We start from the raw sequence: 63,871 nt of genomic DNA, 5'->3' as shown, positions 1-63,871 counted from the left end.
AATTGGAAAATAAGCATTGAATAAATTAAAAACAAACATTTTCTTTGTGCTTTTATTTTGTTCCAACTTTTTTTTTCTTGTTTTTTATTTACTTTTGCAACAAATTTGTAGAACAAAATTGACTCTTTTTTTTTTATTTTAAAGAGGACGAATAAAATTGAATTTACTTGAGAGATTATATAAACTACAGAATATTTAATAAATAAACTATTTTTATAATTTTATTTATACAAAATATGTTGGTTTATATATATATATATATATATATATATATGTATATAATTTTCTATTTTTAAAAATGTTAAAATAAAAAAAAGGTTAAAATATTTCTTTGGTCTTTGTTTTTGTACCAAAATATTAAATAGGTTCCTAGATTTTTTTAGCCTCAATTAGGTCTATATTTTTAAAAAAGTATAACAAATAAACCCAAATCGTCAACGATGTTAAAATCATTAATGACTTTTTGTGTTAGCATGCATATGTGGCATCTTTTTTATGATGTGGATTTATTATTTTATTCAAAACAATATTATATTTTTACTAGATAGGTTAAAATAAAATAAAAAAGAGTTGTCATTTTCATTTGAGAGAGAGAATAATGGATTACGACGATTACAAACGTTGATCGAAGGTCGTCAATAGTGATGGAAAGGGATTTTCAGGCATTGCAAGTGTGTTTGTCGGTGAGTGAAGGTCATCTATAGTGAAGGTGAGGTTCAATTTGTTTTATTTCGTCAATTACTTTTGTTGATTGGGTTTTTGGAGGTCACATTTTAGGTTTGGGATGTTTTGGTTGATGAGAATGTTGTGTTGTTGGGGTATCACCTTATTATTGATTTTAAGTTGTGGCCCTCCATTTGATTTGAACATTGAAGTTTGTATAAGTTGTGGTTCCCCATTTTAGTGTGTTGGTCTTGTGGTGGTATGAACTGTAATATGTTTATTATTTTGTGAGCAAAGTTTGCAAGTGGGATGTCTGAGGACCATTTTGAAGTGGTGGTCCACCATATTGGGCATTTCCTTAGTAATGGGAAACTATAGGGGAAACGACAACGTGATTTGTTGACCTAGATACGTAGATCTATTTCGAGGTTGTTAATAGACTAAAAGAGTTAGGACATGTTGAACTGAAGGAGTTGTGGTACTATATAGGAGGTGGGTCAATGTTGAAAGATAGGTTACAACTTTTCATTGATGACAAAGGTGTAATGCTTAACATATCTATGATAAATGGTGTAGTTCATTTGTATGTCATACACAAAGTGTCTGAACTTGAGATAATAAACATGATTGAAGGGGTTGGGTTGGAGGAAGGGGGCCAATTTGTGGTTGATGATGAAGGTCAGAAAGAATTAGAAGGTGATGTTGAAGGTGAAAAAGAGTTAGATGAGGAGGATGAGCAGGTGATGCTAATGGCGAAAAAAAGTTATATAAGGAGGATGTGCATGAGGGTCATGTTGAAGCTGAAAAAAAATTAGATGAGGAGGATGAGCCTGGTCGTCATGCTGAAACTAAAAAAAGTTAGGTGAGAAGGATGAGCATGAGGGTCATGTTGAAGTTAAGGAGTTTAGTGATAAAGGACTAGTGAAGTGGATGGTTATGAAAGCCTTGATTGTGACATAGATAATGATTCATGGATGGTTATGTGGAATGTGAAGTGGTAGGTACTCTAGAAGACATTGCAGGAGTAGTGGGTTCCAAACAAGAAGAGTGTACTGATTCAGATGATGATGATGAGGAAGTAAGGAATGACCCGAAATTGTTCGATATTGAGTGGCTTTTAGATGAGTTGCTTAATGCTACAGACATTGATAAGGAAGATAATAATATAAAAAGTTATGAAAGATTTGGAGCATTTGCAATGCCAAAAAGTATGCATCAATACAAATGGGAAGTAAGAACTTATTTCACTAAGAAAAAGGAATTTACAGAAGCCATTTGAATGTATGCATTGGCAAATGGGAAGAATTTGAAATTTGATAGGAATGACAAGAGAGTTAATGTGAAATGTGTTGGTGCCAAAGGAAAATGCAAATGGTACGCTTATTGTACTTATATGTTTGTAGTGAACTCATGGCAGCTAAGGAAAATAATAGATAATCATAGCTCTAATAGAGAAGATGGAGAAGAAGTTACAGAAAACCCACATATGAAGATCATGGACATTAGAGACAAGGATAGTAGGAAATGGAATGTAGGTATCTCTAGAAATATGGCTTTTAGTTCTAAAGCTATTGCAAGAGACATTGTTGACGGGTCATTTGCATAGCAGTATAGAAGAATACATAATTATGCATATGAGCTTTTGAGAAGAAATCCAGGCTCTACAGTAAAGGTCAAAGTGGTAGACATTGATGATCACGTAATAATTATGAGATTCTATGCATGTTTGAAAGCATGCAAAGATAATTTGACGTCATGTAGACCTATCATTGCTTCCTTTAATGGCTATTCAACTGTCTCCAAAAATGCTCCAAGTGAAGACAGAAAAATGAATAAGAGGTTCTACCTATAAAACTGCTAAACCCAAATGTGGTCACATCACCACACATGTGCAAAATTATAAAAATGCCATTTTGAACAGCATAATTACAAAAATGCCAATAAAAGATGGCCCATGACCAATGTTAACGTGGAAAAGACAAGCTTATGTGGCATTAACATGGCATTCCTCTCTTTAGCCTAAAATGAAGTCTTTAAGCCCAAAACTGCTTCACAAAAGATCTTGAAATAATTATAAACGAAAATTAGACCAATTAAACCCGAATTAGCAAAAATCTGAATTACTAACACAATGAAGCTCAATAAATGAAAATGCATTAACAATAGACAATTAAGCACTAAACATTCGTAAAGATGGGTAGATAAAGGTAAGAACATAGGAGAAAATAATGACTCATCATACATCAAGAAGAAATGGGTGTCCAACAAATCAAAGATACCATCATATGGAGGCTCAATATGCCCAAAAATACTAAACAAATTCCAAAAGGAATCAGGCCTAACCAAGCATTGGATACCAAGGTATATGAAATTTTTGTCCTCCTTTTAGTTTAAGTATGCCAAGTTGGTCCTCTATTTTGTCCAATTTGTCTCAATTAGGTCCTCAATTCTATGATTGTCATATTTATGGACTTGTTACTGAAATCAGGTGGTCAACAGATAAGTTATTTGAAATCTGGCACGCTTCACTACTTGGGAAGCAGTTTGTTAGGAACATTGACAACATGGAATGCACATGCAAAAAATGGAGCATAAGTGGAATTCCTTTTTGTCACGCCCCAGCTACGATGAAGATTTTGAATATAAATGGAGAAGACTTTATCTTTCATTGGTTTAAGAAGTCAACCTATGAAGAAACATACACCTTAATTATCTACCCTATCAACGATCAGCAAGTGCGGGAGATCACGTCTTATCCCAATGTCATGCCTCAAATTAAAAGAATATTGCCTCGAAGACCTAAGAAAAAGACAAGACTAAAGTTCTAGGAGATAAAGAAGGATGATACTCAATTAAGAAAATGAGGGTTTCGTAAAAGATGTGTTGTGTTTAGGGAAGTTGGACACAACAAAAGTTCTTGTTCGTAGAGAACTATTCAACAACAAACTGAATTAGTATATCCACCATAATCTATGCCACCAATAACAACCCCACCAACAGATACACAATCTATGCCATCAACAAAAGCAACATAACAATCATCCCACCAACAATAGGATGTCATACAATCTGTCCTACAAATATTTGGCAATTTGTCCCCACAATATGTGGTTCCACCTCAATTAACCAATTTGTGCAACCAATAAGGAACAAGCTCCAGGCTAAGAAGGGATGTGTTTGGAAGTCGTGAGGCATGTGTGTGTGTGTGTGTGTTTTGGAACTTGCAACTTTTGTAGAACTTGTGCCTCTAATAGTAGATTCATTTTGTGGACTTATGATATTTCAATTGTTGATTCCATTTTATTTTGTGCATATGTTATGATGTAATATTTGAATTACTTATGCTTTGTGTCTATGTTTGCCTTTGTTATGAGTAACATCTTGATGTAATTCTCTAGTATAATTATTGGTGATTCGTTAATGAAATATCAGTTGGTATATTATGTATTGCAAGATTGATAGTCCATTAATAAAATATCTGTAGAATCAATATGTATTGCAAGATTATATGCAAAGGTTTTTATTATCAATTTTTATCATATACAACAGGTGAATCAAAATAAGTTCTTAATGGAACCTTGTATTGCAAGATATTCTTATTTCAAACACAATGTATCAACAAAAGTTAATAAAACTTTTTCAATTATTTCAAAACATTACACAAAAACAATCCATCTTTTTACAACACATCATGGATTTTTCATCAACACTAAAAATATGATTATATTCATTACATAAACAAAAGAAACCACCCAAATTAAGAGCTTCACCCATTTTTCCAAAATAAAAACAAATTTCTCTAAATTCAATATTTTCATCCTTTGCTCATCCATTTCTTCCATCTTCAACACAATAACATCAATTTCTCATTCTTTATGATGAGACCATCAATTTCTTCAATTCCATCTTCAGGAAACCATTTGAAATAATTGTAGCCAACCAATTGTTCACATCCCTTTTGTTCAACAAGGCAACAAAAACCCATAAAACAATTAGGACTAACACAAACTTTTCCATTTCAGAAACCAAAAAAAGAATAAAAAATTCACTTCCATGGATCTTTCCTTAAACTTAGGACAACTCCAAAAAAAATTTCCTCTTATTCTTAGGGCTTTTAGTAGTTCTCAAGACTGTTTTATCACCACTATAGCAAATTGGTATTAAACTCAACCTCTTCGACCCACCACCATGAGAAGAAACGCTTAGATTTTGAATTCACCAACCATTATATCTACAAGACGAGCATGAATGAGAAAAGGACATAATAAGCGGGGAAGACAACCTTTTCTCTCCTTTGAAAACCTAGACCTTCAAATGTTACGGCAAACTCATTTCTCTTCCTAAAAAGAAAAGCAACCAGATCATTTACACTGTTTGTAAAATATAAATGACACGTCGTAATATAAATAAATCAAACTCATCATGTCTTAAAGTTGTTTAAGAATAAATAACGAAAAAGGCCTATTTGTTACACTTTTTCAAAAATATGGATCTAATTGAGACTAAAAAAAATCTGGAGACCTAATTAAGATTTTGGTAGAAAAACGAGAACCAATAGAGTATTTTAACCTAAAAAATGTAAAAACACGTTGAGAAAGAGTATTCAATTGCACATGAAGGTTTTTCTGACCTGTACAAAATTATACAATTATTTCTTGCATCCTATCATTTTTTTTTCTGCATCCCATCAAATATGTGAAATACCAAAACTAACCTTTTATCTTTTTTATTTTAATCCACAATTTTCACCCTTTCTTTTACACATGCGTTTTCTTCTTCCAAGCATGGTACTTTGAAATCAAATGGTGTTTTTCGTAGCAGTCCAAGGGATTGGTTTACTTTTGGGCACGCTTCATTTGCTCTGCAGTTCTTTTTCAGACACATTTGGCACAATGCTAGAACTTTGTTCAAAGATGTTTTATGCTTGTATCAATGCATATTTAGATGCTCAAGCACAATTTGGAGCATTTCAAAAACTTGGAAAACACGTAGTATAACATTTGTTATTTTTTTACTTTTTTTATAATTTTGAATTTCACATAAAGAACTAGATAAATCTTTATTTGAACCATTACATATATTCTTCTATTTTTCTTTCTGAAAAGAGCCCCACCCCAAGAAACATGTATCTCTTTTGGGGTGAAAGAGGGGATATCTCGATCAGGGGAGAAAACACGAAAATCCCATATAATGTACTATATCTGACAAGTCTCACTATATATCAATCCAAGATGCATCTTTATCACCAAGGGTTCAAAAGGATACTCTTGGAACACCAATGTGCATAAAATGGACAAATAATATAGTCATATATCTCACTTTAGTGTGGAAACATAATATATCATCAAATCTTCAATATGATTCCACGAGATCTAATTTTATTCAAGTAACATATTCTCTCAACAATCTTCTAATCAATTCAAGAATTCTTTCGATTCCACTAGGAATGAAGATTGAAAATAAATCAAAGGGAGATTCTAATGAAAAATTGATTCTTTGTTAGGATTCTTCCTTTTTTTCAAACATAATGAAAACAGATAGAATCATATTGATTCTTTCAAATCCTTTCTTGATATTCAACATTGTGCCAACTATTAATGAAACATGAGAAACAGATAAATAATCATTTGCTTCCAGAAGAAATCAAAGAATTTATCTAAGAGTAAATCTTATATTCTCTTTTTCAAAATCGATAGTCCTGAATGTGCAACCGAAAATGGAAATCCAAAATAAGTTACAGGAATGTGATTCCATAAAGTTTCGGAATCCGAAAGAATTAGAACACAAGGCTCATTATAGGATTCCTGCAATTGCATGCCCTGGTGTACTCAACAAACTTAAGAACTGTCCTCTGACCAACTGCCTATGAGTTTAATGTCAACAATAATCCTACCAATAAGAAGGAGTTTCTCTCATGTTTGGCTAAGGTTAATTATTTATATACCTGAAAAACCATAACCCCATATATTAAGAAAACCTCCATTCTGGCACAAACTAATATTTTCGGATTTCGATAAACATAAAATCACCATAACAACAAAAATGTTCCACGACGACCACTAGAGACTTCAATATTTATGATATGTCTTGCCTTAGTCTTCAAATGACCACAACGTCAAAACGCAAGAGATAACTACTGTCTCCTTCTCCTAAAACCCAAAAGGGAAAAAACATAATTCTAATAAATGATGAGGTGCAGGTACAAAATATTAAGGTGCAGGAAGCAATTGCCAAAAAAGTATTGAATTTTTTTTCTTCATTTTACTGCCTATCTAAAACTTCGAGTTTAGTGATAATAAATAAAAATAAGCTTTAATCAAATTCTCAATAAAAGAAATAAATTCTGTAAAATAACCACAACATAATCAAAGTTGTATCGGCCGAGTATATTATATCAATTATATGTTTTAATTTAGTTCAAAAATATAATAATTTAGATTTCAATAAATTCAAAAGTATATACAGTTAAGATTTAATAAAAAAAAGTAAAGTTGTCCCGTGGAAACAAAAAAGAGATGTCAGGGAACACAAGTAATGCCTTACCTCAATCCTTGACCTCTCAAGTTGGCCCCTTCTTGACTGGTACATGTCATCTCCTAACGTAGCCGGTTTGGACCCTTAAGGGGTTACCTACGGAAAGGGCTCTGACGATCAAGTCAGCAAAAGGCTCTCAAAAGACAAATCTCATATTAGGGAATTAATGAAAGTGTACCTTTAATTGTTGGGGTCCACACGTATTTATAGAGTCATTAAATGTGTCTGCCCCTTCTTGTGGATTGGGCCCCTCTTGAGTCATTTTGGGCAAATATTCAAATGCTCTATGGGCCTGGACTGAGCCCAAGTTCGAAGTTATCAGCTCTATATTACAATGTGACATTTTATAGTAGGTAGCCTAGGCCGCTATGCAATCTTGTTTAGTTGATTATCCGTCTACTGGTTTAATTATAGGACTATAGGTAGGCGGTTTAGGCCATATGGTTATCCAAGTTTGCCTAGGTATAATACATCAGTCCCCCAGCCTTTAGCGAGATATATATAGCGTCGAAGGTTTAGATGTTTATCAATTTGGAGTGAGTGACGAGTTGTATCAGTGCCAACGAAGTATGTTCAACATGCTAGTGATGATCTTTGGTGATGCGAGTTTTGTGACAATCTGCCTATTGGACTTGATAGTTCTCGACAAGAAAAAATTACTTCTTGGTATGGTATGGTATAGTAGTCCCCCAGTCTTGAGATGTGATGAACATTGCTAAGACTATGTCAGAAGTGATGGAGGTAGGTGAAGGGGCGTCCGTTGTCAAGGGTCCTATCAGAGGGATTTGTGCAGCCATTTTTAGACTTATGACACTTGGTGTACTCATTGTTTGGGCGGGAAAACTTTATAGTGGCTCAAACGTTGATTATAAATACAGGTGGTTAGAAATATTTGTTCATCTTGCTTCATTTGCAAAAGTTTGAGAAAAGTGATTTGTTTACGTGAAATTTGTCTGATACGTTCATTGTCTCTGCCGGCATCTTAAATTTTGAAAAGGTATGTCAAGTGTTAGCGGTAGAGTGTCATCATCTAGTCCGGGTAGTGGGAGTGAACATTCAGGGGAAGAGGGTAGTAGTCGGTCAGGGAGTGGGGTTGGTGGTCAGTTGGTGGTGAAGGGAGGATCCCAAAGGAGGTGACTACTAAAACAAGGGAGGATCCGCTAGAGGAGATAGCGGAAAGCAGCTTACCGACAAGAGTCGGATATGGATGGATGGCTAAGGACGTGCAGACTCAATATTCCTTATTCAGATGGTCTCATCTGTTGAAATCTTGGCTAAATTGTATACTTGTTCTAGAAAGGAATATCAACCAAGATATAATGGCGTCAAAGAGGGTAAGCGCAATAGACTGCGTTTGCCATGGTCAGGAGGGAGCTTCAGAGGGTTTTTTTATATGCACATGTTCCACTTCTCCCAGTTGCACGTGAGGAGGCCCTTTGATGGTTTCACCATAGGGGTGTTGCACTTACTTAACGTCGCCCCTACCCAGCTGCATCCCAACAACTGGGCTTACTTGTAAGCGTTCTAGGTGTTATGTCGGTCCCTATATCTCCAGTTGTCACCTCAATGCTTCCTATACTTTTATGATACTCGACCCAAAAGTCCAACTACCTGGCTATCATTGATAAGCCAACTAGGGATAAGCAGGTTTAAAGCTTTTTCTCAATCGTTTAAACATTTCAAAGATGGATTTTTTAAAGTGGTAGTCAAGGAGCCTAGGCGTTCCTACTTTTACAATGATGATGGGAGTACGAAGTTCCCATTTAGCTGGACCAACAACTCCCCGACATTATAAGGATATGAAAAGGGAGAAGTTGTCGCTAGCTTCTAGGGAGGTGGTGGAGACCCTGATGAAGTGTAATGATAACATGCCCACTAAGGGCTTAGTTAGGGTTTATTTGTCCATGCATCCCATTGTTGATTTAGAAGGTATATTTTTATGTTTTAACTGCTATGTTGTTTTTCAGGAAACTAACTAGTGTTTACCGCTACTGCAGTCATATGGTTCAACTAGGGAAGAAGAATTTGAACTTGTTTCAGGCATTACGGAAAGAGAAGGTTGCGAAAGCCAAAAGCGTTGGGAACAGTGAGGTTCCTAATTTGCAAAATCCTCTGGTGGAGGTGCATGTCCACGGGGATACGAAGAGGAAAGCGGAGGTGCCCGCCAAGCAGGGTGGTGGCAAAGATGTGAAGAAGGTAAGGGCTACCTTGTTGGGGTCGGGATCCTCTTCTAGAGCAATGAAGCTTGAGGTTGGGTCGATCGAGTTGCCGGAGACTACCGTGCGGCGTGATATTAAGATTAATCTGGCAAAGTTTCTAGTTAACTCTATCGACAACATGGAACCCAACGCCATGGTCAAGGCTATGCTAGAGTTTAGCAACAAGGCCTTGATCTTGGGACGCAGAGTGGGTAGCTTGTACCAGAGAGAGTTGAAGGAGGGTAGCCGGTCCAAGGTAGAGGAGCTCAAAGAGCAGTTGAAGGTCCAAACCGATAAGCACGCAGAGGAGAAGGCGACTTGGAAGAAGGAGAAGGAGGAATGGTTAGAGAGGAAATGGTTGGGGTCATGGAGGGTTAAATGTCTAGATTCTGAGAAAAAGCTTAATGAAAAGATAAGTGACCTGCAGACCGATTATGATGAACTGAAAGAGAAGCATGACGGGCTTGAGAGCGAACTAGAAGACATGAATGGTCATATCATTCAGGAGCATATTAACGACTTTCAGAAGGGTCTGAGACAAGCTACCTTCTCCCACAAAGATATAGATACGTCTGAAGCCAGTTTGACGCGAATAAAGATGTGGTTGATGGGCAATTTGTGAACGAGATGGACTCAAGCCCAGAGGAAGAAGCTGAAAAGGTGGCGGATGAACCTGATGTGAATCCTAATGAGGCCGCGACCATGGAAGTGAACATGGATCATATATAAACTTAGGATTTATGGACCTGAATATTTGATTTGCTTTTTTCATCATAAGTCTGTAATAATCCGTACATTTTTCTCTTGCTCTTTTAATATGATGAATGCTTTGTATATATTTATCGGATGAATGCGCTTTATGTACCTATCGTGTTGTATGATGTTGCTAGCTCATGTTATAGGCGCGCGTTGTTTGATGATTATATTGAATTAGACTGTTATAGCTGTTTGATATTGGCGTTATACACCCTGTACTTTGTTAATTGGTGGGAGAGTTTAGGAAATAATCAAGAATTTGAGAAAACGACGTAATAACTATAATGTTCGACCTAGGCCGCCTAATTGGGTAGGTTGTGGGGAAATTAGAAAATCACTTAACGATTATTGAAAAACTAGCGTAATAATATTGATATTCGACCCAGGCCACTTACTTTAGTAAGTGGTGGGGAATCTAAAGAAAGAAACTTAATAATTGATGTTCGACCCATGCCGTTTACTTTGGTACGTGGTGGGGAACTTAAGAAAGAAACTTAATAATTGATGTTCGGCCCAAGCTGCTTACTTTGGTAAGTGGTGGGGAACTTAAGAAAGAGACTTAATAATTGATGTTCGACCCAGGCCGCTTACTTTGGTAAGTGGTGAGGAACTTAAGAAAGAAACTTAGTAATTAATATTCGACCCAGGCGCCGCTTACTTTAGTAAGTGGTGGGGAACTTAAGAAAGAATCTGCGAATCTGTTGCATGGAGAAAAAACCCTTTGCTTTTATTCATGAAGTTTGGGTGCCTCGTTAAAAACTCCTTGTCCAAAACTGATGAAGGCGTGACCACCACCACTACCACCTTAGAAGCTCCCTCAAGAAGGATCACTAGAAGCATGTCTACAAGGGAGTCTTTTATTCCATCATCTTTATCTTTGTTTTGCATTTCTTTAGTTTGAATTCCCTAAGTTGGTTTAGAGTTGACTTATTTGGTTGACTTGTTGACTTTGACCCAAGTTGACCTTTGACTAATATTAGATTAACTTAAACTTTAACATGCTAATCCTTGTTTGTCTTGTTTTTGTAGGTAATTAAGAAAAAGTAGAGCATGGCTAGGTGGCACATGATGATTGGAGCACTTGGATGATGTGGAAGAGAGAGGAAAGCAAAAAGCATAAAGCAAAAGCAAAAGTAGACATGTACCTTGTCTCCTTTTGCCTTTTTGGTTTATTCCTTTGAAGGCTACTTGGTCTCCTTCTTCTTTTGGCCTAGAATCCTCATGCGAATGCATCCACCAATCATAATCCATCACTTGGCCGAGAATGCACATGTGTTAGGTTTCTAGGGTTTACTTGTTAGTCCATTCCATGTTTTTGTAATTGCTAAAGGACCCCTATGAACTCCTATTTAAAGGGTGCTCCTTGTCTTGTAAAAGGGTTGATCATTTTGTTGCTAAACTATTGTGTTTCAACCATTGTTTTCCCGTGAGCTCTCCTTCCTAGAAGTGAACTCACCTTTGCCTTATCTTGCTTGCAAGTGGCGGCACCATCACTCATCTCTAGGGCTTGGTTGGCTTAGATCCCCCCCTATGAGTGGCGTGCTTCTTCCATGCTTCATCTTCTAAGCTATCCATTTTTAATGCTTCTTCTTTCATTTGTTCTTTAAGTATTGTTGAATTCGTGTGTTTGTGTGTTAACTTGAATCCAACTCTCTTCTTCCTTTCATGAGCTTGAGAAATGAACCTTCACATCTAGATAAGCATGCTATCTTAATGTCCAGTGGGAATTTTCAAAAAGCTTTCTTTAAACAACTTCACCATATTCATAACCCTAAAAGAAAACAAGATAAGCCTTCATCATTTGGTATCTAGAGCCTAGGTTATTTTGAATATGGTGTTTTTTTTTGTGCTAACCTTTGTTTGTTGGCTTGTTTGGCTTGGGGGAGCTCTCGATTTTTTTGGTGATTCAAGTTGGTGTGCACATAATTTTCCACTTCACTTGAGGTTAAAGTATCTAAAATCTCTATCTTTTGATATATGTTGTTTGGTGAAGTGAAAACATGAAAATTTGGTGCTTATGTTTCCTTTGGCCGAGAGCTTGCTTAAATGTTACCATGCCAAAATATTTCTTCACATGTTAAAAGTCTTCTTAAAATGTTCCTAGCTACTTTTGAGTCTCTTGTCATATGCTTCTTTGAGTTTTCTTGTTCTTGTTTCTAAGTTTTTGAACTATTACATGAGATCTATGCCTTTTATTGTTGTATGCTCCTTTAAATTGATTTTGACCTAATTTTAAGGAACTAAGTGTTCAAGACACCCTAAAACATCCTTCTCATCATTTTAAGTACCTAGTTCTGAAAAGAAAAATTGTTTTCATGACCAAAAACAGTTTGGCCGAGAGCTTTTACAATGCTTGGTGAATCCATTTGGCCATTTTTACTAGGTGTTATACTACCAAATTTTATGCTTGAATTTTGGGTGATATTGGCAAATTAGTTTCATGCTTTGACTTGGTTATGATCTTTCATGGTGTATGCATAATTTGAGGTATAATCTTGGCTTGTTCAAATGCTTTCCATAGATTCCTTAAAAGTGATTTTCATTGTTTTAGTCTTGTTCAAGTTTTGTCTTTAAAAACAAGTTTCCTTAGAAATTAAACTTTCATGTTTTTTTGAGCTTTGATTGCTAGTCTTTAGGTAATCTTTGTTTTGTCTTAGTAGTTTTCTTTTCCTTGTCTTCCTAGAGTGTTGTGGCCGAGCCACCTGTTTGAGCTTTGAAAAGGTTTTCATCTCTTTAAAGGTGTTTTCACTTGTTTGGAAGGTTTTTGAGTGCTAGCCTTGCTTGTGTGCTTTGGGAATGTGATCAAAAACACTTCGGTGCTTGAGAAGACCACACTTAGTCTCGGGTTTGGAATTGTTTGTTAGCTAACCTCTTCCTTGTCTTGGTTTTTGGTGAGTTTTGGTGTAGGAACATGAATATGGATCCAATCTTGGAGGTAGAAGAAGAGGAGGAGTCGGCCTCACCTTATTCCCCTCCCATGGTGACTCCTATGGCCCAAGAAAGTGAACAAATGACCCTTGTCAACATCTTACGTGAGATGGAAGTGAGTAAGAGAGAAACTTTTGACCAATTGAGGGCGAATAGGAGGCAAAGTGAGATCTTCCTACAAGAGCACATCCAAATACTTGAGCTTAGGGAAGATGAGAGGAGAAGAAGGAGGTCCTCTTCCGAGGACTCTAGCCATGGTGGAAGAAGAAGAAGGCACGACTATGATGGTGGTGGAAGGCGCAATCAACTCCCACAAAGACAACCTCCACCAATCAAGATTCCAAAGTTCAAGGGGGAGAATGATCCAAACCTCTACATAGAGTGGGAGCAAAAAGTGGACCAAATCTTCAATATTCATTTAGTTGGTGATCAAGAACAAGTAGATTTAGTAGTTTTAGAATTTGAAGATTATGCCATGACATGGTGGCATCAATTGTGTATGCACAATATTAACCAAGAGCCACCCGCGGCCTCTTGGATGGACATTAAGACTTTGATGCGCGCTAGATTTGTTCCTTCCTACTATAGGAGGGAGACTCTTTTGAAGCTCCAAAGGCTTCAACAAGGGTCTATGTGTGTGAATGAATATTTTAAAATGATGGAGTCCATGCTTCTCAAAGTAGGACTCCAATTTGAAAGTGAAGAAGAAAAGGTAGCTAGATTTGTGAGTGGTCTTAGAAGAGAAGTTCAAGATGTAGTTGAGTTGCATGAGTATTCCACTCTTGACAAAATTTTACACTTGGCCTTAAAGGTTGAAAGCCAATTGAAAAAGAAACAAGAGGCCAAGAGGAATACTTCATACAATGAATACTACTCTAGAACTTGGAAAGGAAAAGAAAGAAAGGATGAGAAACCTTCTTCCAAAGACCACCCACCTAGGACCAATTCGTCTAGAACCTCCCATGAAAATGCAAACTCTTCTCAAAGTTCAAGAACTAGTTCCATCAAATGTTTTAAGTATTTGGGCTATGGTCACATTGCTTCAAATTTCCCAACAAAAAGGATCGTGATCTTGAACCCTAAAGGAGAGGTTGAAAGTGAACATTCTTCCCCCCTCCCCTAAAAGTTTTTCCTCCCACACTTCTTCCCAATCTTCAAGTGAGGATGAAATCAAACCTAATGAAGGAGGTTTGTTGGTGGTTAGGCGCATGCTAGGCCAAGTGCCTAAAGAATTTGAAAACCAAAGAGAAAATATTTTTCACTCAAGGTGCCAAATCAACAACAAAACTTGCTCCCTCATAATTGATAGTGGAAGTTGTGTTAATGTGGCTAGCACAAGGGTTGTGGACAAGCTTGGCTTGAAAACCATCCCTCATGCCAAGCCTTATAAGCTTTCTTGGCTTAGTGAGGAAGGTGAGATTAAAGTGGACAAATAAGTCCTTATTAACTTCTCCATTGGAAACTACAAAGATGAGGTATTATGTGACTTAGTGCCCATGGAAGCAACTCACATTTTATTAGGAAGGCCATTGCAATTTGATAGAAAAGCTTTTCATGATGGCCATGCCAACAAATTTACTTTTAGCTTCCAAGGCAAAAAGATCACATTACTACCTCTTTCACCAAGAGAAGTCAATTAGGACCAATTGCAAATGATAAAGAAAAGAAAAGAAGAGAATGCGCAAAAGAAGGTGCAAGGGCATGGCAATGAGTCCAAGAAGAGCATGGTCACCCTCAAAGGGGTGAAGAAGGTAATGCTTGCCCAAAAACCCATCTTCCTAGCTTATCCTAGTGAATCTTCCCCCTCCTTCCAAAACCCTCACTCTAGATGTCCTTAGACTTGTCATTAGTCTTAGATGAGTTCAAAAATGTTTTTCAAGAACCTCCAAAGGGTCTCCCACCCCTAAGAGGTATAGAACACCAAATTGATTTCATACAAGACTCATCTTTGCCTATTAGGCCAGCCTATAGGACTAGTCCCGAGGAGGCTAAGGAAATTCAAAAACAAGTGAATGAGTTGTTAGAAAAAGGGTGGGTGCAACATAGCATGAGTCCTTGTGCAATGCCTGTGATTCTAGTCCCCAAAAAGGATGGAACATGGAGAATGTGCATAGATTGTAGGGCTATCAACAACATAACCATCAAGTATAGGCATCACATTCCTAGGTTAGATGATTTGATTGATGAGTTACATGGTGCAACCATATTTTCCAAAATAGACTTGAAGAGTGGGTACAATCAAATTAGAATCAAAGAAGGTGATGAATGGAAAACCTCTTTCAAGACTAAGTTTGGATTATATTAGTGGTTAGTCATGCCTTTTGGCTTGACAATTGCACCTAGTACATTCATGAGACTCATGCACCATGTTCTTAGAGAGTTCTTAGGGAAGTTTGTTGTGGTGTACTTTGATGACATTCTCATTTATAGTATGTCTCAAGATGACCACTTGCATCATTTAAGGAGTGTGTTAGAAACCTTAAGGAAGGCATCCTTGTATGCTAACATGGAGAAATGTGTGTTTGGGATGGATCATGTGATCTTCCTAGGTTTCAAAGTAAATCAACATGGGGTCCATGTGGACCAAGAAAAAGTGACGGCCATCAAGGATTGACCTTCCCCAAAGAATGTAAGTGAGCTCAGGTCTTTCCATGGGTTGGCTAGTTTTTATAGGAGGTTTGTGCCAAACTTTAGCACCATAGCCGCCCCTCTCAATGAATTTGTCAAGAAAGGTGTGGTCTATAAGTGGGGCAAAGATCAAGAAAAGGCTTTTGAAACTTTAAAACAAAAATTGATCAATGCATCACTCTTAGCCCTCCCTAACTTCTCCAAAACTTTTAAAATTGAGTGTGATGCATCTAATGTAGGCATTGGGGTCGTGCTTCTCCAAGAAGGGCACCCCATAGCTTATTTTAGTGAGAAACTCAAGGGGAGTCACATCAACTACTCTACCTATGACAAAGAGCTTTATGCTCTTGTGAGAACTTTGCAAACTTGGCAACACTACCTTCTTTCAAAGGAGTTTGTGATATATAGTGACCATGAGTCACTCAAATTTTTGAAAAGCCAAGGCAAGTTAAACAAGAGACATGCTAGGTGGGTAGAGTTCTTAAAACAATTCCCATATGTGATCAAACATAAGCAAGGAAAGGCTAACATTGTGGCAAATGCACTTTCAAGAAGGCATTCCCTCATTTCCATTCTTGAAACTAAATTTCTTAGTTTTGATCATATTAAGGAATTGTATCCAAAGGATGTTGATTTCTCCCCCATTCTTAGTGAGTGCCACCAAGGGGCTTACAAAGACTTTTACCTCCTCAATCAATATCTTTTCAAAGGTAAGAGACTTTGAATTCCCCAAGGTTCCTTAAGAGCCTCACTCATTAGAGAGGCACATGAGGGAGGATTAATGGGGCATTTTGGGCCAAACAAGACTTTGGAAGTCTTGAAAGAACACTTCTATTGGCCTCACATGAGGAAGCATGTAGATAGGCATTGCAAAAGTTGCATAGCATGCATGAAAGCCAAGTCTAGAGTCCAACCCCATGGTCTTTACACTCCTTTGCCTATCCCTTCCAAGCCTTGGATTGACATTTCTATGGAATTTGTCTTAGGCCTCCCAAGGACCAAGAAAGGTAGGGATTCCATTTTTGTAGTGGTGGATAGGTTCTCTAAGATGGCCCACTTCATTCCTTGCCATAAGATTGATGATGCAACTTATATTGCAAATTTTTTCTTCAAGGAAGTGGTAAGACTACATGGCCTACCTAGGTCCATTGTAAGTGATAGGGACTCCAAGTTCCTAAGCCATTTTTGGAGAACCTTGTGGGGTAAACTTGGCACCAAGCTTCTTTTCTCCACCACTTTCCATCCCCAAAGTGATGGCCAAACTGAGGTGGTTAATAGAAACCTAGGGAAAATACTAATATGTATGATAGTGCAAAACATTAGAGAATGGGAGGAACTTCTTCCCCACATAGAGTTTGCCTACAATAGGGTTGTGCATTCCACTACTTCTCATTCCCCTTTTGAGGTTGTGTATGGGTTCAATCCCCTAACTCCCTTAGACCTCCTTCCCCTACCCACTCATGAGGCATGGACTTGTCAAGATGGTGAGGCCAAAGCCAAGTACATCCAAGACTTGCATTCCCAAGTTAAGGAAACCATTGAGAGGAGAGTTAAGAAACAACAAGAGGATGGTAATAAGGGAAGAAAGGAAGTCATCTATCAAGAGGGAGATTGAGTTTGGCTTCACTTGAGAAAGGAGAGATTCCCTACTCAAAGGAAGTCTAAGCTCCTCCCTAGAGGGGATGGCCCCTTTCAAGTCATTAGGAGAATTAACGACAATGCTTATGAGTTAGACTTACCCCCAAGCTACAACATAAGTAACTCATTTAATGTTTGTGACCTTTCTCCTTTTGATGTAGGGTTTAAGAATTCATGGTCGAATTCTCTCCAAGAAGGGGAGGATGATGAAGGCGTGACCACCACCACCTTAGAAGCTCCCTCAAGAAGGATCACTACAAGCATGTATAGAGGGGAGTCTTCTATTCCATCATCTTTATCTTTGTTTTGTGTTTCTTTAGTTTGAATTCCCTAAGTTGGTTTAGAGTTGACTTATTTTGGTTGACTTGTTGACTTTGACCCAAGTTGACCTTTAACCAAGATTAGATTAACTTAAACCAACATGTTAATCCTTGTTTGTCTTGTTTTTGTAGGTAATTAAGAAAAAGTAGAGCATGGCTAGGTGGCATATGATGATTGGAGCACTTGGATGATGTGGAAGAGAGAGGAAAGCAAAAAGCATAAAGCAAAAGCAAAAGTAGACATGTACCTTGTCTCCTTTTGCCTTTTTGGTTTATTCCTTTGAAGGCTACTTGGTCTCCTTCTTCTTTTGGCCTAGAATCCTCATGCGAATGCATCCACCAATCATAATCCATCACTTGGCCGAGAATGCACATGTGTTAGGTTTCTAAGGTTTACTTGTTAGTCCATTCCATGTTTTTGTAATTGCTAAAGGACCCCTATGAACTCCTATTTAAAGGGTGCTCCTTGTCTTGTAAAAGGGTTGATCATTTTGTTGCTAAACTATTGTGTTTCAACCATTGTTTTCCCGTGAGCTCTCCTTCCTAGAAGTGAACTCACCTTTGCCTTATCTTGCTTGCAAGTGGCGGCACCATCACTCATCTCTAGGGCTTGGTTGGCTTAGATCCCCCCCTATGAGTGGCGTGCTTCTTCCATGCTTCATCTTCTAAGCTATCCATTTTTAATGCTTCTTCTTTCATTTGTTCTTTAAGTATTGTTTAATTCGTGTGTTTGTGTGTTAACTTGAATCCAACTCTTTTCTTCCTTTCATGAGCTTGAGAAATGAACCTTCACATCTAGATAGCATGCTATCTTAATGTCCAGTGGGAATTTTCAAAAAGCTTTCTTTAAACAACTTCACCATATTCATAACCCTAAAAGAAAACAAGATAAGCCTTCATCAAAAACCCTTCTTAGGGAAAAAATGTTAGGTGAGGAAAAAGAGTTCACCAGGGTTACAAACCGTGTTCATTACATTACTAGTGGTCATTCTCCAAACCCTTTGACGAACGTTCATGGGCATAGGTTTCAGTTCTATTTTTTGGCCGCCCTTTGTTTTACCGCTATATTTCGGATTTGCGCTTTTTCTCGTAACTCAGTTAACAGGTCTAGGTGGGTGCATAGGTTCTGTTGGTTCTGGTTGTGGTCGTATACTTACCCACGTAAGGAAGGTTCTCCAATCTCGATCGGTATCATTGCTTCTGCCTCATAAACCAAGCTGCAGGGGGATTCGTTGGTGAAAAATTGAGGGGTGCATCTGTAAGCCAATAGTACTTCCAACAAATCCTCTGGCCATTGGCCTTTTGCGCCATCTAATCTTTTCCACAACGTGACCAGTATAACCTTGTTGTCGGCCTCAACTTGTCCGTTGGTTTGTGGATGTTCCACTAAGTTGGTGATGTGTTTAATTCCAAGTTTGGTGTAGAACTTGGCCAGCTCTTTATCTATGAATTGGCGGCCATTATCGATTATGATAGTGTGCGATACTCCATATTGGCATATAATGTCCTTACATACAAACTGTTGGACTTGTTGTGCCATGATTGTGGCCAATGGCTTAGCCTCTATCCATTTTGTAAAATAGTCGATGTCAATATCCACGCTTGTATAACTCATCACCTATCATCGTATATCGTGTTGCTTTTGCCAGCCATCCCTTGTCGGTATTGGGTGGAAGGTTTCTTGTTTTGAGGTATTGGATGTACGAAGTTGTCCAATTATTGATGTGGCCCAGGTTTAGGCACATTTTTGTTGTTGAGGGGGCGGATAATGTTTGTTGCAGGAGGGACTTATGCTTGCCTTTGAGTTTAGTACTTGCGAGTTTGGAGAGTACATATGCTTGTACATTCTCTCCTCTTGGGATGTGCTAGATGTGCACCCTGTCAAAACTGGATTGCATGATGTTGTGGACCAAGTGATAGTATTGGAGGAGAGTTGCGTCTTTAATTTGAAACTCATCATTGAGGTGGCCAACAGTGAGCTTGGAATCTATTCTGCATACTAGCGAGCGTATTATATGTGTCATTAAATGTGTTTGCCCCCTCTTGTGGGCTGGGCCCCTCTTGAGTCATTTTGGGCCAATATTTAGATTCTCTATGGGCCTGGATTGAGCCCATGTTCTAAGCATCTGAGAGGCCTAAGTTCGAAGTTATCAGCTCTATTTTACAATATGACATTTTATAGTAGGCGGTCTAGACTGTTATGCAATCTTATTTAGTTGACTATCCGTTTATTGATTTTATTATAGGACTATAGGTCAGCGGTATCCAACTTCGCTAGTACAAAAGTAATTAAAATAATACACAGTTAATACAAAAACAATTTTTAAATAATAAAATAGTGCAACGTAAATATCAGATTGTTCTTATTATATTATTTAGTATGGTAGAAAAATAAAATTCTAGAAAAAATATCATTTTATATTCAAGGAATTCATGTAAGTATTTCTTATCTACCATATACTGTTCTAATTACTTTTAGAAATCACAATTTGCAATATTCATGGTTTATGAATATAAAAATTCTTATACCAAAAACTTCATAAGTAACTTCTAAAATTCACAAAAAAAAAAAAATAACAATAATCCAATGAGTAGTACACAGAAGTGTTAAAAGAATCCAACTAAATCATTAAATAACGTTGTTATGTGCCAACTGCCCCTGACAGAAAACTCAAACTAGAAAAATAGACACCGCAAAGCAGAGAGCGCTGTTTTACATTTCAGTCTCCCAACCAAAATCCTTCGTTTTTCTTTTCTTTCTTCATTTCTTTACTTCTTTCTAAGACAACCTTTCTTTGAATCATTGCAACCTTTTTCCCCCTTTTCATTCCTAAAGTTCTTTTCAACTATGGATTTCAGAAGCAAGGGAACAACATGGCACACGCTTTTCGTGTTATTTCTTCTATTTTCTGATATTTTTCCACTCTCTTTCTCAGCAGCCAATCAACCCCACAAAGCCAAGAACCTCGCCACCCCACATCGCCTTTCCTCCTCAGCTGTTTTCAAAGTTCAAGGAAATGTGTACCCTCTTGGGTATCTTCTCATTCTATCGTGATTTTTTGTTCAAACTTCTTAATCACTTTCTCAGTGTTCATTTAGTATGATTGAATGTTTTCCTTTTCTTGGACGAATTTGTTCTGCTATTTCTGTTCTAAGTTGAGCTGTGCTTATGAAACATTCTTGACCTGTTTACTTTTCTTCTTTTTTTTTAAATGGGAAAAAAAATGCGATTCTGCTTTTGATCAGTTCTTATAATTTGATTCCTGATCTAATCTTAGACTTTTCATATATTCTGTTTCATTGAGTTATACCTACCATTCAATTTATAATTTAGTTTGAGCAGAGTGAAAAGTAGGTGTGACTAGCCTCTTAACTTCTTTTTATTTTTCTTTTCTAGTCCTTTATTTTTGAAGGGTGGGGTAATTGGACCCCATCTCTATTAACATAATAAGTCACTTTTCTCTTCTGCTTGTTTTGGGGGAAACACAAGGAAATATGGTTGTTGAATTTCTAAAGTGAATTGGTTTATTGAGAACTAAGTTCAAGTCTAATACATCCTCCCCCAAACAAGCTTGGAAAGTAAAGTTTACCACACTCTCACTTTGTAAATTGGTTTTATCTCTCTAGTTGATGTGAGATATTCTGACATGGTAACCATGTTAAGTTTACATTATGATGGTTCCATTAAAAATATCTTTATCTTCTTTATGCAGGCATTACACAGTGATTCTCAACATTGGCTATCCTGCTAAGCCTTACGACCTTGACATAGACTCGGGTAGTGACATCACTTGGGTTCAGTGTGATGCACCATGTAAAGGTTGCACCAAGGTATGCAATGTTTAAACTAAGATTAGGCCTGTTTCTAAATTCTTTCCTCATAATCGGTATTCACCTGGTGTCAAATTTTTGTAGCCACGTGAGCAACTTTATAAACCTAATCACAACCTTGTGCAATGTGCGGAACAATTGTGTTCTGAAGTGCACTTTTCAGCAGACCATTATTGTGCTGCCCCAGATGACCAATGTGACTATGAAGTTGAGTATGCAGATAATGGATCATCTCTGGGTGTGCTAGTTCGGGACTACATTAATTTTCAATTCATCAATGGCTCTGTGGTGCGCCCTAAGATAGCCTTTGGGTGAGTGTTTTGTTTACTGGTTGTATCTGCTACTAGGGTTCTTTTTGTATAAACTTATACATTAACGCTTATAGAGAAAGAAAATAAGCAGGTAAAATGATTTACCTTACATTAGCTAAAACTAACTTCTGCATAAGTTGATTTTAGGTCATAAGAAAAGCTCAATTCATTTTAGCTTTTAATTGTCTTCTTTTACAAGTGTTTGTAGAGGAGTTTATTCTAATGGGACATAATTAGTTATTTCTATTGGTGAAGTTACGATGCTAACAAAAATATGGTGAAATTTTGCATAAGTAAATAGAGCAACAGAACAAAATTGATCAAGATTTGTGAATAATTAAGAGTTGGTTTGTCTGATGCATGGGTACTAGGTGTGGATATGATCAAAAGTATTCTGGTTCAACATCCCCACCTTCTACAGCAGGAGTTCTTGGCCTTGGCAATGGCAGAGCAAGCATTTTAACTCAGCTTCATTCTTTGGGTCTGATACGCAATGTAGTTGGACACTGCCTAAGTTCAAGAGGAGGAGGGTTTTTATTCTTTGGAGATGATCCCGTTCCCACTTCAGGGATTTTTTGGACATCCATGCTGCATAGTTCTTCGGAGTAAGTTTTAAAATTAATGTTATTTGTTCCTTCTTAGATGTTTTTTTTTTTGTCAGACATGCATCATCTATTGCCACTTGTTAAAAATATAGAGAAAAATGTATAGGGTTAATCTCCCTTGTGTCTAAAATACACATAGGGTGAATATATTTATAATCAAGAGTGATACTAGTATATATGGCAACTAAACATAAATGTGGTAAATAGAAAATATTGTTACAAACAATTTCAACAATATCTACCAATATAAACAATGTCTATGTTTCTCTAATAAACAATAGATGCAATGTTTTTCTAATTAACATAAAACACAATATATCTAAAACCACTCATGAATGCTTGCAAACAATCATTGTTTCAGAAAACACTACAGCTCAGGACCAGCAGAACTGTTGTTCAATGGAAAGGCCACTAAAGTTAAGGGTCTTGAGCTTATCTTCGATAGTGGGAGCTCTTACACATACTTTAACTCCCTGGCGTATCAAGCTGTTGTAAATTTGGTAAGATGGAAATTAGAGAGCCTCAATTTCATTGTCTTATATGACCTACATATACTTACTTAGTCAGCCATCTTCAGTTAATTAATTATCCTTGATTATGATTCAGGTGACTGATGATTTAAAGGGGAAACAGTTGACAAGAGAAACCGATGATCCATCACTTCCAATTTGTTGGAAGGGTCCAAAATCTTTCAAATCGTTAAGTGATGTCAAGAAATACTTCAAACCCTTAGCATTTAGCTTCACAAAAACTAAGAATGTGCAGATGCATCTTGCGCCAGAAGCTTATCTTATTATCACTGTGAGATCCGCTTAAGACTAAATCTGTAGTTAAGAGAACAAATGAGATAGGCTAACATACTGCACTTTCGCAGAAACATGGCAATGTCTGCTTGGGGATTCTTGATGGCACTGAAGTTGGACTTGAAAATCTCAACATAATAGGAGGTAAGACATGTCTTATGTTAAATATAAACAAATTCCTCTTTTGTTTCTCTTTTTATTTGTTTTTATGACAATACACCTTTTTGTCGATCTCAGACATTTCTTTACAAGATAAAATGGTCATTTATGACAACGAGAAGCAGCAGATTGGATGGGTTTCTTCAAATTGTGATAGGCTTCCCAAGTAATATGTTTACATTATATGATTTCTTATATAATTTTGAATAACAAAGTGTTTACCAGAGTTTTTTTTTTTTTTTTCTCATTAACAGTGTGGAACGTGATTTGGAAGGCGATTTTCCACACCCATACGCAGCCAATTTGGGTATCTTTGGGAACGGTTACCCTGCATCTTTTGAAAATATAGACGATCAATGAGTTGTACATTAGATAGCATCTATAATTCCATGTGGAACAACATATATATACATAGATTCTTTTGTCACCTTAGTACAATATTTTGGGCTTTATTAGCTTCATTTTTTGAATTTGTAAATGATAACTACCAAATTGACACAGGCTACAGTTACCAATCCTTGCTAGCAAAAGTTTCATTTAGTCGTGCGCCTCAAAACCCATCATCAGTAGCAACAAGTTATTCTCTTAAATTAGCTGACAGGGTTTCACAGCTTCCATACACCAGCACAAGTATGATTGGTAGGTGGTTGTAGTATTTTGGTAAGCTATGAAGTATAATATATCTGCAATAAAAATGCATATTATTAAGTTAAAAGAACCACCTAAAATAAAAAAATAATAATCAGGAGTGCGTATGCTTAGAAATCGCTATCACTTAGAATACCCTGTCTGTAACACTCCAGCAAGATGCTACAAGTTTTGATAGGCGTACTGCAAGATGTTAAATAACATTCATCAGTCACCAATATATTTGTCGCAAGAGATTATAATATTAGGTAGAAGATAACAGACAAGTACACCGCTTAAAAGAGAACTGCTAAAAAAGAAAAGAACAGCATGTTGCTCATTTTTCTTCCTCCATAAACATCACGTGGTTTTCATGAACTGGTATATGAAAGTCTACAATTTTGAATTAACTTACAGGACTTTTCTTAGCATATACAATGAAAATTCATAATATCGATATCTAGGTATTGCCAATTCAGCACCGGTGTTAAGAAAATGTCAAGACAGACAGTGTGTAAAGGAAGTAATCCGTTGTACAAGAAAGGCGATTCCAGATATTATAAGGTACGTTAGAAAGCCGGTTTTAAAAACATAATACAATCTAGCATCATCAATGTAAATATATCAGAAACAACATCTTCGACGGAGTTGGTGTTTACATTTCCAGAATATAAAGGAAAATAAGAAAAAAAATAACATAAAATATGACCCTGAAATATATATTATAATCTTAAAGCGAAGCAGAAAAATATTATTTTTTGGATAAGACTTGGCAATGAATAATTATTGTTGAAAGGCAGAAAAGTAAGACGTGTCACCTTTGCCTGGCAAATCTTTGTTATTGCCTCAATGTGAAGGTTTTGTAGTTCTTCAAGAGCCAAAACATCCAGACCAGCGATATCCTCACCCTATTACATGGTTAAAAGTAATATCATTTCCGATCTTTCTTCACGTATGAAAATCAGAAAACCAAGTCCAGGCTTATCTAAAACAAGAACATGACCACCTACGGAAATGACTATTCTGGGCAATTTTTGATTCCTACTCTTCAAAGAAGACTAGAGAAACCAAATTCATGATATACTGTTATACCGTGTTGAAAGTCAAATTGCATCGAGTATGAATATTCTATACTAGTTGCAAATTATAGGCTGGTGCTAGTAACTTGGTTTATTGAAGCTGGTCTCCCTGGTTGCAATATTCTTTTACCATTAATCATTCCTACTGGTCCATTGTCTTTAGCCGCAGCCATACACGAACCTAAAGCTCATCAGAGTAGCTACTAGATTCCAGATATTTAAGCAAATTGTGTTTCGCACGTAAATTTCCGCTTTCCCTAATTCAGTGTCTGAATTTCAAACACAAAAATGTAGTCTAAGCCACTATAATCATCTAATCATGAATACATCTATCGTTCTTCCCTTTCCAGTCTAGGTTTTCCCAACTTTCTCTTACCTCATCGTCTCTCCTAAAAACCAGTCACCTAAACTCATTTTCTCATCCCAAACCTTAGTTAAGTCAAGAAATTCACTCAATGCATTCATATTATCATGGAACATCAAAGAAATATAAAATGAGATCATCAGAATGAGATACCTTGAATATAGAAATATGACTTTCAAGTTCCTTGCATCTTCTTCTCTCTCTTTGATAATTAGCCCTTAGTTCTTCTAATCCAATCATATCTTCCATTCTTCCTAAAGTTTCAGCTTCTTTGTACTGTTTCCTATGGGAGTACCCATTAGATGTTGGATATCCAATTTTAACCTTGGTTTGTACATCATCACGCACATGAACTGTTGACTTGTCCTCAACATTAGTGCCAGACTTTCTCATCTTTGACACCATTCTCTGCATACTAGTAAGCTCATATTCTAAATCTTGTTTTTGGTGTTTTATTTCATCAAGTGTCCTTCTTAGGTCAGCTTCTACTTCGACTTTCACAGACAGAGCTGCTTCTAGTGCAGCTTCTCTTTGGAGTCTAGCACTAAGGTCCTTCTGCAACTCCTCAATAAGAAATTCATTCCCACGCTTTTTTGATTTCCCGTCTAGTTGAAAACTATTCTTAATATTTTGCTTGCTTTCATAAGATGTTGGAGACAAGTTTGACTTGCCAGGTGTCTCTTTTGCAGCAGCCAGATCACCACTCAGCTCTGCATTTTCATATGTAAGTTTAGTCACTTGTTCAGCCAAGTTTCGGAGTTCAACTGCTGCAGCTGCTGCCAACTCTTTTGCATATGAAGCTTCCTCTGCAAGTTTCTGACTTTGAATTTCAAGCCCGTCGTTCTCTTCCGCCAATCTCACATTCTCTTGCCTTAAATTCTCTATTTCAACTGCCTGCACAATTTATAGTAAAAATTGTCACTCCAACTGAAACACAAACAAGCAAAAACGTGTAGGAATCAGTTCCAAATTTATTCATTTAAGTTTCCTTCAGCAGAAGGTGCCAGAAAAAGAGAGAGAGAGAGAGAGAGAACCTGCATAAGAATTTCGGAATTTATAATTGAATCGTTACTTTCTTCCTGCACTTGAGAAACTATTACATTCAAGTTTTTGACTGATTGTGGTTCATCAGACTTTCCCAATACGTCTCTAGAACAGTCAGTCTCATTATCAACAGCATGACGATAATTAGTTGAGGTTTTATCCAAGAAATTTATCTGTTTCTTTAGTGAAATAATTGTCTCTTGCATCTCAACATTCTCTGAATTCTGTAGAATTTAAGCAAATGTCAGGAATTGCAACAAGTCGCCTTAAAAGGTCATACAATTGTGTGATATACCTTCAACTGCAATTGCTCTTGAAGTATCCTGTTATCTGCAGACTTTATCTGAATGCCCAATTAACATTAGAACGCCTCACTATATTACTGAGATTTGTGCTACTTAAATGCAATGAATCCATTCTGAAACTATCTAGAGGACAAGACAACCTACCTCAAGTTCAAATATTTTTTCATTGAGCTCAGTGGTAAGCTTGGATAGAGCCTACATTATAAAGTAATGTGTTAGTTGATGTTTACCGATAAAATATACCCCAATTTTTATTTTAGAAAAATAAATAAATAAATAAATAAAGGAAGGTCTTGAATACGTAGAAAATTTGCAAACTAAGCTTTCACTAAGAAGAACCATTCGAAAACGAAGTATCATTCATTACAAGCTACTGAAATCGCAACTAAGACTTTGGGCATGATAGGTTTTATTCTTTAACCAAAAGAAAAAGTGGGGAAGTATATTCAGACAAGGCAAGAAAAGAGAATTAAATTTGAAGTTCTCATTTGTTGACCATAGGGCCCTGTAGATGCAAACCAAACCCAACTACAGAAATTTCTATCAAAAGTAGTCCAGTAACACCCTCACTGTTATCTCCAGGGATCCTCACGACTGAAACAAACAACTTAGTCAAAGTTTGGTTTTCTTGAAGAAATAGTTTATGACACCTCCTAGAGTTGAAGTGGGGGACAAATTTGTTGTTTGTAAATTGAATAAGGCATTCGATGGGTTAAAACAATCACCACAACAATGGTTTTCTAAGCAGTAAATGTCACTCTCTGCTTTTTATCTACAGAAATCAATGCAAGGTTGTGTACTTTTGGTATATGTTGATGATTAGAGCCAAACTTCATGTAATGCTGCCTGGTTGTCACATACACAATGAGAGGAAGTGTTATAAATAGCAGACTATTAGAAAAAAAATATTCTCAATATCTACATAGTAATTAGGAAAAAATATCTTTAGAATTGTTGTATTCATTTCGGTGTATATTTATTTCCTTATTTTAAAGAATTTTATTATTATGAAAATGCCATTGGTGTAATTGTTATCGATAAAATAAATCTTTATTTTCCTGACATAGTAAAGTCAAGGTCATTTCTCAAGAATATTTTAATTTAGTTACCTGTGACATTTCGCTATTACTTGGTGCATGTCCTAAGGATCCAATCATCCGTTGCTCCAGAATACGGATCTGATTCTTCTTTTGGCTAATTTCACCCTTCAACTTATGCATGTCCTCCTGTCAGAGCCCAAAATAACCAACACAGTTTTACTCTGAAATATTAAAATTGTTGTTTATTTGTCAATCTCAAGTAGAAACCTCACTTGTAATTGGATATCTTCAGGCTTGTTAGCAGCTTGCTCTGACAGTCTTCTCAGAGAACTAATGCAGAAGGCCACCTCTCCAGCCAACATTTTCACTTGTTCCCGCAGAAGATCCATTTGATCTGTAACAGTAGTCCCAGTCTGCAAGGAAGTCATTCAGCACAATTTTGGTTCACATCCACAAATTCGTGGATTTTAATATCCACGTATCATGTTTATCTTTCCAAAAACATTGATCACTAGTATTTGAGATCTTACCGGAGGAAGTTCACGGCCTCCAACAGTTAAACTGAATAATTCACCTGCTTGAGTTCTTCCTGGAAAAGAATTAATAGCTGGGGCATTATCCTTTCTGCTGACTGAATTCCTGCGTGAATCTTTCATGTCATAAAGCATAACTCTAGTTGGAGTTAATTTTGAGCCAGATGCAGGTGATCCATTTGCACCCTCACTATCAATATTTGGCGATAATCCATCAACATTATCAGGTTTCTGCATGGTGGTAAATATTATTAGTCGGATAACAACAACTGTAATGTACTAAGTTCATGTAAAATTTAGATCAAGCAAATACCAATCATCAAATCCAAATCCACACTAGGCGAAAAGTCCCCAATCTTTAGTAACCTATTATTTATGAATTAGGATTTTTTTTATTTATTTATAGATTCATATTAACTTCTAAATTCATCAATCAGCTAGCCAATTATTTCAACATAGTAAATAATATATTTCAAATAAAAAAGGAAAATAACTTACTCGTAGCTTCAACCACCCAAGCATTCCCCGCCTTTTGCTTCTTTTGTAATCCTTTCCCATTTCATCTAAATTGGTAACATCATCCTTTTCTTCTGGTGAAGGAACTGAAGCATGGCTCCCTGCATCATCATTTATCCAGGACTCACGTTTTCTATCTGGTAAATATGCTAGCTGCATTCAAAGAAGATGAACATCTGTCATTATCATAAATAGTGTTTACAATTTTACTCTAAAACACAGGAAATGTGTATGTAAAAACAACACATCCATTGAAAGTCTATACATTAAAGGATTAAATTACAAAGCATATAATTGACTGCTGCACTAACTGAAGTACCCTTGTAAGAAAATACCTCATCTTCCCCAAAAGAATGCCTCCGTCTATGGCTGGGCCTTTCTGGAATGCTTGATGACATCGCATTTTTTGTAGAAACTAAGATTAATTTGGTTAGACGTTGAATTCTTCCCATCAATGCTGCTTTAGCTTGTTCCTCCTCTTCCAATCTCGACTTCAATTTGGATTGGCCAGCTTCGAGCTATTACATAATCAAGTAATGCTTAATGTGGGGGAATGAAAGAACACCATACCGAATAAAGATATCACTAGGTTAAGACTCAAGACACATAAGTCTCCCACCAAGTACAGTGGCATTTTTTAGATGATCCAAGATACATGTCTCAGCACAAACCTGAAGCTTCAAATTAACCAGATCTTCTTGTGAAGATGTGGCCATATTGGGATTCTCAACCATGCCACGCTTTAAATGTTGCAGCTCCTGCTTTAACTCAGAAATTTCCCTCTGATATTTCTTGATCAGAGACTTCTCATCCAAAATCTAGCACAGGAAATCAGCTAAAAGTTAAATAGTATGAAACTAATGTGTCAAGAGGTTATCACAATATCAGCTTTTTTCACATTAACTGACCTTATTTTGAGAAGCTTTAATTTCAACATGCTTACTCCTGTGAGCAAATTTTAATGTGTTATGTGTCTCTTCACTACTGCTAGATGCGGGAGTAACTGTGCAAATGAGCTTCAACAACCAAACCATATTCATTTTCAAACATTAGTTGGTGATGAAAATGTTTACAAATTACAACTGCCAGAAAATTTAAAGAGAAATTGCACTTACAGAAATCCTTCCATGGCCACTAAGGGACGATTGTAACAATCGAGTGAGCTTTGAATCTCGATAAGGAATATGAGTTGCCTTTCCATCTGTTAGTTTAGCAATCACCTGCAATGCAGAAACAAGATAGAGATAATTACTTCACTTAACCAAATTTGATATTGGGAATGTGTCACACCATAAGAATGTAAAACATCAGTACATCCATTGATATTCTTTACATGTAGAGCATACTACAAGCTGGCACCATAGCATAATACTAGCAATGCAACCAAAACATGTTCCTTATAGCCTTATAACATAGACTTACTGCGGACTCAGAGATGTACTCCAAACAATTGTTAAGAGACAAAGGGACTCGTTAGATCATTCACTGCACATATGGGATATATAAGGACTTGTAAATGCGAAGAAAGGATTGATGAAGAAAGTGAAGCATAAAACTCAAGAAGAAATTACCAAAGCTAGTACTGAAGAGGAAAATGTTAGTGTACACAGTTAATAGTTGATATTTATCTAATAGTTAAGGGTTAACTATACTATGGTCAATGGTCAACTATAGTCAACAGTTGACCATAATATACAGCTGTACTCTACATCTTGTAGTATAAATATACACATGTTCAGAATTTTGTAAGTCCAGTTTCAATAAAATCAGTTTTGTTAAACATGTCTCTTCTCTTTCTCTCTCATTGTTATTAACATGGTATCAGGGTCATGGGTTAAAAGCCTATCCTAGCAAATTGATATTTGTTGGACATATCATTCTACCCGCTACCAGACCACCCATTAATTTCCAATCTCATTTCGACTAGAGATAAGGCCATTTTAGAGTATATATGTGATGTAAACCTCACCTTAATGTTATATTTAGTACACTTGAAAAAAATTCTACTGACTAAGAAGATTTTATTGAAATGGACCTTTGAAACAATTCATCAACCTCTATATATAAAGAAATCTAACCCTAAAGTAATATTTACAAAGGGATCTTAGAATCTTTTAAGAGCTTCTAATAGCACACTTGTAACTAATTACAAAATCCTATTTTACTTATCAACTATTTTTCATCTTGAATCAATATACTCCCCCTCAAGTTGTTGAATGAATATCTATCATTCACCCCTTGCATGTGACATCAGTATGAACCTCCATTTTAAATTTTTCATTTCTCTTGAACAATAATATCCTTCAAATATTGAGGGATTTAGTTCACAACATGTAAATGTCTCTCCTTTGGGTAATGGATATATTGACTTACAACATAAGTTATGTCAAATATGGAGCAAGCTATGTAACTCAACTTCCCCATAAGTTTGATAATGGTCCTTATTCATAGTAGAACCTTCATCATACCAAATTCTATGGTTTTGTTTCACAAGATCTCCAATGGTCTTGCAATCAATCTTAGTGATTTCTTTGAGAAGATCAAGAACATATATACTTTGGGAGATAAAAAAATACCTTTCTTTAAGTACACTACTTCTATCACAATGAAGTATTTTAATTTTTCTCGATTCTTCTTCTGAAACTAAGAAACAAGTTTTCTTTCAAGATAAGTTTTTCATGTTTAACATCTCTTGCAACAATCATGTCATCAACATAGACCAAGAGTACGGAATGCTTGATGACTAAAGTATAGTCAGGTTGATTCTATTGATAACCCATGGAGATCATAACCTGAGTGAGTATAGCAAACCAAGAACAGAGCTACTGCTTGAGTACAGGGCTTTCTTTAACCTGCACACTTTATTCCAATCTTCAATAAACTTAAAACTTTGAGGAATCTGCATGTAGACTTCTTCTATAGATGTTCATGCAAGAAAACATTTTCAAATCAAATTGTTGAAATTCCAAACCAAAATAAGTTGCCAATGAGAGAATTATTCTAACACTATTCATCTTTCTCGGCAGAACAAAAGTTTCCCCATAATCAACACTATAAGTCTTAGTATGCCCTTTAGCAACTAACATTGCCTTGTAATGATCTAATGTGCCATTAGAGTTATACTTTACATTATAAACCCACCTACATCCTACTATCTTCCTATCATGCGGTTGTCAACAATCTTCCGTGTGTAGTTATTTTCTAAGGAACTCATCTCTTCATGTATGGCTTGAATCCAATTCTAATCCTTCAATGCTTCTTGAACTAATGTGGGAACTCTAGTTGCACCATTGATAGAATGGAAACTATGATGCTGCAGAGAAAGGTGTTTATAAACACAAAATAATAAATAGGATACTTGGTACAAGCCTGAGTTCCTTTTCTCAAAGTAATGGGTAGGTCATCAAGCTCAGGTTTACAATTATTATTCATGGGATTTTAAAAAGGATCAAGAGTATATAGCTTAGACTATTGGAATTGTTCTTGGATTAAGTTAGGTTGTTTTTGTCTCTTTTGTTATTGTATACAGTTATTGTATACAGAAGAAATTCTCTGCTGGATGACAAATTTTTTGGAGGTAACTTGGGAACAAAGTTGCCTTTGTTAGGAATAACTTTAGATACATCCATACAAGATGTGTTAGGAGAACTATAAGGAGTACTAAGAATAGTATTAGTATGACACAATCCTTGTATGAAAGGGGCAAAGATGATTCAAGAGATTCGTAAGACTCAACTTCTATAGAACTCTCTCCTTGAAGTTGAGGACACATAAAAGCATTCGATTTGGCATAGGAGTCCCATTGGCAAAAAAATGTGGTTATAGAAACATAAACATATGATGATAAAAGCGGTGAAGGAGGGGTTACATGGTCTATCACACAAGAGTCTTTACATAAAGTTTCAAAAACATTAAAAGAGGAATTGGAGTACTAAGCAGTCCTGATTAGAAAGAAAATACTAGAAAATGATTGATTGATAGAGTCCATGGAGATTTTTGACGTTCAATTTCAGTATATAGTGCAGACATTCGTTCTTCAATTGAAAAGGATGAAGAAGTCCTGGCAGAATTTTCAAAATCTGAAAAGGCTTGATAAACCTTTCTCGAGAGTTGACCTTTTAGTTCTACTAGACAAATGAGAGCTTTCTCCTTTCCATGTAGCTTGAAGCAATCTCCTTAACGTGGCTAAATTTCTTAAAATGAGAGCACCACAATCCTCCTTGCCTTTTCAGCTGAGTTTCATGTTCCCAAGATTTGAAGTTCTAGGTTTGGAAACCTTTCCGTAAAGCATGGCAATTCTTTCAATGGAACACTCATTCATCATGACCATGCAACGAGTCTCCTCACCTCGAACTATGCAAAATACTTCAAAAAGAAAAGGAAGTCTTTCCTTCCCAAGAATTTGTTCCCTAACAAGGTCGTATTCAGGATTCAATCCTGATAAGAACTTCAATATCCTGAATTGTTCAATAAACAGAGCAAGAGTTACAATATTCCCATTATTTTCAAGCTTCAGTTTTGATATTGGTCCTACTCAACCCATAACCCTTCAACATTCCATAATATTTTGCCATAGAGAGGGCACCCAACTTTGCACCAAAGATCTTACTTTCTACCTTAAGATGTAGATATGTCTAGTCACATGGAATAAGTATTGGCAAGGTCTTCCCAAATTTCACAAGTACCATAGTAGAACACATAATTTTTTAATGATTCATGTAGTCATGGATCAACATAGCCATGTAATTATTTGAGTCATCATTGTCCCCGATTAGGAAATTAGGGCTATCTTTAGATATGACCTCTCCTTCAGTATGGTTGAAACTACCTCCAGCCTTTAACGTGGGCCTAATAAATTGAGCCCATTGAAGATAACTTCAACCATTCAAATCAAGCAAATGTGGAAGAACATTCCATAGTGGAGTTGTCATGCCAACAAAATCAGCTCCCTTGTTTAATACAATAAAAAGATCAAAGACCAATAAATATAATAATGTCCCCATGATCAGTGCTCCTCCAAGGAAACACATGCAACCTGAGGCAAAAGGGAAAAACAATGGCAAATTTGGAACCACCACCTCAAGGTGACTTCGGCAAAGCAAGCTGCGGTGGGAATTGTAGCCAGATGCACCAGAAATGAGTGGTGCATAAAACCCACTCTAAAGAAAGATGTTGTGCATGCAAGCAAACGGCCATAAAGATATGGCGGAGTGACGGCAACAGTGGTGGTAGAGACAATGGTCGTGAAACACAAGTTGGGCGCACTTTAGGCAACCCACAGCTAAGACAACAATGAAGAAATGTGAAAGAAATGCGGAAGGAGAGCTCCCAAGATCAAGAGATTTGATACCAAATTGAAAAGGATTAAACTAAATGAGAGAATTTTATTGAATTGATACACTAGTCTCTATACATAGAGAATTCTAACCCTAAAGTAATCATTACAAAAAGATCTATAAAATCATCCAACAGCTTCTAACAACACACTTGTAATTAATTACAGTTGATAAATAAAAGAGACTATATTCGAGAGACCTTAATCACTCCTCTCATATGTTCTCATATTTATATTGATAGAATTCTGATACAAAGAGTACTGAGAAGAGCAAAGATCAAACTAGAGACCAAGGTACAAAGACAGGTACAGTTCATATAGCAGTTTTCCAATACAACTAGTTTCTACCTACATTTAATACCTATTCTAATAATTACTATGTCCTATAGTAACTGATCACCTATAGTTTCTCCTAAATCAACAAATACACAACAAACCTCAAAAGCAAACACAATAAATATGTCCAGTACCTGTCCTTTGAAATAACTACAGTGTCATGCATAAAACAGGGCAAGAGGAAAACTAAGTTCTAAAACATTACTATAGTATTACCGTTCCAAGAGTAAGCAAGCTTTTATTTATATAAGAACCTTCTTTTCTCCGCAAACCAGTTGTTTCAGTTTTAGAACTTTCTGAACCTGCAAGATCAATTAAGTGCTGGAAAAGGAGTTGGGGGTAGGGGGGTGGGGAAGGAGCTCTTAGAAATAAACAAAACGATGGAGGTATTTACTGGAACAATATAGTAATCATAATCCTGGTCTTGTGAGTGTTACCAGGTGGGACAATGTCACATCCTCTTCTCCTATATTTTCCCCTCGCGAACTGCTTTCAATAGTCTAATAGAAACAATGTAATCAATAAAACAGCATAAGCCACATTAAAAAGTAGAAACAATGATAGAGTACAATCCCAATTATGATTGATGAAAAACAGATTCATAATGAATTGTGTTATATAGCTAGCTACATACAAAATTAACCAATTCATGAAATAATAGAGATCTGCAACCACAAAAATTAGTTTAAAACTTAGAAGAATGCAAATAAGGAAGTGAAAGAAAAAAGGCTATATCATAATATTTACTTAGATCTTTTAATTGACAGGTAATGTAACTAGTGCACACCAATAATATGAGCTTTTTTGAGTCAGGAACATCTGATACATGCCAAAACTTAATTTTCTTAATGTATTGTCAATTTGGCTGGTTACTTACCATCATCTTCTAAGAAAAAAATTGGTTCTTTCGTTGAAAGTTGGGCTATGGAAAGATTGTATACATGGGCCGTCAAAGTGCAAACCAAATAGGTATAAGTGAAGTCTTCTAAAGACGAAAAGGACTATCACCAAGTCAATGTTGATAAAGTGAAGCTATTGTGGATGTCTGTCCATAAAAAAGGGATGACAATGTTACGAGTCTCACATAAAGTACTTGAACCTTAACGCTCTCCCACCTAACAAACTAATCTTTTGGGTTATAGACTCTCCTCTTTTGATCAAGTCCTAACAAGGTGTTTCCAAAGGTTAAAAAGAAGAATGTTCAATGCAATCATTTAATAAAAACTATATTCCTCTTATGATTATAGCATCTTACATCTGTCAGGAATTCTTTGTTTTGTGTGGCATCTGAACAACCAAAAGCTTAAAGCAACATTAACTAGATGGGACTCTAACAATGCTAATTTAGATTGTTATTTATTACGACTCTGGTTAATAGCTTCTGTACTCAATCACTAATAGTATTGATAAGAAGGATTGTGTTAAGAATTAAGAAGCAATTTCTCAAGCAACCTCTGTTCTAAGGATCAGAATCCTCCATAATCTTTTGACATGTCTGTTATATTCCAGAAGAAGTGAGATGCAAAGTGGTTGCTCAATAGGGAGAATTCTATATATTTATTAATAGCACCAGAGAGAGTTACAGAAGTTCATACATTATATCAGAGGAAACAAGACAGAGGGAGGAATTTTCAAGAATACACACCGCACCCTATACGGTTACAAATTATTATATATATGAAATCCATATTGCAGTTACTAACACTTAATTGTTTCTCTCCTTTTGGATCAATAACTTCCAAGTTTTGCGTCTCTCACACTTACTACGCCTTGGTTCAATTCTGTTATGTTTATCTCCACTTGCAGCTGCCCCATAATCCATATCAATGTCCCAAAATATGAAACTTCTGAGACAAAGTACATTTTCTCTTCTCGTTTTTAATCTTCTTTCTTGTCACAGATGTATTCTCTAAGATTCAGAACTTCAGTTCTTTTACTCCATAAGCACGGGCACCTCAAAATAGTCACCATGTCAGTGTCAAATACTTTTGACACTAAAAATATTCATGACTGCATTCCAGTACTTGTACATTTAATAATATATTACCTATGGAAATACACTAATAAGTTGACTATATAACATTGAGTCCAGAGGCTGCAAAATATTCAAGAGGTAGAAGATTATAACAAATGCAAACACATTCACCTATGTTCAGCTGCTGCTGCCAGACTACTACAATACTAATGCATCTAGACAGGTAATTTACATAAGACTTTTGGTAACATAGAAAATTATATTAGTAAACATAAAAATGTTTAACAGATTCTAAATCTAAGCCCACTAGAAAAATTTTTGGAGTTTTAAATGACAAAGAAGCATGCATTTAAATCTTAAGCATATGGAGATTGTCTTGACATACCAAGGTGAAAATAGTGTGGCTTCGACTGCTAACAAGATTGAAATTGTTTGAACCCACGTGTCTATGCTCTGCGTTGTTTCAGAAACAAGACATTAAAATGCATGAATTAGAATAAACAAGAATCTAACAATACATGAACAAAGGAAATATTTCAACCATAAATAACTCCAAGGAGATCATAAAATTGCAGGAGGCAGAAAAATTTAAGAGCAAAGGACGGTCATGTTTCAGTGGAGCAGAACGTAAGGCTATTGTAAGGGAAAAACTAAGAAGTGCATGCTACCAATGATTTAAAATGATAAGAAAAACGCTAAAAAGTTTATCATACCTTCCCCAGTAGCAATTAAAGAAAGGGCATGAGCAGGAGATAGCACAACTTCCTCTTTGATTCCTTCAACGTAAGTACCCTGTCACCATTACATATACCTGTAGTCTCATTATAAGATTCAATTAAAAGGCATATCATGCCTTCTATATTTGATGTCTACGACAAGAAAAATAACATTAGATAGGGTTCGGCCGAAGCCCATATACAAAATATATCTAACAGATATGAAATTGGATTCGGATCTCTTATGGCAGAATTAGGATTGTTTTACATGTGTCCATACAAGAATTAGAAGTGAATGGACCTTACAACTACTAGAATTAAGAATCATATTAGAATACACCATATTGATCTGATATATTATTATTCAAAGTCTCAAATCTCTCTTTCCGCCATTTTTAAACCTTATAATTTCAACAATCAAAGATCAGACATACGGAAAGTTGAAGGTAAACTGGCCAAGTAAAATTCACCAAAGTAAAACTTTTAACAGTGAGAGCACAAAGCTAACAACATAGTGAGCTCCAAAAACAAGAAACTCAAAAGACTTTTGGATAAGCTATTTGTGAGATGAAAAAACGAAAATAAATAATGACGACCTCTTGAGACCAATATTAATTAATAAATATAAATACCTGAGCATCCTCTCGTATTCTTAGATTCTGCCCAATTGGATCCAGCAAGTCATTAATGACCTACAACAAGAGCAGATAAAATTGAAGAATAGGGATGCTCATTTAAGATATTTAAGACATATATACATACATATAACTACACACACACACACACACACATATATATATATGACCAACGATAGATGATAAATTCATGCCTGTAGAACTTGAATACAGAGAAATTTGAGGCAAGGGAAGCCAAAAATAAAATAAATAGCTCCATAATCAGGCTTGGAGTTGATAGTCAAATTGGAGATAACTTGAGTGAGAAGATATTTGCAATAATTTTTTTTTCAAAGCACAACTTTGTATGCTTATATTCCCTAACAACTGATCCAACCAAGATAAAGTTTTAAGCCAAAATTAATATTTTAAGTCTACTGCAAGAAGTCAATGACCATATCACTAAGCATATTTTGCAACATGGAATGCTAAACCTCTTTCCATTTTCATCTGCAACAGACTTTGTGTAAAACATTTAATTTTCCTTTGGGAAAACTGGGTTCCAACAGGGTGGTAGAAAACATGTAGCTTCCATTTTCTGTTGAACAAACACTAAAGAACTATTCATACTGTTTTCAAACTTCATTTCAACCTATGTCATTGTTGAGATGTAATATTTTATTTATCATGTATGGGATCCTTTCTTTAGGGTTAGGGTTAGGACTGGGCCTTGACTCTTTGTATTCTGCTTACTATCTTCTTATATAAACAGTAGTAAAACAGTAACAGTGTAGTTTTTCACTGTTTCATTTATCTGAAATCTCTTCAAGATGGTATCAAGAGCCAGAACATGAGTCTGGTTCATCTTCACTGTTTGTCACAGTGACTATCATCGTCCGCCGTCTTCCGCCACTGTCCGCCGCCGTCGTCGCCGTCGCCGCCGGCGTGTTTACTCCGGCGAAGTCAGGGTTAGGTGCGCCTCGAGGAGCGCAACCCATCCCCGCAAATCACGTCCCCAGAAACCTCCGCACGCGCCGCCACGCTCCGCTTCTCTCCGGCGACCTTCAAGCGCGTGTACACCACGCGCCGCCTTCCCGGCGCCGGAATCGCGCCGCGCCACCGTCGTTCGTCTCGCCGGAGCCTCCTGGTCTTATATCTGCTCTTGGTTCTCTGTTTCGGTGACCATATCTTGAACCTAGGGTTTCTTCTCAAAAGTTAAGTTTTTTTTAATGGCTTCTACGGGTGGAATGTCTCCCTCTCTATCAGCTACTCCTATTATTACCTCTGCGAAACTGAACTGGAAAAATTACTCCTCTTGGTCAGCTTCGGTGGAGTTGTGGTTTCTTGGTCAAGGTTATCATGATCATCTTGAAAAAGAGGTCTCTAATATTTCAGAGGAAGAGAAACCTAAGTGGCAGAAATTGGATTTTCAGTTGTGTGCTGTTTTATGGCAATCAGTTGAGCAAGGGGTCTTAGACATTTTGAGACCTTACAAGACATGCTTCTCTTTTTGGAAAAGGGCACAAGATATTTTTGCTAACGACATTCAACGCCTCTTTGATGCAACTCAAAGAGTAGCCTCACTCAAACAAATCAATCATGATATGGTTTCTCATATCGGAAAGGCTAGGGCTGCAGTAGAAGAATTGAAGAGTTTTTTTGTGGCTGATTCATTAGAAGATATCAACAAAAAACTTGATAAGTTTTACATGGTCTTAATTCTGAGGAGCCTACACTCGACTTTTGATCATGTGCGTGATCAAGTTTTAGCCGGTGATCAAATCCCTTCGATGGACAACTTAGTTACTAGACTTCTTCGTGTACCTACATTGGTCAAAGATGAAAGTTCAACTGATGTTTTTGAAACATCAGCAATGGTAGCACCACGAGGAAGAGGAGGAGGTCGGAGCAACCGTGGAGGACGTGGTGGTCGAAGTGGGCGTCCTCAATGCTCATATTGTAATAGAATGGGCCATACCCAAGACAAGTGTTATTCCTTACATGGTTTTCCCGATAAAGCTGCTCATGTGTCCAAGTCTGATCATTCAGAATCTAGAATTTCTGATGAAGAGTACCAAGAATTCTTGAGGTACAAATCTGAGAAATCCAACAATCCTGACCCATCCTCTTCAATGTCAACTGCATGCATCTCTCAATCTGTGGAAGGTCTTAGTCCATGGATTCTTGACTCAGGTGCCTCAGATCATGTCTCTGGTAACATTTCCTCATTTTCCTCCATTTCCTCTCCCAAAAGTCCTCATTTTATTACTGTTGCAAGTGGATCCAAAGTGGCATCTCAAGGAATTGACAAAGTTTCTTTATCACCTTCACTAAATTTAAACTCTGTTTTGTACATTCCTCATTGTCCTTATAATTTAATCTCTTTGAGTCAATTGACTCGTTCCTTAAATTGTTCTGTAACCTTTACTGCTAATTCCTTTGCTATACAGGAACATGGTACGGGTCGTCTGATTGGAGAAGGACATGAGTCACGGGGACTTTATTTCCTAAAACCAAGCTCCTCAGTATCTTGTTTTGCAACTTCATCCCCAAAACTTTTGCATGATCGTTTAGGTCACCCAAATTTGTCCAAGTTGAAAATGATGGTTCCGAGTCTCAAACACATTCAAGCCTTAGATTGTGAATCGTGTCAGTTAGGAAAGCATGTTAGATCTTCCTTCCCTAAAAAGTCTGAGACACGATGTAATTTTGCTTTTTCTACTGTTCATTCTGATGTTTGGGGACCAAGTCGTGTCACTTCTTTTGGTTTTAACAATTTTGTAACGTTCATTGATGAATTCTCTCGATGTACTTGGGTTTATCTAATGAAAGAAAGATCGGAACTTTTATCCATATTTGTGTCTTTCTTTAATGAAATTAAGAACCAATTTGGGAAGACAATTAAAATTCTCAGAAGTGATAATGCTAAGGAATATTTTTCTGCTGCGTTTTCCTCATTTTTATCTTCCCAAGGAATTTTACATCAGTCAACATGTCCTCATACTCCACAACAAAATGGCATAGCCGAAAGAAAGAATAGACACCTTATCGAAACTGCACGCTCTCTCATGTTGAATACCAATGTTCCTATTCATCATTGGGGAGATGCAGTCCTCACTGCTTGTTTTCTAATCAATAGGATGCCTTCTTCTTCTATTGAAAATAAAATTCCTCACTCGATAATTTTTCCAAATGATCCTTTGTATCGTGTTTCTCCACGTGTGTTTGGATGTACTTGTTTTATTCATAATGTCTCTCCAGGTCTTGATAAACTTTCTGCAAAGGCTATTAAGTGTGTCTTTTTGGGATATTCTCGCCTTCAGAAAGGGTATAAATGTTATTCTCCCTCAACCAAAAGGTATTATATGTCTGCTGATGTTACATTCTTTGAGGACACACCTTTTTTCTTGTCCTCCATGGAGGAGAGTTCATCTATTCAACAAGTCCTTCCTTTACCATCCTGTGATCCCTTGGTTCTTCCTGAAACTCAACCTCAAAATGCCAATGACATTGTTCAACCACCTCTTCTCACATATCAGCGTCGCACTCCAGTGACTCCTTCCTTGCCTGAAGACCCCTGTGACTCAAATCCTTCTCCACCAGATTCTCGAATCATGGATCCTTCATCCTCTTCATCTTCTCTTGACTCCGATCACACTTGGCCTATTGCCCTTCGGAAAGGTACTCGCTCTACTCGTAATCCACATCCTATTTATAACTTTTTGAGTTATCATCGTTTGTCTCCTCCATATTTCTCTTTTGTTTCCTCCTTGTCTACCATTAAGGTTCCTAAGAATGTTGATGAGGCACTTGGTCATCCTGGATGGAGACAAGCCATGATTGATGAAATGCAAGCACTTGAACACAGTGGGACTTGGGAACTTGTCTCTCTTCCTCCTGGTAAGAAGTCTGTGGGTTGTAGATGGGTCTATGCTATTAAGGTTGGTCCGACTGGCGCTGTAGACCGACTCAAAGCCCGTCTCGTCGCTAAGGGGTATACTCAGGTTTACGGTCTTGACTATTGTGATACTTTTTCTCCTGTGGCTAAAATAAGTTCTGTTCGTCTTTTCCTTGCTATGGCTGCCATTCGCCAATGGCCTCTGTATCAGTTGGACATTAAAAATGCCTTTCTTCATGGTGATCTGGAAGAGGAGATATACATGGAGCAACCTCCTGGGTTTGTTGCTCAGGGGGAGTCTGGGTTAGTTTGTAAGTTGCATCGTTCTCTCTATGGCTTGAAGCAATCTCCTCGAGCTTGGTTTGGTAAATTTAGTCGTGTTGTGCAGAATTTTGGATTGAAACGTTGTGAAGCGGATCATTCAGTATTTTATGGTTATACTTCTCCTGACAAATGTGTTTATCTTATGGTTTATGTTGATGATATTGTTATCACAGGAAATGATATCACTAGAATTGCTCAATTGAAGAACCATTTGTTTAGCCACTTTCAGACCAAAGATTTGGGTCGTCTTAAATATTTTCTTGGTATTGAAGTGGCGCAATCAAAAGAAGGTGTCATCATTGCACAGAGAAAATATGCTCTTGATATTTTGGAAGAAACAGGTCTGACAAATTGCAAGCCCATTGATACCCTTATGGACTCAAATCAAAAATTAACAAGAGATCAAGGTGAACTTTTCTCAGATCCAGAGAGATATAGAAGGTTGGTTGGAAAACTCATCTACCTTACTATAACAAGACCTGATCTTTCTTATCCAGTGGGAGTTGTTAGTCAATTTATGCAAAATCCCCACATTGATCATTGCAATGCTGTGATTCGCATTCTCAGATATGTAAAAGGTAACCCAGGACAAGGATTGTTGTATGAGAACAAGGGAAGTACTCAAGTTGAAGCGTATTGTGATGCAGATTGGGCTGGTTGTCCAATTGATAGAAGATCTACCACAGGGTATTGTGTATTCCTTGGAGGGAACCTTGTATCTTGGAAAAGTAAGAAACAAAGTGTTGTTGCTCGATCTAGTGCAGAGGCGGAATATCGATCTATGGCTCTAGCTACATGTGAACTAGTATGGATTAAACAACTCCTTCAAGAGTTGAAATTTTGTGAAAATGAGCAGATGAAGTTATATTGTGACAACCAAGCAGCCCTTCACATTGCCTCCAATCCGGTGTTTCATGAGAGAACAAAGCATATAGAAATTGATTGTCATTTTGTTAGAGAGAAATTACTATCCAAGGATCTTGTTACAGAGTTTGTCGGCTCTAATGAACAACTTGCAGACATTCTGACTAAATCTTTAAGAGGGCCTAGAATTCAATTTATATGTTCCAAGCTTGGAGCATATGATCTATATGCTCCAGCTTGAGGGGGAGTGTTGAGATGTAATATTTTATTTATCATGTATGGGATCCTTTCTTTAGGGTTAGGGTTAGGACTGGGCCTTGACTCTTTGTATTCTGCTTACTATCTTCTTATATAAACAGTAGTAAAACAGTAACAGTGTAGTTTTTCACTGTTTCATTTATCTGAAATCTCTTCAAGAGTCATTTGCCACCATTTCATATTGAGTTAATGTCGCATCTGCATTTAAACAAAATCTTTTTATTCATTTTTTATACCATAACTAAAATTCAGTTTGTCCTTTGTATTTTGCAAGGGCTCTCAGACAACAATGGAGTTAATCTGGTCATCATTCTTGCTATTTCAAAGATGAATTGCCCTAGAATAGGTATAATAAGCTTGATAAAGATGAGAGAGGTCAATATAACATAATAGTGGTATATGATGCTAACCTCATTGTAAATCTCAAGATACGAGACACGTAATAAGAATTCCCGACCAGGAGTCTGAAATGACAAACATGGCCTATCAAGGATATGAACGGATTTAAAGTACAATTTGGAGAACTAAACTCCGTACCTCTTGTATTATACCGAAGACATCCTTCACTGCAAGTGGGATAATTCCAGGTGACTTTTGCTCCCCCTGGGAAAATTATATAGCAAATATAAGTTTTTTTTCTTGCTCTTGTTAAACTTCTAGTCCACGCTAATGCAGATGATTAGCCAATATAAGTCATAACTAATAGTTAGTTACTTGGCTTTTACACGTCACTCTCCAACATTATGAACTCTCATTAAGTGAATAGATTAGTAACCGTTGGAAACCACGGAATTGTATGTATATCCATTCCACTTTCCCAAGTTGCTTATATTCATTGTAAAGTAGAGAATAGAGTTAGAATTATTCACTTAATTATTCCTTCTTGTAAATTTAAGTATAGCACACCTCCCCAAAGTCAAATGGTTGTGTCCTTTGTCCAATGTGATTCACTAAATTTTATCCCAAACAAATCAGAATATTTAAGGGAATGAAAATATTATGCAGAATGCAAATAATAAAGATACTCAGAAGTCTATTCCCAATGCGTACTACTTCAATAAAAAATTAAATTAAAAAATAGCCATAAATCCTAGTTCACCAGGTTTGACTTGCAACAGTCTGACTTTAAACCACTGTGTGGAGATCAGTAACAAGTTGGACTATCAAACACATTTCCATTTTGCAAAGGTCAAATAAAATATTGCAGAGTTTGGTGGCATATATAATAATATTGTATGTAGATGATAAAACAGTTAACTTACGTGCATGGTATGAGTCTTTCCACTACTAGTAACACCATATGCAAAAACAGTACCTGCAGATCAGAAAAGCAATTTTCAACCAATGTGTTTTGCTAGGAAATAATATGATTCCGCCTCAGACACAACATAAAATTTATAAAACCAAACAAATGCCAACTTTGGGAGGAACTAGATCCCATCTCAGAATCATAAGTATGAACTAGTTGCAGGCTATTCCAAGGTTAAACGACATAAAACCTTATTTATTAATTCCAAAATAGTGCCAAGGAGAAAAAGATTGTGTAGCATGAGAACACCATCTCTTTTTTGCGTACTCAGGGTCAACCAAAATGGTAAATGAATGGGGCAAGGAACCATGGTCGTCTTCCTTTTTTCCCATAAATATGTAGTTGTCTCACTAGTAATAAACCACCCTTTTTAGTCGGATACTATCGGAGATATGATTTGATTATCTTGAATGTAAATAGGGATATAAGATATATCTATCAAATATGTACAAATTTTACTTTATTTGTGTTGTAAATAGCACATTATTAGGACAAAAGTATTATCAATATCTCTGTAGTTATTACAAAAAAAATATTTTAAGAATCTTCCTATTTATTTCAACATACTCTTATTTCCTTATTTTAATGGATTTAATTATTACAAAATAAAGATGACAAGAATGTAATTGGATTGATTGTAATCAATAAAATAATGCTTTATTTCTTATAAAGTCCAAGTTGGTTTCCGACATGCTGATACAAGAAGTCATGTTCCTGTTCCGTTGCCTTGTTAATAGTCGTCATCCTCACAAACAGGTAGTCGAGACTTCATTTCGCTTCGATTTGAATTGAACTAAATTTTTTGGTTCTTTTGCCAAATGGGTTCTCTATGTTACGTCTTCATTTTGTGAATTTTTTTCAAAGCCTAGTATGAAAGTTTATAAAGAGGAACTTGATCATTTAAGAGTTGTTAGATATCTTATCTTTTATCTTTTGTTTCTATGCTATTATTTCCTTTCTATCATTATTTGTATTTTGGGCTTCATATTTTCTTTATCATGAATAAAGTACCCTGTGTGTATTTTGTACACAAGGGATATTAATCTTATATCTAGTTTTTCATTAATTTCAATATGGTATCTAGAGCCTAAGGTTGTAGGGCAATTTTTTTGTTGCCATTGCAACTGCCGTTGTTACTAGAGTTTTCAGTTTCTACTAACGACCGCATGATTTTGCTTGTCTCGGCCAGACGACCACCGCGCCATCAAGATTGACACCATCGGAGTCTAGACACACTCCAATGCGTCAATCGCCCAGCAGATTGTCCAGCCGCGCATGAGCCATCGATGGACTCGTCATGGCCTCCTCTTTCTAGATCTGGGCTTGTTGACTTGATCGAACCTTTTTGGGTTTTTTCTCTCTCTTCCTCCATTGCTTATTTTGTTGCCTATTCTAATACCTCTTCTGCCACAAATGTGTCTGACCCATCAATCTATACTAACTATGTCAATGGCACTTGTATATTGATAAGATAGATGGCACTAATTATGCGACTTGGGTGTCAAACATTAAACTTTGGCTTGAGAGTCAAGGATACATTGATCATCTACTCAAAGAGTGATTACTATTGTTTCCGCTAAAGTTTCCCATTAGAAGAAAATTGAAGCTAAGTTATGCATCGTTCTCAAGTCCACCATTCACTCTTCTTTAAAACAAATGTTTCGTGCCTGCGGAATATTTTTTGAAGTCTAGGAACAAGTAAAATTATTATACACCATTGATACTCAATGTCTTTATGGGGTTTGTCACAATCTTTCCAATGTTGTTGCTCCTCGATGTCAAGGCTCTATGACTGATTATTTGGGTAAGCTTCATGCTCTTTTTTCATGAATTTAATGAAGTATTACCTCCTGCCAAAGAAATTGAGCAACGGCCAAAGTTCTTCATGGTGTTGGCATTACATGGAGATTTTGGGTTCCCCTGTTGTACCCAATTTTACTTATACTCGTTCCACCCTTTTGCGTGTGTCAAATAAACCTATCAATAATACGCCTGCTTCTGCCAATGATTCCTTTGCTTTGGCATCTCAACTTGATAATCACAATCTTTCTCACATGCACAGGTACATCATTCGTTGGTCTAACTCAATATTTTTTTCCTAGTCCTTGGGTTCTTGGCTCAGGAGCCACATATCACATTACTGGTAACAAATATGTTTTCTTCTTTATCCTCTCTAGATAATTTATCTTTTGTTACAATGCCTATAGGGTTTAGGGTTTTAGCTCATGGTATTGAGAGTGTTAACCTTTTTTTCTTTTTAATCCATTGATAGTGTTGTTTATATCCTTCGGTCTCTTTTTAAGTTATTATCCATTAGTTGTCTAATCAGTTCTCTTGATTGTGTTATTTCTTTTAAAGATTTTGTTTTGTTTACAGGACCGGAGTTTGAGACAGATGATTGGCACCGAATGTGAATCTCATGGTCTTTATCATCTTCACCCTTCTACACAGTTATGGAGTCTTCAACTCTCCTTCATGCTCAATTAGGTTCCCATGGCCAAATTGCAGCAATTTGTCCAAGTTATCTAGTTTAGTGTGTGAGTCGTGTCAATTAGGGAACATAATCGTAGCTCCTTTCCTCGTAGTGTCTCACAACGTGCTTTGTCCCTTTTTGCCTTTGTTTCAGTTTGACATTTAAGGACTTAATCGTGTTAAGTCTAATTTAGGTTTTCAATATTGTTACCTTTGTTGATGATTATTCCATATGTACTTGGTTGGTTTTAATAAAATATTGTTCTCAGTTAGTTTACATATTTCAATCCTTTTATAATAAAATTAAAACTCAGTTTGGTGTTTCTACCTTCAATCGTTCTGAGTTTTAATTTCATTATAAAAGGATTGAAATATATAAAATAACTTAGAACGAATTTTTATTAAAAGCAACCAAGTACATCAGGAATAATCATCAATAAATGTGACAAAATATTTAAAACCTAAATTAGACTTAACACGACTATGTCCCAATATGTCAGAGTGAACTACGTCAAAAGGGGATGTAGCACATAGTGAAACACTACACGAAAAGGAACTACGACTATGTTTCCCTAATTGACGCAATCCACACACCAAACTAGATAACTTGGACAAGTTGGGAACAAATTGCTGCAATTTGGACAGCCAAGAGAACAAGTTAGACGACTATTGGATAAGAAGTTAAAAGGAGACAGAGGAACATAGAGAACATTATCAATGGATAAAAAAAGGAAAAAGGTTAGCAGTCCTAGCACCATAAACTAAAACCCTAGACCCACAATCATTGTAACAGAAGATAAATTATCCGAAGAGGATGAAAAAGAAAACAAATTTGTCAACAATGCAACAAAAGCAGTGGAACAAGAGGGTTGACGATCCTCATATCATTTGAGAAATTCAATGAAAATAGCAAATTTGTTGGTGGTATCAGAAAGAGTAGGGCCTACCATGTGACAATGGTCACACTTATGACGCCTTTTTCCTGGCTAGCGAGAGCAATTGTGATCATCACGTTAAGATGCCAAAGTAGAAGAATCATCGACAAAAGTAGGTGTATCATTAATGGGTTTACTTGACACACGCAAAGGGTTGGAATAAGTAGAAGTAAAAGTGAGTACAACAGAGGAACCCAAAATCTAATTACGAACATAGGAATATTCATCCGCAAGTCCATGTAACGCCAACATGATGAAGAACTTCGGCGTTCCTCTATTCTTGGGCAAGGGGAGAGGCAAGAGGTAATAACTTATTAAATTCATGAAAAAGATCATGAAGTTTACCCAAATAATCAGCCATAGACCCTTGACGTCGAGGAACAACAACATTGAAAAGATCGTGACAAACACCATAAAGACATTGAGTATAATTGGTGTAAAATAATTTTGTCGGTTCCATGTGTCGTAGGCACGAAACATTTGTTTTAAAGAAAAGTGATTGGTAAACTTGAGAACCATGCATAATTGAGCATTAATTTTCTTCCAACAAGAAACTTCACCGGAAGCAATAGCAGTCACTCTTTAAGGAAGATGATCAACATACCCTTGACTCTCAAACCAAAGTTTAATGTCTGACGCCCAAGTTGCATAATTACTGTCATCTAACTTATCAATTGACAAGTGCACATTAACATAGTTAGTATAGATTGACGGGTCAAACACATTGGTGGCAGAAGAAATATCAAATAGACAGCGAAAAAAGCCATGAAGGAAGAGGGAGAAACAAAAAAGCCTTAAAAATACCAAAGCGCTCTGATCAAGTCAACAAGCTCAAATCTAGATAGAGGAGGCCACAACAAATCCATGAATGGTGACCGATGTCGAAGACAACGATGCGCGTCCCTCCATGCACACGGTTGGAAAAATCTACTGAGTGAATCTTTGATCAACGCATGGGAGCGCGTCTGGACTCCGATGGCGGCAATCTTGACAGCATGGTGGTCACTTGGCCGAGACAAGCAAAATTGTGTGGTCGTGGTCTAAACTGAAAACACCGACGACAACATGACTTGGCGACTGTTGGAGTGACGGGGGGGGGGGGGGGGGGGGGTGGACGAAAATTTGCCCAAGAATCTTAGACTCTAGATACCGTATTGAATATAATAAAATATAAGGTATATGATTAATTTTCCTTGTGTAGAAAATAAACATTGTATCTATAATAAAGAAAATATGGACCAAGCCCAAAATACAAATAATGATAGAAAAAGATAATAGAAGAGAAAGAAAAGATAAAAAATAAAAGATAAGATACCTAAGTATATTTAACACCTACCATATATTAGGAGTTTCCATAATTAAGGTTTTCTTATTCTATTTAAGAGCAATAGCAATTGCTCTTCTATGAATGTTATCAGAAAATCGTTTTTCTGACATAACAACCGAGTTACCGTCATAAATTGGGATTATTAGCATTAAATTGCTCCTGCAGACAGCGTACAGGCCATTAATAAATCATTAACTTACTACAAGTCCTTAATCCATTAATCTCCTCCTTTTTCAAAAATCAATTTATTATACACTGGTACAAATAACAGCAAAATCATTACCGTTAATCCCTTCCATTGCACCACTGACAACATGCTGAGCAGCCACATCGTAAACATGCCGAGTTGTTGTGGCAGGCCCAAATACCTTATCTGAAACAGGAAAAGTATAGTAACAAGAAACATTATAGAAGGAACGCACAAAATGAACATGTACTCTGCATTCTTCAATTTAGAAATCATGTACATGCTTATTAAACAAGACGGTTATTTATCATTATCTTATTTTATGTGTTCTTTGTTTTCCATCTCCGGTTAATGTGATACTCAAACTATTTTTTTGTTGTTCTTTGCACTCATTTTGGCACTAGTTGTACATCAAGTACTAAGAACTTTTCTAAAAACTAATGTAATCAATAACTCCAAAACCTAAAATTAACATGCATAAATTAAAATAAAAACGTAGTGAAGTTATAAGAGAGTTTTTACAAAGTAACTTATACAGCTAATTTTAACTTATGAAAAAGTTGATTTTATTTTCTTACTTCTATTTTTGTCCAGACATAGCATAAATACTGTATGTACTTATGACATAAAGATTTTTACACCATCATTCAATTATAAATAAATTAATTGACTATCACAATAACTACCTTAAAATAATAATTAACTTGATTGCCAATTAGTTAACCGAACAATGATTTTATTTAGTGCATACAAAATGAGTCTAATTCTTTGTTGTGTTCTTGATATTGTCCATATTTCTTCAAAATATACCCATTTTGATATATTAAAAAATAAAAAAAATTATATTTTAAAGGCAATCCAAATTCATACAAAACAAAGTCTAACATTTTAAGTGTAGGAAGGAACATGTCTAATTACGAGAAAAATGGAATATAGTAAGAGTTTCCTTTATTTTATGGAAGTAAGAGTTTGTTTTTTTATGATGCGTCCATGTAGAGAAAAAGTAATTAGTGAATAAGAATACTAACCAAAGCCATAAGCAATGGAAGGATTGTGCTCATTCCTCACTATATGATCCCCATCCGCATACCACGCCACCTCGTCCCCCTTATTAATTTCTCTCCCACTAGTAACAACATAATTTTAATAATAATAATAATAATAATAATAATAATAATAATAATAATAATAATAATAATAATAATATAATAATAATAATAGTAATGAAAAGTATACGAATTGAAAAGACACATACTAAGCAACAAACTAGAGGGGAGCGAAATGAACGAACCTGAGGGGTCGAAACCGGACTGTGACAGTGACATTCTCCTTCGCCTTGCTCGCGTCGAGCACAGCGTTGGAAGCCACCGAAGATATAGAGGCCTTGGTCGACGGCCTCGAGGAGGCGCAGGAGGAGGACGGTGTGGTAGGTCTTCCGGCGGGCTTGGCGGGTCCCACCGGCGACTTCCGCGAGCGGAGCGGCGAGACGGAGGCTCGTTGGGAGGAGCGGACGTAGCCGGAGGAAGAAGACATTGACGGAGAAAGAGAGGTAGAAGAAGGCGGTAGAAAGAGTAAGAGTTTGAGAGAGGGAATGGGTCACGTGCCGGCCATGGAAGTGCAGAGACTTTGGAGTTTGGACTCTGTCTTCTCCCTCCAAAAAGAGGACAATTTATTTTGGTTTTTCTATTACTTTTTTCCTTTCTTTTGAATTTAAATAAAAGTGAAACTTTGAGCGTAAAGTTAATTTTCATGTCGGATATTTATAAATGATTATAAGAAATTTTAATTGTTATTTTAGTACAAAAATGAAAACTAATTAAATTTAAATCAGATAACAAAATAAAAAAATTAAACATATATATTTTAAAGCATACTTTTAATAATTACTTAATAATTTATCGTATAAGAACTTTGTATTGATAACGGATGTATTTTATCTTTCCTCGTTTGTTTTTCTCTTCATAAAAGTTTTTTGACGATGCATATTAATCATAGTAAAACAAGAACATTTTCAAATATATCTATAGAATAAAATAAATAAGAATGTTTTGAGTATATAAAATTAAAATTTGTTTATGATTTAAATTTTGATATATTTTTGTCCAATAACATTATCAACACTTTCCTTCTTAAGGACCAACAACATATTTGTTAAAATTTTCAATCTCTAAGCTTAAAAGTCCTTACTAAACTTCTTGGAAGCATTCAAGAGATGAGGATATATTGTTCTTGCCTCCATAAGAAGAGAAATTTGTGCATCATCCTTAATCTAATGGTATTTGTTTTTAGGGGGATTTTGAGGTAAGTCTTTGAACATGCGACAAGATCTTGATGATTTTGACCATCCTTGATTGGATGTTCCTAAGGGTTGAAACATAAGAGAATATTCACTTGAAAAATACTCTCTGACACTTAGATAAGTAAAAGAGTTAAAATATTTTTAATGAGAGAAAATGAGTATGAGAATGTGTATTTCCTATGAAATATTAGTTATATTTATATGGCTTATAAGTCCTATGATCGATGTGATAAAACTAGTAATGTAATATCAAATAATATCAATAAAATAATGACTTACCTCATATATATTATAATTATCATAATAATGTGAATATTTGTTGCAATAGATGTATATTAGAATTTTTTTAACTATTTCCGGCCAATAGATTTAATGAACCTTGTTGAACCACATTACTTAGCACATCTATTAGGTCGGATAGATATATTGTCAATTTTTTTTTGTTTTTGCATGTTAAATGGTGTTCTATAACGATATTTGAGTTAAAACATGTGATGTAAAATAAAATTCACATTCACTTGATTATAAGAATTATATATATCTACTTTAAAAATTTGATAATAAATTGTATCAAATTTGGAAACACAAATTTCAATTTTATACCTAAATTTAGGAAATAAAAATTTATTTAACGCAATAAACAAATTTAAAGAGAAAATTCTTTTTTTTTAAATATCAAAGAAAAGTGTTCTTGAAGGTAATCTATTAAACATTTTTCTCCTTATCTATTATGGAGGTGAAACGTGAGTGTGGAGCATGTGTGAGAGAGAAAGAGTGTGTAGTGTTAGTGGCGCAATATGGTAGGGTAATGGCGCCTTTGTTTGTTTAATAGTGTGGGAGTGTTGTTGTTGGTTAGTAACAACGGTTTGCGAGCTTCTGTGCCAAAATATATTTAAAATTCTGCTACACCACAAAGGCCCTTTGTCTGTTCTTATTAGACAAAATGATCCCTTCAAGTGTCCCAGTAAACTATTTTTTTCAAAATCTAATTAATTCATTTTGCTTGTACCATATCACAAAAGGACATAACCTTCTGTCGTATTATTTATGGAAACCAAAGAAATAAATTAAAATGTAAATTTTAATATACTACTAAGTTAATCTTTATTTGTTTTGTAATAGGAAAAGATAATTAGCCATAGACATGTTAAAGTGAGTTGAAATCCATTACCATGACTTCGAGCTGGACTGAATTAAAAAATAATAAAATTCAGCTCACTTAACCTATGGATTAAGCGGCTTTGAGCCAGGTAGTGAGCTGACTCACATTCCACCTTTTTAAAAAAAATAAACTAATTTAAATTAAAATTAATTAGAGAAGAGTAAAAATCAATTCCCCTCTTTCTAGAATTTGAAATGACCCTAATTGATATTTTCGTTTATGTGCTTCGTTCTTCTTCTTTTGTTTTGTCATCTTCGTTTCCACACTATACAAACCTCCTTCCTCTTTGTCATTTTTCCTCGTTTGCTCCCATCGTTCTTGTTCGTCGACGGTGACAGAGTGCTCTCTCGTGGTTCTTGTTCATTTGTGCATCAGATGTGGTCGTCCGAACATCAACGGTGGTCGTCCGAACATCAGCGGTGGTCGTTTGCACATTAGTGATAGTCAACATCACTGCTCCTCTACGTGGTTGCAATCATTCTCCATCAAGTTTATTTTTTCTATTTTAAGTTAGTGTAGTGGAATAGATCACTACAAGAAAAAGTAACTATAGTGATACTAATATTCATCACTAAAAATTATAAATATGTCACTAATACCATCTTGTGACAATAATTAAGATGTCACTAGTACCTTTGTCACTATTGTACTTGTGGCAATAATCTTAAATGTTACTAAAACTAAATTTTATTGTGACAAAAGTAATTATCACTAATAATTATGTAATAGTGACAATAATAAAATATCACAAATATATAAGACAATAGTAATACATTTATTGTTACTAGAGTATTATATGTAATAGTGATAATAACTAGATATCACAAATATAAAAGAGAACGAAAATAAATTGGTTGTCACTATTATTAATTATTATTATTAGTATATTATAAAACTTTATGTGACAATTATTTTTAATTATTAATAGTTTATCATTTATCATTATTATTAAAAATTACAATAATATATAGTTATCTTACAACATTGTAACGTCCCATTTAATTTATAAACGCAATTAAAGGAAACGCCACACATAAGATAGCATGACAACGCAGTCCTGGGGTTTCCAACATCACCCCTACAAAACTAGGCACACCACGATGCCAACAAAAGTAGGATAGATGTTTAACTAAAAGTTACAATCTAAAAACCATGAATACAGGGGCCATAGCCCTAAAGAAAACACGAAAGGAAGAAGTGTGAGATCCAGCCCAGATGGCTAAGTAGCGGAGTCGCCATTCCCTTGATGCCCATGAGAACCTCGCCCATCTGCTCCCATCAACCAAGTTGATGATCATCGCAAGAGAGAACAGCCACATACATCACAACCATGCAACAAAACGGGTAAGCTAGAGCCAACAACATATTCATCGTGCAGTCAAATATATTTTCCTCATCTCATATCCACATAGCAACCAAACATGTTATGACTCTTCATTCAATACACTACGACTCGACTCGACTCATCCGGATACGTATAACTTGGTCGGATTCAGCGGACGCTCGCACTTGTGGTGAATACCCCTGCTCGACTCTGAGCTACTCATCTCCGAGCTACTCATCTCCGAGCTATGTGTTACAAGTGTTACGATGAATCAAATCTCTCTCACCACAAGGTTAGCCCTTAATGAATTTTAGGCCTCCTGCTACTCTCACCACAGGAGTCAGTCTGCTCTAAGTGAGACTAACTGGCCCCTTAGAGTGTCAGGATGCAGTCCTTACCTTGAATCCTTACCTTAGTTATACAGATGGGGCACCACCATGGGCACCCACTAACAGGGGCCATGGAATTACGTCCCGACCACTGAAGCGCGACCCCAGAGGTCTCACCTAGAGACCCCAAGGAATTACACGCTGACACGGACCAACATTCATAAAACAACATTAGGAGAACATCAAAAGCATGTTTACAATTCCATACTCATCCATGAGATTTATTCCTCATACGCATCACATCTTGAATCCATACCTCTGATCATCACCGTCCCATGAGTCTAGGGTCTCATCTCATGTCAATACCATGTTCTTTTAATTTCAAACCAGACATTCATTTCACATGCTAAGTCTCATACCAACCCATTCATCCACAATTCATGAATCATGCCAAAAATATACTTCATGCTCCATTATATACATGTCCATCACCACACAATCATACTCAACCAAGATAAATTCCTCGGGAACCATCAAACATCCAAATCACAGCACTGTCTCGCCCAGCACCTCGCTCAGGCTGAGGGGTCTCGCTCAGGCGAGACATGCTCGCTCAGGCGAGCCCCCCCCTCGCCTAGGCGAGAGCACAAGAGCAGAAGCAAGAGCAGAACCCTAACTTCCCGTACCTGGAAGAGGGTTAACGGAGCTTCAACACGGGACCTCGGAATGCACTAACCCAAGGATGGCTCGCAGAACTGGCAGGACAACGAAAAGGAATCAAGGAAACTGAGTCAACAGAGGCTTGTTAACTGGAAATATGAAACAAGGTAGCGAAATGGGAATCAGTACGGCTGGGGAAGACACTTACATGGAGTGGAAGCCCCTTTAGCTTACGTGACAGTCGAACGGAACCCTAGCGGAAGTGAAAGACGGCTGCAGTTCAAGGCAAGGGCAAACTTTCTGAAAATGGTAGAATACATTAGGTTTAGGGCAGACCTAAGGTCTTATACTGTGGGCCGGCCTTTAGGCCCAATACTGTAGGGCAACCCACTAACTTTTAGGGCTGAGAAAAGAAATGGGCCTTACAAACATCATGATAAATAGACAAAACAATTAAAATAAAAACAAAGTAACGATTAAAATAAATATCAATTAAAATAAAATAACATAAAATATAAACACAAAGTATCCATTACATTTTAAATGACAAACTAAAATGTTCAACAATAAATCTAAATAATATGTGAAATGAGACATAATTGTAATGTAGAACAATTAAATTAAATAGATACTTAAAAATAACAATAGATGTAGTGTCTTCAAGGATTTTGATCCTGCAAAATAAAACAAAGTAAAGCTTTAATCTCAATAAAAGAATTAATTAATAATACTTTAGAAATATGTAAAGATGAAATTATAGACACATTAATTAAAAATTAAATATTAATGATACAACTTTCTTCATTTTAAAGGAATATTTGATCTACTAAATGATAGGCTTCCTAATAAATTAGTCATTTGACGTTTCATCTCTATTTAGATATCTGAGTTCATTTGATTATGTTGAAATTTCAAAGCAAGTTCTTGATCTTCAATTAATTGTTGTTGAGATTGCAATTTATTATGAAGTTGAGTGTTAGTTTCTTGTTGATTTTGAATGATGTTATTAAACTTTTGAACTTCTAACTCTAGATCACTTGCTCTTTTTATGCATTCTCCACTTGATTTTGTACATTTTGTCTCTCTATATTTTTTATTGTGATTGATATAGTTCCCATACCTTGTGAATGATTTGGTGTTGTTCCTAGTACAAATGAAAAATGTTTAACCAATGTTTTAAGACCCGTAGAATTTAATTAATTAAATAAATAATTAATTAATAAATGCGGTGGGGAAATAATTATGACATTAAATTATGGTTGGTATGACGTGGAAAAGTGCTAGCTCAAGTGGTTGAGAGTACCTTGATTATGTGAGAAGACTTGGGTTTGAGTCCTATGTATGTTAACTTTTGACTTATTATTTTATTATTTAAATCTATGAAATCATGTTCTGGTATGATATGATGTTTGAATTGGATTTGTTAAGCATGAAACATGACTTAGTTGAATTGGTTGTGCAATTGCTTAGTGATTGAATGGTTATGGGTTCAAACCTTGGAGAACTAAACTAAAAACTTTATTTTTGGCATTTTGGCCTTGAATTGAATATGAAAGGTTGGGAAAAACCCTAGATAGTTGAGGGGCAACTTTGGGTAGCCAAAAAACAGATCATAAAGGTCAATTAAATGGTAATTAATAGTACCATTAGGTAAATTTTCGTTTTGGGTAATTAAACTCTACTAAAAGCCAAGTTTAAAAGGGTAAAAAGTGGTCATAGTGAAGGTTTTGGCATGGGGGGAGACGTAGTGCTCATTGGAGTATCTCAAACATTTCGATTTAAGCGAAGGAACTCCCGGCCGCCAGGCGACGCAAGCGTCTTAGCCATTTTTCTGGGTTGCTGATGAAGCGCCTGGCGGGACTGGTTGAACCGTGATGAAGGATTGAACCCAACCAAGGATGGAGGCACATGCTTAAGAAGACTAAGCATCTTTAGAAAGGAAGTTCACTAATCCTTCATCCCTTTCATTTGTGTTTGTTATTTTTGATTCCCTAAGTTGACTTAGTTGAATCAACTTTAGTTGACATGTTGACCTTTGACTAAGTTTGACTTGTTGACTATAGTTGACTTGACTTAAGCCAACATGCTAATCTATGTTTATTTACTTTGTAGGTTAATTAGGAGTAAGAAAGCAATGCTAGGTGGCGCATGGTGATTGGAGAGCATAAATGATGTGGAGGAGAGAGTAAAATAAAGGCATAAAGCATAAAGAAAAAGGCATAAAGCAAGTGTACCAATGTACCTTTGGTCTCCTTTGTTTTTACCACACTATGGCCACTTTTTAGAGACATATGAGACACATTCTTGGTCTCCTTTTGTGCTAGAACGAAATTAGCCTTGCACACACCATAGTTAGCTCTTTTGTCTCTCATTTTTGTAACCTTATTTGACCTAGTTTCTAGAATCTAGGGTTAGGTTTTTGTAGAGACATCCTTAGGTATCTTTTATTTGCATAAAGGACCCTAAACTCTTCTATATAAGGGGTGCTCCTAGACATGTAAAAGGGTTGAACATTTTGAAGTAAAAACACTCTTGTGTCTCAACCATTTGTGAGAGTTTCCTCCCTTGGGAGTGAATACTTTTAAGCCTTATCTTGCATAGCAAGTGGCGGCACACATCCACTCATCTTCAAGGTTGCCATGACTTCTAGCCTAGCCTTGTAGTGGCGTGCTTCTCACATTTTTTACCATTTCTTTCCTTTCCATTTTATGTTTTCTTCTTCCTTTAATTATTCTTGGTTTTCTATGGTTTATGTGCTTTCCATTTCCTTTTTGTTTTGAATCAATCCATCATCTTCTTCTCTTGACCTTTGTGAAAGGAACCTTCACATCTAGATAGCTTGCTATCTTAATGTCCAGTGGGAATTTCACTTAGCTTTCTTAATCAACTCACACCATATTCAATAATCTTAAAAAGGAACAAGATAATCCTTCATCATTTGGTATCTAGAGCCTAGGTTATCTTGAATATGGTGTTTTTCATGTGCTACCTTGTCTTGTTGTAGCTATCTTTGTATGGTTCAAATCCATTTCCATTGCACACAAAAACAATGCTGGCAGAAACTGTTCACGATTTTAAAAGATTAAACTGCACCTGCTCAGTGATCCAAAAATTACGTTCTTGATGTCAAAGGAAAGCTCTGTTAGTCTAGTTTCTAACAAAAAAAGAACTAATGCATTTGGAGTTTTCTGGAAAGATTTATGATTGAAATAGTGAGCAAAGGTCAGAGTTGCCGAGATCACCGCGAATCAACGTTTATCAGGTTATGTTGGGCAGTTTTGGCTACGTTTTTTGTTACTCTTCTTACTCCTAAATGTGGTTGGATAACATGTCTTTGGATGCTTAGTCTTTGAGCCTCAAATCCATGAGTTTAAATGCATGATAGCTACATGTTTGTGTCTTTGTGTATGTCATGTTGAGTCTTTAAATGTGTCTAACTTTTGCTTGAGTCATATGTCATATGCTTCTTTGAGTTTTCTTATTCTTGTTTCTAAGTATTTGAGCTATTGCATGAGATCTATGCCTTTTGTTGTAGCATGCTCCTTGAAATTGATTTTGACCTAATTTTTAAGGAACTAAGTGTTCAAGACACCCTAAAATATCCTTCTCATCATCTTAATTACCTAGTTTTGAAAAGAAAAATTATTTTCATGACCAAAAACAGTTTGGCCGAGAGCTAATGTGTTGCTTGGTGAATCCATTTGACCATTTTTACTAGGTGTTATGCTACCAAATTTTATACTTGGATTTTGGGTGATATTGGCAAATTAGTTCCATGCTTTAACTTGGTTATGATCTTTCTTGGTGCATGCATGATTTAAGACTTGAAGATGCTTGTCAAGTACTTTCCAAAGAGTCTTAAAAATTTTCTTTTCTTGTGTTAGTGTTGTTCAAAGTTTTGTCACCAATATTTTTCTTTCCTTAGAGTTTAGCTTTCCTTGTTTTTGTGCTTTTCTTGCTTGTCACTAGGTGTTCTTTGTTTTGTCTTAGTAGTTTCCTTTTCTTGAAACTCTTGGGGTGTTGTGGCCGAATCACTTGTCTTGCATTTGAAGGTTTTGAACAAGTTTTTAAAAGTGTTCGCTTCACTCCTTTGGTTGATTTTGAGTGCTAGTCTTGCCTTGTTACTTTGGGAGTGTGATCTAAACACTTGGGTTGCATTTTGGATTGGATTTGGTCTCAATTTTCATGTTGTCTAACCCCTAATCCATTTATTTTGTCTCGGATTTGAGTGTTTTGGTTGTAGGAATCATGGAAAGTTCATCAAATGCACCTACACCAAACAAAAATAATACATTGATGAGATTGCTTCGGGATTTGGAGTTGTCTAGGAAGGAGGCCTTTGAACAATTGAGAAAGGACAAGGAGCAAAGTGACCTAAGAATCCAAGAGCACATTCAAAGGCTTGAAGCGAAGGAGCAAGAAAGAGAGGCTAGGAAAAGAGGGCATTCTAGGTGCAAACCATCACAAGAGAAGCAAACTCCAAAGATTCCTAAGTTCAAAGGAGAAAATGACCCTGATGAGTTCAAATTTTTGCCCTCATTTAATATTTAAATTTGGGGATTTAATTGAATTTTCTGTGCTTAAAGATTGATTTAATTAGGATTTGTGATTATTGGATTTATTGAGTAAGTTTGGTAAAAGTGGCGTAAAAATTGATTTTAGTTACATAAAATATTATTGGATATTCTAACGTTTGTTAATGCAGCTGGAATTTATTTTTGGTCAATTAATAGTGTGATTTTAAAATATTCAAAGTTACAAAATAAGTCCAAAATCAGGAAATTCTGGAAAAGAATAAATCAGGAGCTAAATGCACCCCCAAATTTTATTTGCACACCCCTTCTAAAGTGGACCACCAAACAAAAACCTGTTCTGCACCCCCAGTTTTCACTAAGTTGCACCCCTCCTACCACTTAAACTCCACTCAACCAGATCATGCCACGTGGCAATCCCCACCTCTTAAAATTAGCCAACCAGAGCAAGCCACGTGGCAACAATCCTTGCACTAACAAGCTGTCCAATGGAAGGCTGCCACGTCATCATCTTCATCTCCCAAAACCCTAACCCTAATTTTCTCCTCTCCTTCCACCCTCCATGGCAGCCGCCGCCGCCAACCTCGCCGGCCACCATCTTCTTCTCGCGTCCAACAGCAGCCTTCACGCACCATCTTTGTCAGCCGCCATTAGCACCACCACGTAGCTGCAGCAGTGCCGCCACTGTTCCGCCACCATCTTCCTCCATCAAAGCACGAGTTCGTTTTCTTTCCGACCAGCGCGCCTCCGCAACACCACCAGCGCAACTCCATCTGCAGCAACAACCAGAACAGCAGCGAGGAACAGATCGGAACCGTGATAGCGCCATCATCTTCTCCGTTCGCGCACTTGTAGCGAACACCACCGCGAGGACGCACTCCACACCACACTTCATGTGCAGAACCACCGCACCACCATCTTCAACCGTTGGCCACCATAAACGTTGCTGGAGCGAAACCACCATCATCCATTGCGACGCAGCAGCGAACCAGTTTCGAATCCACCATTTCCGCAGCCATCGCAGCAGCGTAACTCGCCGGAAACGCGCCGCACCGTCGGACCACCATGAACCACCGCGCCGTCACGAGGGAGGGAGAAGAGTGTGAGAGTGAAACCCTAATTCTGAAAAGAGACTCTCTACGCCATGTGTCAGCATCTGATAGGGCAGTCAAATTGGTCAATTGGTCAACTCTGGTCAACTGGTCAAAGTCAGCAGTCAACTCTGGTCAAAACTGCGAATATGGCTAAATGAGGGGCAGAATTGTAAATTGGGCAGGAATTAAGTTGCTAATTAATTAAATAAAAATAAAAGATTTTAGCAACTGACAGATAAAGCCCAAAGTCCAGTGGAAGCCTATATAAAGAGACTTAAGGGAGCAGAAGAGGGGGACTGACAATTTACGACTTACAGCTTAAACACTTAGAACTCTCTGGTTTTGGCAGATATCGTCTCCACCACATCTCTCATTCTTTCTTTTATTTTCTTTCTTTCATATCATCATGTATTCCATCAAAGCCATGGAGGGCTAAGCTTTTAAGGGTTGATTCCACTGTAATTTCTTAAATGGATTCTGAGGTTAGATGAATTTATATGTTTTGTTATTTTGATTATTGTTGTGGTTTTTGTTTATCTATGTCCTTTGCTTCTAAATTGAATAGAAAATAATGATTTTAAATCTACATGCATGCTAATCATGAGTTAAGAGGTTTTTAAATAAAATTGAGACTTTACTTTGATTTTGTTTAGAAACTTTCATTTGATTAAATAAGTTTTTGCCAATAATTGAGACTTTAATTTGATTAGAGGTAATTACTTTAACTAAAATTAGTCAAGACTTTACTTTGATTAATTAAGTTTTCTATTTGGTAAAGAAACAAAGGAATAGACATGATTAGGCATAGTAAAATTAATTGAGACTGTACTTTGATTAAATTTACTATGGACAATCTAACAATTCTCACTTTTAATTGAGATTGTACTTTGATTAAAAGTGAGGATGCCAACAAATGATTGAGTCTTTACATTGATTTATTTGAAAATCAACAACAATAATTAATTTAATAATAATCTCTAGATAACCAATGAAGAATCTTATTTAGAAAAAGCAGTGGAATTGACCTATTTACTATTACTGCGTTTACAATCTTCCGTGTCATTTTCTTTGCATATCAAAACCCCCTATTTTTATAGTTGCTAGTTTTAATTGCATTTTTAAGAATCAAATATTTGAGATCAATTCCGTATTCGTTGTGAGACGACTCAGGGTTATCTTAACCCTAACTATTTTGTTCACTACAAACTGGCAATACTGAAGTTGCTAAAGTAGTGGTAATTTGATCGCCTAACGACAACGATATCAAATTTGGCGCCGTTGCCGGGGAATACGGTTAGTATTTCTTTTATTTCGATTCTGTTTTTATTTATTTTATTTTATTTTTTATTTTATTTTATTTTTTATTTTATTTTATTTTATTTATTTATTTTACGCATATATGTTTGATATAGTTTGTTATTTTGTAGTATCTAGTTTTCTGTTAATATATTCCAAGCAAATTTCTATTTTTGTTTTGATTAAGAATTTCTTTTAAGAAATTTTTTGAGACTAGTTTGGAAAACTCTGTCTAGGAAAGACTTGGTATTTAAGTTGTCCACTGTGACGCACCTCTCTTTCCTGGGAGTAGACCCAACGACATCTTAACTCATTTCTTTCTTGAAATCTTTCTCCAAAACAAGAATAGGAAGAAAAAAAAAACACACAGGGAAACACTTTCAGGTGGACTTGCATAGTGCATGACTCGGGCCAATCCGGGTCAATTTTATCAACTTGATTCAAAACTTGAAAGGAACTTGTGTAAATCACGTAGGAGACTTGAACTCAGGTGTTCTACTGAAGGAGCACCATCATCATCTGAACCTACCACTGAAAGTGTACCACTAGAATCACCTCCGGTGATTAACATATCTTCTGATCCATCACCTGAACCAGAAATTCAAGAAGATAGAATGGAAGAAAGAACAATAAGAGAGTTGGCTTCACCGGATGCAGCAATTACATAAAACATGTGCATCCAATATCCAGATGGAGAATGCGAGCTTAAGTCTGGGTTAATCCATCTTTTACCCAAATTCCATGGATTAGCAAGAGAAGACCCATACCATCACTTGAAGGAATTTCATGTTGTTTGTTCATCCATGAGACCTACAACAGTGACAGAGGAACATATCAAGCTTAAGGCTTTTCCATTCTCATTGCAAGATGCCGCTAAGAATTGGTTATACTGCCTTCCGCCAGGATCCATCAATACCTGGGAGACTCTGAAAAGATTATTTCTGGAAAAGTTTTTTCCAGCATCTAGAGTTGCTGCTATTCGCAAAGATATTTATGGGATAAGGCAACAAGAAAGAGAAAGTCTTCACGAGTATTGGGAAAGATTCAAAAAGTTGTGTGCTTCCTGTCCTCATCACCAAATAAACGAGCATCTCCTCATTCAATACTTTTATGAGGGATTGAGTATCATGGATAGACAAATGATAGATGCTACGAGTGGAGGCTCATTGGTGGACAAAACGCCAACAAATGCAAGACAATTGATTGAAAATATGGCGTCGAACCATCAACAATTTTCCACAAGGAGTAATTCTATAACTCTATTGAAGGGAACCCATGGAGTAGAAGCTTCATATGTTGCAGATCACAAGAAATTAGAAGGGAAGTTGGATGACTTAGCAGCCATGGTAAGGACCTTGACAGACTTACAGAAAAAGCCTATCCCTTATACTTTATGTGGAATTTGTGCTTCTACTAATCATCCTACAGAGGCTTGTTCTATGTTAAAAGAGATAGGGACGTTAGACAATGAACAACCTCAAGCATATGCTGCAAACATCTATGGCAATAATAGACCACCTCGGCAGCAATACAACCATGATTTGTCCTCCAACAAGTACAACCCAGATTGGAAGGAATATCCCAGCCAGAAATGGGGAAATCAACAGCCTCAACACCAACAAGTCTATGTTCCACCTCAACAGAGGCAACAACCACAACCAGCGGCAACCTCTGGTGATTCAAACATGGAGGCAATGATGAAAATGATGGCTGACATGATGAAGGGACAAATCAATGAGTTGA

At 36.3% G+C, this 63,871-nt stretch overlaps 3 protein-coding genes across 5 annotated transcripts; 1 reads left to right on the top strand and 2 right to left on the bottom strand.

Moving 5' to 3' along the window:
* Window positions 1-18,818: 18,818 nt before the first annotated feature.
* LOC146884172 (uncharacterized) lies at window positions 18,819-19,280 on the bottom strand. The gene has a single exon (XM_085665880.1). It carries the CDS (start codon window positions 19,278-19,280, stop codon window positions 18,819-18,821), a length of 462 nt encoding a protein of 153 aa, XP_085522006.1.
* Window positions 19,281-20,325: 1,045 nt separating this feature from the next.
* On the top strand, window positions 20,326-23,914 carry LOC114194481 (aspartic proteinase Asp1-like). The gene is made up of 9 exons (XM_028084733.2): window positions 20,326-20,698; window positions 21,379-21,496; window positions 21,581-21,807; window positions 22,179-22,412; window positions 22,774-22,912; window positions 23,019-23,213; window positions 23,287-23,359; window positions 23,453-23,540; window positions 23,629-23,914. The coding sequence occupies exons 1-9, from the start codon at window positions 20,514-20,516 to the stop codon at window positions 23,732-23,734; spliced, it is 1,365 nt and encodes a 454-aa protein (XP_027940534.1). The 5' UTR covers window positions 20,326-20,513; the 3' UTR covers window positions 23,735-23,914.
* LOC114194480 (P-loop containing nucleoside triphosphate hydrolases superfamily protein) lies at window positions 23,723-51,116 on the bottom strand. Of its 3 annotated transcripts, XM_028084731.2 has the most exons (26): window positions 50,724-51,111; window positions 50,461-50,558; window positions 49,529-49,618; window positions 44,465-44,517; window positions 43,740-43,805; window positions 43,613-43,666; window positions 37,877-37,936; window positions 37,242-37,320; window positions 36,914-36,981; window positions 34,991-35,053; window positions 34,770-34,874; window positions 29,998-30,102; window positions 29,791-29,898; window positions 29,554-29,700; window positions 29,218-29,400; window positions 28,865-29,035; window positions 28,364-28,597; window positions 28,106-28,246; window positions 27,903-28,019; window positions 26,938-26,988; window positions 26,784-26,831; window positions 26,479-26,712; window positions 25,598-26,338; window positions 24,820-24,909; window positions 24,159-24,205; window positions 23,723-24,057 (listed from the first exon to the last, which is right to left on the bottom strand). In XM_028084731.2, the coding sequence occupies exons 1-25, from the start codon at window positions 50,963-50,965 to the stop codon at window positions 24,185-24,187; spliced, it is 3,369 nt and encodes a 1,122-aa protein (XP_027940532.1). In that variant the 5' UTR covers window positions 50,966-51,111; the 3' UTR covers window positions 23,723-24,057; window positions 24,159-24,184. The 3 variants fall into 3 exon arrangements, with proteins under 3 accessions (XP_027940532.1, XP_027940533.1, XP_085521735.1); XM_028084732.2 differs by lacking the exons at window positions 34,770-34,874; window positions 34,991-35,053 and having other exon boundaries at window positions 50,724-51,110; XM_085665609.1 differs by lacking the exons at window positions 23,723-24,057; window positions 24,159-24,205; window positions 24,820-24,909 and having other exon boundaries at window positions 26,237-26,371; window positions 50,724-51,116.
* Between the last annotated feature and the right edge of the window lie 12,755 nt (window positions 51,117-63,871).

The sequence above is a fragment of the Vigna unguiculata genome, chromosome 8 (assembly GCF_037176805.1).
Source record: "Vigna unguiculata cultivar grain cowpea cultivar isolate G323 ecotype 2 chromosome 8, ASM3717680v1, whole genome shotgun sequence".
NCBI classification, from domain to species: Eukaryota; Viridiplantae; Streptophyta; class Magnoliopsida; order Fabales; family Fabaceae; genus Vigna; species Vigna unguiculata.
This window is presented reverse-complemented; position numbering and strand designations above follow the sequence as displayed.

Excerpts from the sequence above, each read along its gene's own strand:
- LOC146884172 (XM_085665880.1), bottom strand. The coding sequence starts at position 19,280 with ATGAGTTATACAAGCGTGGATATTGACATCGACTATTTTACAAAATGG.
- LOC114194481 (XM_028084733.2), top strand. The coding sequence starts at position 20,514 with ATGGATTTCAGAAGCAAGGGAACAACATGGCACACGCTTTTCGTGTTA. Across the intron at positions 20,699-21,378 it reads GGAAATGTGTACCCTCTTGG|GCATTACACAGTGATTCTCA; the intron begins GTATCTTCTCAT and ends TTCTTTATGCAG. Across the intron at positions 23,214-23,286 it reads AAGCTTATCTTATTATCACT|AAACATGGCAATGTCTGCTT; the intron begins GTGAGATCCGCT and ends GCACTTTCGCAG.
- LOC114194480 (XM_028084731.2), bottom strand. The coding sequence starts at position 50,965 with ATGTCTTCTTCCTCCGGCTACGTCCGCTCCTCCCAACGAGCCTCCGTC. Across the intron at positions 44,518-49,528 it reads TGCAATGGAAGGGATTAACG|GTACTGTTTTTGCATATGGT; the intron begins GTAATGATTTTG and ends TCTGATCTGCAG. Across the intron at positions 35,054-36,913 it reads GCCACACTATTTTCACCTTG|ACTATTGAAAGCAGTTCGCG; the intron begins GTATGTCAAGAC and ends TGTTTCTATTAG.